The sequence below is a fragment of the Coffea arabica genome, chromosome 7c (assembly GCF_036785885.1).
Source record: "Coffea arabica cultivar ET-39 chromosome 7c, Coffea Arabica ET-39 HiFi, whole genome shotgun sequence".
Lineage (NCBI taxonomy): Eukaryota > Viridiplantae > Streptophyta > Magnoliopsida > Gentianales > Rubiaceae > Coffea > Coffea arabica.
In genome coordinates this window covers 38732778-38804866 of record NC_092322.1, presented here as the reverse complement: position 1 = coordinate 38804866, position 72089 = coordinate 38732778, and the positions used below count along the sequence as shown (strand labels likewise).

Below are 72089 nucleotides of genomic sequence, written 5' to 3'. Positions count from 1 at the left end.
CTCAAAGGGTTTTATTGGACTTTGATTTTGATATGTATAACGATTTTGGATCAAAATTTTGAAGTTTTAAGGGAGGAAAGTAAGATTTCCTCCAAAGTTTAGTGGTTGACAGCTTTATGGACTGATTTGTCTTTGGATCCTTGTTTTAATGAAGTTTTGGTTAGTTTAATTCAAGAAATCTTGTTAAACTTTGATCCTTGTTTGTGAGATGATTTTGGGACAAAAACTATGAATGTAAGTAATTGAAAAAAGTGAACTTTTACTATGATTTGCTTGCTAGAAGACTATTGTAGGATGGAAAGCCTTGTCCAAACTTTAGAAATGTTTTTGCTCTAATGGAAAGTTGTACTTTTTTTTGTGCCTGAATTATCGATTTGAAAGCCTAAATGGATTGAAGTGTTTAGAAGACTAAAGTTGACCAATTTGAAAACAAAGTCTTCATGCTTAAGTGAATTGAATTGATGAACACTAAAGGTTTCCTTATATGTTGTATTTGCCTATCAGGGTTGCAAACTAAACGTGCAGGCAATCCTTCTGTGGATGCTTCAGTGCTATTTGGTGAGTATTCTAAATTCATGGTAGCACTATATATATGTTTGATATGTCAATGATGTAACGCCCCCACTTCTCTCAAGGGTGAACCCAAGGGTATCGGTGGAACACCTGCCCAACTCTCGCTAGGACTCACTACAATCCATAATTCAAAAGCTAGAAATACTTCAAATAATTCCAATATATAATTAAAGTACTCCAAAATATTTCATACTTACAATTAGTTAACTTTCAAACTTAAATATAATCCAAAAGAATAGGTACTACAGCCATCCGCTATAATACAACTTAAGATCTTCAAAAGAAAACAACTTAGTACTATTCGCAAGCACTCTCAGTCTTGAACCCTGTTAAGGAAAACAAAAACGTGGAATAAGCTAAACAGTCCAGTGAGACTCCAATACACTCTAACAGTTCTAATAAATCAAAAAAGTTAAGCATGATACATATATGGTTCAAGATTTCACATTAGCACATTTACAACGAGACAGTTATCATTGTATAGAAATAAACACACATTGAAGGAGACGGTGTTCCAGTGGAACCATTTCGGTCAACTTCACCTTATACCTCCAGTAATTCCCTCGGTTGTCTGGCCATCACCTTATCCCTCCAGTGGTAATACTCGAGTATACCAAAACGGTGGCCCAGGGTTCCAACCTACCCGATCGAGTCCAGTCCTAGTTCGAACAGGTTAGTAACCAAAGGCAGGATCCAGTTCAGCTTAGAGCTTATAACATGCGCAAGTAATCAAGTAAATCGGTAAATGGTAAGTAATCAAATAAATCGGTAAATGGTTAGTAATTAAATAAATCGGTAAACGGTAAGTGGTTCCCGGTTAACGGTAGAAATTTATCATTTTAGTAGGTCGAATGAGATAAAGTACACACTTACCTTAAAATGGTGGAAAAGTTCATAGGAGCAACTATCGGTAGCACTTAACAGTTAAACACATAATGACCATGGAGTAAACATGTCGTAAAACTATTCAAGTCACGTACTCCTATATGGAACACTCATCAATTCAAAACAAGTGAGTAAGTGCTCAAACAAGTGTTTAGGTGTCCGCTTTGAGTTCCTCTTGAAGGTCCCCTTAAATGCTTGAGCAAATAATAAATGAGCTATCACACATTATTATTTATAATCCCCTCGTTAACAAGGAAGATTGCACACTTGTACAATACTAAGAAAATGTTGTGAAAAGAGCCTTAATTATTCGTAAATCGAGACTCAAAAGTGGGGTTTAAATAACACAAGGAAAACTGATTTCCTTCATGAAATTGAGTTTAAAGCGATCAATTAACATCAAGAGAGAATAATGAGTTTTCAAAATTTCATTTTCTAAGAAATCGGTAAATTTCAGCTTTGCGCGTCAAACTTAGAAATATCAGATCTTGCACTCAGTAGGTGCAAAATTGAAAAACTTTATACCGTTGGAATCTGTTTCAAATTGTTAAAAGTTCCTGAAGACAGTTTTCTAAGATTCAAATCGGAAGACAATAATTTTTCAGCTCAAAGAGGCTGATCTGAATAGGCAAGACAGTTTTAGTCATGTTTTTCGAAAAAGTTTGGAAATTTGGCAAAATTCACAAAAAGTGAACTAGCCTTCAAAATTTGTAACACAACACAAGTTCTTAACAAAGTTTCAAATACAATAAACAGAATGAAATTCATAGTTTCGAGTGTCGAGATATAGCAGCTCAAAGTTGGCCAAAAATGAACACCGTTTGGTCAATTTTCCAGTTTTGAAGAACAACTTTGGCACATCATTTGTATATCGAAATGGTATTAGATTGACACCCATTTTGGTACAATTAAACCTCCATATGAGTACTACTCCCTTATCAAATTTCATGTAAAAACTTGTATGGGAAGGTGGTTAACAAAATTACCAAAATTTAGGAAATTTCCAAGACAAATCTGTCTTCTTGCTTCCTTTTTCTTTTTCAAACATTTTGCCTAATGACATCAACTCCAATCTGGCTCATTTGTGAAACAAGGTCCAAGAAACATTTTACAAGCAATTGATAGTTTATTGACATCAAAATTTCGAAATAAAACTTCTCACAAACAACTAAACCAATCGGCTAGCAAAAGGAAGGGTTTTCCAGCAGTTTGAAAATTTAACCATATATCACTTAATACAACTTGAAATTGAGAATGGTCGGTGGCGTTGAAAACTAGATTCAAAAGGCTAAATCTCATCATAAAAGGGAGTTTTAAAAATCAGGTTGCAAGTAGTTCAAATTCAAGCCACAAGTTGCAGCTTCACACTGCCATTCGAGCAGAATAGCAGAACAGGACATGAGACTTTGATCAATCACTACAGATGACTCAGTTCGAATTAGAAGGTGTATTTTACATCGTTATAAAACTATGGATGGTTTTGAATGCAGCTGACGGCACTCAATTCCAACTTCCGTATGCAGAGACATGTTCATTCAAAGAACACTGCTAGAAAACCTCTGCTATACGAATTTCCAGATTTGTTCTTGCCCAAAACTCAACTTTTACTCAACCAAATCAAACAATTTTTTGTAGAAACTTTCTACACATCACACACAACATATAAACATCAGGTTTAAAGTCATTAGAGCATAAAAAATTCGAGATAAAGTCACGGCAAAACGGGACAGATTTCGGTTAGCTTTCCAAGCGAAATTTTCCTTCGATTCTCTATCCATAATCAACTAAATCAACACTTAAACAACTCAAAACAAGCATTAGATCATCATATCAGCACATATACCCAAGATGGGAATTCATAGAGCCCACTTCAATCATTCCAATCCAAGCAACAAAAACAATAAGGAAGCTACAAGCTTCAAAACCAAGAAATGCAACATGAAAGCAAGAGTTGTGGTTACTTCCCTAGTTCTTGAAGAAACCAGAACTTTTGGTGTGAAAAACCCCTTAAAACAGCCCCTATCCAGCCGTCCCCATCACTTCCTTTCAATCTAGAGCAAGAATCCAAAGAGTTTGATGGTTGGAGGATGACGAACAAGCAAGCTTGAAGGCAAAGAAATGGAGTTTTCCTATTTCCTTCTTCTTCCTATGGCTGCCGACCAAGAGAGAGAGTGAGGGAGTGGTTTTGTGATTTGGTTTTCTTGTTCCTTTTCTTGTCTTGAGGCTGGCCGAGAGAGATGAGGGAGTTTGGTGGTTTAGATTTCTTGGAGGAAAAGAATGAAATAGTAGCATGTGTTGGGCAAAAAGTCAATCCTTCACTAGTGCTTAATAGGGTTTCGTATCACCGTTTTCTCTCGGGTTTGTTTCAATTGTATGTAATTCTTTTAACACTGTAATTATTCACTCTAAGTAATCTAGTATTAGTTTCTTAAATCTCCACTTAGCCGTTCCGGCTTGATTTACGCGAACTTCTAATTTGCGTGCGTTAAAGCGGAATTGAAAAGAAATTCTTATAACGATAATATAATTAACCACTGCTAAAGTAAATAATTATAAAAATAACTATTTTAGAAATAAAAACACGAGTCCTCACATGTATTAATTCTCCAAATCTCCAATTAGTTTGTACCGGCACGACTTTCGAAAAACTTTCGACGCGTGCACGGTATAAGCTTAAATTTAAACTCATTCACATCTAATCCCTCAATTAAATTTTCGTAGTCTATTCTTAATCATCCTTAGTTATCCAAGACTAATATACTCTTGGATCGAATTTGTCTAAAAAAAAATGTTAATTCGCTATTTCTCGCTAAACGAGCCGTAGAAAAATTAAATTTACTAACAAAACGTTTTAAAAATTATACAAGGGATATTTTTACATATCAATGGACTTGAAACGGATGAAATAAATTATTTGGGATAAATGGGTAAACAACTAATTAAATAAGCCATAAAAATAAGAAAAATTCAGGTCCTCACAAATGAGGTTGAAAAAAATGATATGACTATGAACTATCATTTTTCAACTTGTTTATGAATGGGCGAGTATGTACTTTATAACACTCGACCGTACTGAACTATTATTGCTATAAGTGAATGTGATATGATATTAACAGTATGTGGTAGTCCTAAAAAAAAAATCCAATGGCTAGTTATTCAAAGTCGAGCCAGTAAGAGCTTGGTCGACTCGATTAGCGAACCTTGGGTAGTATATGTATGTTGGATCGATACTATACTGGGTATACTCGAGTAATACCAATCCTTGACAATTTGTGGTATACGGGTCCAGTAGAGGACGAAAGGTGGATGGAGTGGTGTGAAGTGGTGATTCTACAAGGACAGGAAAGTTGACAGAGTATCAACTACTTGATTAAATGATTGATTGAGTGGTTCGCCAGTGCTAGATATCCTTAATGTTGGACACATCAATTTTTTTTTTATTGATGTGTGAAGATGTTATTTCTTGTTTTATGTTTTCCACTGACTTGAAAATGTGAAATGATTGTTTTCTTAGATGGCATGTCTTTCTTAGAATTTACTGGACGCAAGCTCATGCCTTTCCTTTTGTTTTTCTTAGCAGGATTGGTTCGTACTTTGGGGATTAGTACTTGACTTTTGTTTTAGTTAGACTAAGTGATTAGAATACTATGTTATTATTTTGAATGTTATTTGTAAACTTAAACTCTTTTTTGTATTTTAAGTTGCTTCGATAGACAACTTTAGCTATTAGTTGTATTTAGTGTATCTTGTGGTAAGTTTGGACATATGAGTTTGATGAGTGAGATTTGTTAATGAGTTCTAATGAGAGTTGGGCAGACGGACCGCTGATACCTTAGGGTAAACCCTAGGGAGAGGTGGGATTGTCACAGTTGGTATCAGAGGTTAGCTTTCAAATTAATCTGCGCCAAATATGGAATCCTGCAGATATGAAGTAATAGGAGTGCTAGAATGACTTATTAAGTTGTGAATTGTTCAAGTATTGACTTTTTAAGTGCTAGGGTTAAACTGGATAAGTAAGTCTAAGTTTCTTCTTCTGTCGTCATGTAGGACATGAAAGGAGGGAATAATGGTAATGAGGATCCAGCGAAGCCTCATTGAGTCATTACTTATCGAGAGAGACCTGGGGGACCTCTCCGACATTGGGGACTAGGCGTCGAACTTGGCCCTGTGATTGTTGGAGGATCTACTTGTATCCTGATCAAGTAGTCCTAGCTATAGTTGATGAGAAGAGGAGGTTAGCTGGAGCCAACCGTAGGGCTCAGACTAAGATTCAGAGGATGAAAGGCATCATGAAGATGCTGATTGATAGGATTCAGGAGCTTCGGGAGGATATATTGATGGAGCAGGAACGAACGAATGCTTTTAGAGAGCAGCTGTTGGTAGTTAATGGCCGCCTCACTAGGGTGGTCAGAATGGTCAAGGACCGAGCTAGGGGTATCATTGATGAGCGTGGAGCACCACTCTAGGGGGTGATTGGCGCTAATGCACCTATGGAGGGTCAAGGCGACGGAGCTTCTCGAGAGGGGATGCACCTAGTTCTACTCATGAGAGAGAGTCTGTTGGCTCTATTATGGACTAGGATAGCACATTTTGAAAGTTCTTTCTTTTTGTGTATAGGGGATAGTTGTTAGATTAGGCTTTTTTTTTGATGTTTTTGTGCTCTTAATGAGTTTGGATATTGTATTTTGTGTATTCTGGCTTATTTTTCCTGATTTGGAAAATCTTATGAACTCTTTTGGTCTAATGTACATATCTATGACTTATTATCCTAAATGCAATGTTTATTTTACTCTTAATTGGTGTTATAGCTTGTACATGTATTTAAATTTTGTTTAGATTTGTATTAAAACCATGAATGGTCGAGGTCGAGGTTGTGGTTTGAGACGTAAACAACCCTAAGAGCAAAAGGGTAACCAAGGATCTGCAGTTGGTCAAAATCGTGGGCCAAGGACCGAAGTAGGTGAACAAGTGCCTTTGGCCATCAACCAGATGACTGACCTCTTAGAGAGGATAGTGGATAGGTAGGGTCAAGAGCCTGTGATTCAACCTGGGGGTTTTGAGGAAGGAGTGGACAAAGCTTTAGAACGATTCCAAAAAATTTTCCCACCTAAGTTCTCAGGAAGGCCTGACCCTGAGATAGCTGAGAGTTGGCTCAAAAAGATGATCGATATCTTTGCTGCCCTAAATTACACTGAAGAGTAGCAAGTGTCCTTCACCGTTTTCCAATTTGAGGGAGCGACTCGATCTTGGTGGAATGTTATGAGAATTAAGTGGGAGAGAAATCAGACCCCTTGGACTTGAACAAATTTTGTGAGAGAGTTTAACGAGAAGTATTTTTCTCCGTTGATTCAAGAAAAAAGAGAGGATGACTTTATAAGACTTCGGCAAGGCAATTTAAATATGGCGAAGTACGAGACTCAAATTATTAATCTTTCAAAATTTGCTCCAAAATTGGTCGTGACTATGCAAAAAAAGGTAAGAAAATTTGTATAAGGGTTAAATGTGGAGATCTAGGAGGCTGTAATAGTAGCTCAATTGATATCTTCGTCGAGATATTAGAAAAGGCTCAGAGGGTTAAGAGTACAAGGCTTCAAGTCAAAGCCTTTCAAGTGAGAAAAAGGAATATACCGAGTGGCATATTAGGGCAAACCAATAAGAGCATGCCACCTCCTAAGGCTAGCAGAGGGACCGGTGGAATTAGAATGTGTACCTCACAAGGAGGCCAGGGAGTAACCTGTCATGCACCCTATGGTTATTGTGGAAAGTCGGGTAATGCTGAGAGCAATTGCTGGAGGAAAGAAAAAAGGTATTTTCATAGTGGAAGTGCACAGCATCAGATTTCTAGTTGCCCGCTCATGTCTTCAAAAGGAAGTAACGCCCAACGATCAGATAAGTTTGCTACTAAGCCAACAAGTTCAGGAAGGGGTAGATCTAAAGTGCCGGCTAGGATTAATGCCTTGGATTATCAACAAATTCCTAACTCGACTGAGGTTATAGAAGGTACGATCCCTATATTTTATCGCTTAGCTAAGGTTTTAATAGACCCTAGTGTGACTCATTCATTTGTGAAACCTGATTTTATGAGTGCGGTAGATGTAAAGCCTACCAAATTTGTGAGGACCCGTAAATTTCTTTATATATATATTTTAAAATTTCCTTTTTATTTGGAAATTATTATTTTATAATAACCCAAATACCCAATCACCCCACAATAAGTGCAAATGAATCTAGGAAGTAGGGTTTCACTTTCCGTTTTCAAGTTAGCGCGAATTAGGGTTTTACGCTTATCCGTAGTGCGATCATCCGGTACGAAGTGTGGATCAAATTTGGTGATTAAAAGTGAGTTTTAGATGATATTAAGTATGGAATTAGAGGTGATAATAATAAGTTAGTGAATTATAAGTTAAAACCCTAGTATACGCGATTTAAGAAAAAATGGCTCGAAACGACGGGTACTGTTCACTACCGATTGAACACACCACTTGACTACCACTTTCCTACCACCACATATCCTTGATATTGTTGCAAAATATCTCCCTCATCCTTAGCCCTTATAGCCGAAATTATTGACCCAAAATGCAAGGAAAAGAAAACAAAATTGGATGGATTTTAGTGGTGTCACTTGTTGGCCATCAATGGCCCTTTGACCAAACCCTTTTGTCTTGCCTTCTTATCTTTCATTTGAGCTCATTCTTCATCATTTTTTTCTGGTTTGGCCGAGAGCAAGGAGAGGGAGGAGAGTGAAGAGAGTTTTCCATTTCCAACCTTGAATCCAACCTTTTTAAGTGAGAAAAAGAAAAACTAAACCGATTAATCACTAGTTTAGAAACATGGGAAGCTTGAGGAAAAACAAATTTCAAGGAGAAGTGGATGATCCTTCTTGTAAGTTCTTGTCTTGAGGTATAATGGCTGATCAACCTTTATTTCTCCATTAATCATGATTAAGTTGGGTATTAACGTTAGAATTGTGCTTGTGATGCTTGTTTCAACTAGTTTTGATGGTTGGAGTGATGAATTTTGAGTTAGGGTTTTGATTGATTCACTTATATTTCTTGTGGGTTAGGTGTTAAATGATGTATATATATGGTATATTATCTTGTAAAGGAGAAAGTAGTAGTAGTTTTAAGGTAAAAATGTGAATTATAGCTTGAATATAACAAAATTCCAGATTTCTGGAAATTGTAGCTTCAGTTTTGCCATTTCCAGTTTATTATGTTAGAGGCTGAATTAAGCTTAGCATAAAACATAAAGGTTGTAGAGAATGATATTTTATAGTTTTCTGCAAAATTTCAGCTCAATCAGAGCAACGTAGACCATGAAAAGACAAAAATACCCCTGACTCTCATAGGTTTAGTCCAACGGATAGTTTTGATATTTCACAACACTAACTGTGTCTTTTCACCCTGATGTGTACTGAATTAGCATTTAGCCAAAACACAAAAGTTGTAGTGCTATGTTTTAGCTTTCCAACGCCCCTAGAATCACCTCGTTTAGACTTCGGTAGCCTGAGTTATTGTTGTTTAAACATAGCGCAATTAACTGACCTGTTTGTGCGCTTCTGGTTTAGTAATTCAAAATTTTGACATAGATACACTATGAACTGGACTAGGTGATCTTCATCAAAGTTATAGCTCTCTGCCTTAGCTTCGAAACGGTATAAATTGCACTCCAATCTTGATAAGCATAGCTTCGGTTGTGTCCGTTACGCAAAACAACATCAAATCTGTCTTTTGCTAAACTTCATTTCCGTACATGTCGTTAGCTTGATTTTGTACTTGTCTGACCTTGAGCCTATTGAACGGCTATTGAAATGAGATTATTTTGTCTGTAACTTTGGGTTTGATTGAGGAAAAGAATGAAGCCATAAATAGCTGGAAATAGGAAAGTACAAAGGGCGTGCTGCCCAAATTTACGCTCAAGGGCTAGGTAGACATACTTGCAACTTGAGTAAGGGTTAAGAGCGATTACCATTTGAACTATCCAGGATATTTGCATCTTCTTTTATCGAGGTACATTAGTGAGGATTTGGCCGAACTTGTAACCTTGAGAAATACAATCATGACTACTAGGAATACGTTTTCCATGTACTTTCGACTCAAATGGTATTTCCAAGTATAAATGTTACAAAGTTATATAGTTTGAAAAGCGAGCGAGTGTTTCACGAATATTCTCCAAGTGAATTTCCATTTCTTGATTCTTATTGAACGAAACGTCTACGTTTCGAACCTTAGTCGATTTTTAAAGTTCTTAAACAAAGTTTTATCGCAGATTTGGACTCCAAACCCGGAGTACAACCCAGGCACGATCACTAGAGGCACTACTTTTGGTGAGTGCTTCCAAATAACTGATTGGACTGGACACTTGTTTCTAATACGTGATCAATATGATTAAATGACATGTCATTTGTTTGCTCGGGCAAGAGTGTACTTTATCGCACTTGCTCTAATATGAGATATACTTGTTTATTGTTGCAATGGATTTGATATATTTGTGCATATGGTGCGCACTTCCTGAAATTCCAGAAATCCTTGGCGAATTACTCGAGTCGAGCCAACAAGAGTTTGGTCGATTGGGTAACGAACCCTGGGTCTTTTGTTTTGTCGAGTGGTGCGATATCTCCTCGACTAATCGGTATACTCGAGTATTACCACCAGTGTTTATTGAGGATTTTGGATCCAGTAGGGGGTTTGAATGGTGGACGGAGAGTAGTGTAAGTGGTACTCTGCTGGATTGGTTCCTTTACTTGAAAGTTGACGGAGTGTCAACTATTACGTGATCAAGCTCCTGATGATGCAATGGAAATTTGGCTCTTGAGAGCCATCTGTATCCTTATACTTTGATGGTTATTCGAAGTGTTATTGTTTTTTTTTTTTGGAAAACAAACTCATTTTGACATTTGCTATTAGACGTGTTATTGCTCACTTTCATAAACTTGGCATGCTCGCTATTTCACTATCATGCTATTTTTATTTTATTTGATGACCAATTTGCTATTTGGAACCTCACTGGGCTTTTAGCTCATTCCATGCCATTTGTTTTCCTTACAGGGGGTACGAGTGAGGTTTGTGACTTGCACAGACTAGTGTAGTCTAATTGTTTTGAATTTTGTAATTGTACTCACGCTAGTACCCGACTAGGGTTGATTGTACTCGAAATGTAAACACTTTGAAGTACTTTGGTATGTAGAAGCTTCGTACCTGGATTTGAGCATCAATGTATATATTAAGTTGAAGTGGATGTGTTATTTATTTTCTCTGGATGTACGTTATTTGTTTTTTTTCTTGAGTTATGAGTGAGTGAGTTCTGGCGAGAACTGGGCAGGCGGTCCGCTAAACCCTGGGGTACGCCCTAGGGGGAGGTGGGGCCATCACAAAATTGCCTTATGATTTGAAAGTTAGAACACCCACGGGAGATTAATGCTTGACTTCTAACTTGGTGTAAGAAATTGCAAGATTTGGGTTGGGTAGCGTAAGTTGTTGCCTAAGCTAAAAAGTTTATCGATTAAGGGATATGATGCCATTTTTGAGATGGATTGGTTAGTTCAATATCATGCTCAATTAGATTGTAAGATGAAAATCGTGGAATTATGCATTCCGGGGGAAGCAATACTAAGGTTGGACGTGAGAGGAAAGTTAGCCTCGTCAGCTCTATTTTCAAGGATTTGAGTTAAGAAATTGCTAAGTAAATGAGTTCAAGGGTACCTAGCCTTCCTAATTAATACCCCAGGGGAACAAGTGAAGTTGGAAGATGTACCAAGAGTGAAAGATTTTCCTGACATTTTTCCCAAGGAGTTGGTCTCGTTACCACCTGAGAGAGATATAAAGTTTAAGATCGACTTGCTACCAGGGATTGCACCTATTTCTAAAACTCCTTATAGGATGGCATCAGTTGAGTTGAAAGAATTGAAGTTACAATTACAATATTTAATAGAGCAAGGATTTATACGTGAGAGTGATTCGCCTTGGGAAACTCTAGTCTTATTTATTAAGAAGAAAGATGAGAGTTTGAGACTGTGCATCGATTATCGAGTGTTGAATGATATTACTATTAAGAATAAATATCGTTTGCCTCACATAGATGAATTGTTTGATCAATTATAAGGAGCGGTGGTATTTTCTAAGTTGGATCTTAGACAAGGATACTATCAACTAAAGATTAAAGAAGAGGATATACCCAAGACTGGTTTTAATTCTAGATACGGGCATTTTGAATTTGTAGTGATGCCTTTTGGATTGACTAATATTCTAGCAACTTTTATGGATTTGATGCATCCGATTTTTAAACCTTATCTTCATTATTTTGTAGTGATCTTTATTGATGATACTTTGGTATAATCGAAAACAAATGAAGACCATGAATACCATTTGAGGATAGTGCTTGCAAATCCTAAGAGAACATCAGTTATGTGCCAAGTTTAGCAAATGCGAGTTTTGGTTGGATAAGGTATCTTTCCTTGGGCATATAATTTCTAAGGATGGAATAACTTTGGATGCAGCGAAGGTGGAGGCGGTATCTAAGTAGAAGCAACCAGAAAATTCCATTGAGCTTTGTAGTTTCTTAGGTTTAGTAGGTTACTACCATCAATTTATCCCAGATTTTTTCAAGATTGCCAGGCCATTGTCTGAGTTAACCTAGAAAAACACCAAGTTTATTTGGGTGTGAGATCAATTTTCATGAATTGAAGAAGCAGTTGACTAGTGGATTGATTTTGCTTTTGCCAAGTGAGAAAGATGGTTTCACAATATATATTGATGCATCGAAAGAAAGGTTAGGAGGTGTATTGATGCAAAAAGAAAAGGTAATAGATTATGCCTCTAGGAAATTGAAACCTCATGAGCAAATTTATCCGACTCATAATTTTGCCACGGTGATTTTCGCCCTCAAGAAGTGGAGGCATTATTTATATAGAGTGACCTTTGAGGTGTATATTGGCCATAAAAGTTTTAAGTATTTATTTTTCCAAAAAGAGTTGAATTTGAGGCAACATCAGTGGATGAAATTTTTGGAAAACTATGATTGTACTATTAATTATCACCCGAAAAAGGCTAATGTAGTGGTAGGTGCACTCAGACGAAAAGTTCAGATAGTTGGGCTTATGATCTTGGAATGGCATTTATTAGAAAAGATTAGTGAATAGAATCTTCAAATTGAGTATCAAAAGGTGATTTGTGGGAATATAGTTGTGAGGTCAACTTTATTGGAATGCATTAAGGAAGCTCAAAAGAGAGACCTAGTGGTATATAAATGGAGTTAAAAAGTGCAAAGAGGAGAACTTCCAGAATTTTGCTTGGGATCCGACGGAGTTTTAAGGTATAGAAATCGAGTAGTAGTGCCAAAAAATGACGGAATAAAAAGAGAAATTTTAGAAGAAACTCAACACTCAAAGTATTCAATACATATTAGAAGTAATAAAATGTACAGAGACATGAAGCAATTGTATTGGTGGGATAATATGAAGAGGGAAATAGCACGGTTCATTCAGACCTGTTTTGTTTGTTAGCAGGTGAAAGAAGAACACTAGAAACCCTCAAGATTACTGCAGTTGTTAGAAATACCTCAGTGAAAATGAGAGCATATTACTATAGATTTCGCGTTGGGGTTATCGAGGACTCAAAAGGGTTATGATGCAATTTGGGTGATAGTCGATCGTTTAGCTAAGACTGCTCATTTCTTGCTAATTAACATGAAATATCCTTTGGAGAAATTAGCTAAACTCTACTTGGATGAGATTGTGAGGTTACATGGGGTGCCAGTAAGTATAGTGTCAGATAGAGATCTCAAATTTGTATCTCAGTTCTGGCAAAAGGTATAAGAAGTTTTGGAAACTAAGTTGAATTTTAATACTACTTACCACCCTCAGGCCGATGGGCAATCGGAAAAGACTATTCAGACCCTTGAGGATATGTTGAGGACTTGTGTTTTGGATTTTGGATAAAGTTTGGGACAATACCTAAACTTGGTAGAGTGCCTATAATAATGGTTATCATTCGACTATCCAAATGGCTCCATATGAGACTCTTTATGGGAGGAAATGTCTTTCCCCAATTTTTTTGGGAAGAAGTAGGGGAAAGAAAAATCGTGGATCCAACAACATTACCGTGGATTGAAGATGCTTATGAGACAGTAAAAATTATACGTCAAAGGATTCAAGCAGCTCACAGTCAACAGAAAAGCTACACAGATAATCGAAGAAAAGACTTAGAATTTGAAGATGGGGATAGGGCTTTCCTTAAGATTACAATATTGAAAGCTAGAATCATGACAGGAAAAGGGAAGAAACTCAAGCCGAGGTATATAGGACCGTTTAAGATTTTACAATGAGTGGGAAGTGTAGCATATTGCTTAGAGTTGCTTTTAAGTCTTTTTAAAATTCATGATGTTTTCCATGTCTCCTTACTTAAGAAGTACTACCCAGATCCAACTCATGTGCTCCAACCTAAAGATTTAGAGATTGACGAGTCATTGACTTATAAGGAACAACCAGTACAACTTTTGGATCGGAAAGTGAAAGAGTTAAGAAGGAAGAAAACCTCTTTGGTGAAAGTCTTGTGGAGAAACCATGGAATGGAAGAAATGGCTTAGGAGATGGAGGAGGAAATGTGGAAGAACTATGCAGATTTGTTCGCTTGACCACTTGAGAATTTCGGGGACAAAATTCTTTTAAGGGAGGATATGATGACTCAGAAAAATTATTTTCTCACTTCCCAACTAATTGCATTCCTATTTAACTTATATTTTTTTTATAAAATTTGCATTCATTTAGTGATTTACTTGTTAATTGATAAGTGAGTTTCTCTTCCTTGTTATTTTAACTTTTGAGCGATTAATTTCTTGAAAATTATTGATTTCGTGACTTATTAGTGAATTTGGCCAAAACCCTAGGAGTGTGAGACCTCGAAATTTTATTTGTCTTTATAACCCTTATGTGAACTGACTTAACTTTGATTCTTGGTTGCTTTAATGGTTGAAATTGAGCCAAGAGAGTGAATTTTGTTAGGAAAATTTTCATAATCTCAAGTTGTTAGAAAATCTAGAAATTTTCGCAAGAGGCTCTGCGCAAATTTGGGAAATTGGCTATAACTTAGTATAGGAAAGTCGGAATTGAGTTTCGTTTGTTGTATTTGAAACTAGACTCATTGGGCTTCCTACGATATAAAAATTAGAGTTTGATTCAATTTCTATAAATACCAGAAAATCGGCAAAGTTGATTGAAAATTTTGCCTTGCACAAGTAAAAATAGGAATGTTATAGTCGTTTACGGCTTAATTTGGCCCAACTTATGAATTGAATCTTTTTGAGGTGTCTTCTAAAGATTATTAGTATTTGAAGTCTAATATTTAATAGGCCAAGTTGTATGAATTTTTGATAGTATAACTCAAATTATGATTTTTCTAAAGGAATAGCGGAAGTTAGGGTAAACTAGGGTTTTCGCCTATTTTGGTAGTGTGATTTATTGGTGAGGTGTGTGTACTAATTTGGTGGTTAAGACTGAGTTTTATATAAGAGAAAGTGTTTGATTAGAAGTGCTAATAATAAGTTAGTGAATCACAAGTTAAAACATAAGTACGCGAGAGTTAAGAAAAATAGGCTTGAACCGACGTGCACCGTTTGCTACCGATCAAGTACTCCACTTGACCACTACTTTCTTGTCCTAATCTCCTTATTTTTATTTGAGCTAATCAGCCCTAAATTTCCTCTCAAAGCAGCCAAAATTCTTGACTAAGGAAAGAGGAGGAAAGAGAAAAAAAAAAAGAAAATATCTTATGGTGCCAAGTGTTGGAAGTTAGGGATGGTTGACCAAGACAACTTCTTTCTTCTTATCTTCCATTTTGGCTCCTTGTCTTCCTCATTTCTTCATGTGGCCATGAGCAAGAAAGAAAGAAAAAGAGAGAAAACCAACTTTAACTCTAACCTTGATTCTTCCTTGTTGAGTTGAAATCACACAAACCAAACCGATTAAACTTACCTCTTGGTGATTAGGAAGCTAGGAGTGGTGGAAATCTTGGGAGAAAGTGGTTGGTTCTTCACTTAGCAACAAGTATTGGAAGGTATAAGGCTTCAACTTCCTTTTCTTTTATTTAATCTTGCTAAGTTTGATATAGGAGCTTTTAATCTTGACTTGCTATGGTTGATTTCCTAGTCTTGATGGTGTAGTCGAATTTTCAGTTAGGGTTTTATATTTTCCAGCGATGATTATGTTGTTTAACTAGTAAATGTTGTTATTGAGCTTGGAAATTTCATTTGTGAAGTGATTAAGAGCATGTTTGTGACTTTGTAGAGTTAAAAGTTGAATTTCCAACATTTGGTGGTGACTTTCAGTTTTGCCCTGTTTTTGGAATCAACTTGGGCTGCAAATTTCTCCATGTTTTAAACTGAATCAGCTTTTGGACAAAACATGAAAGTTATAGGGATTTGACTTAAATTTCTACCTGTAAAATTTCAGATCAATTGGACTGCTTATGATTTCGCCAGAGCACTCATGACTGCACAAAAACTCTAATTTTCCTGACCTGTTTTTCATGTGCTGACAATGCGAGACCTGGGTGCTGATGTCTTCATTGGAAATGTAGGTCTCTGTTTTAGATTCGAAACACCATAAAGTTTGCCTCAATCCAATAAGTGTGGCTTCAGTTGTGATCAAAACACCAAAGGATGGCAAAGCTGCCATCTTCATTGTTTCTTGTTGCCTTTTTTTTTTCTTTTCCGTTTCCTTGGTCCGACTTAACATGTACTTCTCAAGTGTTCTAAACCTGATTTCTAATATTCTAAACAAGTATTCAAAACATGGTTTTTAGTTGCACATATTGGATTTAAACTTAACCGTTTTTTATCATTTTTTTTACAAATTATGCGTGTACCTTGCCTATATGACTTACAATACTTTTCATGCCTTTTTCCTTTGATATAGAAATATAGGTTATGTAGCTTGCACTCGTGTATGATTGGATTTTTGTGGACCATATTTGACTGCAGATTTCAAGAGTGGCCAAGGTGCCGGCCCTGAACTAAAATTTGATAAAACGTGACTTGTTTAGAGTGAGTATTCCTTGCATGTTTATGCAAGAAGTGACTATGTGAATATTTGTGAGTGTTTGCTTGAATGTTAAATGTTTTTCAATGATTGTTAAATGAATTTTCGATGGGCGAGTGTGTACTTTATCGCACTCGACTTAAGTGAACGTGAAATTTTAATGATTAAATGATTGAATGCTACTTGTGCATGAATATAAGTCTTTTGGTTGAACTGGACCCTTGCCCTTCGTTGCCAGTCGACTCGAGCCAAAAGTAGACTCAGTCGGGCGGCTGGTGACCCTGGGACAGTGTTTTGGTATACTCGAATATGACCACGAAGTTTGGTGGAGAACTGGCCAGTGAATTGGCTAGTGGCGGGAAATGAAATGAATGAATTGAATTATTGAAGTTATAAGGGAAGAAATGAATGATTGAAGGAAGGAGAATGCCTGACTGAATGAATGAATGATGGAATGAAAGGCTCTACGTGAGCATGTATCCTTTTAATGAGTGTGTTTTCATTATTTTTATATTGTGAATGTGTTTTCGATTGATTATTATTAAATGAATAATGTCCTTGTTTTAATTGCTTGGTTATGTGTATGGGAACCTCACTGAATTTTAGCTCATCCCTATATTCCGTTACATTTGGTTTCCTTACAAGGTTTAAGAGAAAGGATGAGTGATTAGAGGAAGACTACAATTTTGACTAGAACTTTTGTTGTGTAATAGTAATAGTATTAGTAGTTGGTTGGATCCTGGACTTTTTGTACTTAACCTTGAGGATTGTATATCTGTGTTAATGATTGTATATATGTTAAGTTATGTTTAGTTTGATTGGCACATCTTTACTTGCTCTTGAAGCGATAAGTGAGTAAGCCCCGACGAGAGTTGGGCAGGCGGTCCGCGGAACCCCTTTGGTTCGCCTTAGGAGGAGGTGGGGTCGTCACAAGGAGAATATAAGTTGAGATATTAGTGAAGTGAAGAAAGATTTTGGGAGTTAAAAAAAGGTTAGAAAAGCTAAGGGTTGATAGCAGGAAACCTAAGTGAAAAACACTATTTAAGACACTATTCCTAGTTGACTTGAAAACCTTGTCTTGTGGCCATTACATTAGCTCAAAAAGCAACCAAAAGCCACCTCATTTTTCTTTTCTTGCTGGCCGAAATTTAGAGAAAGGGAGAGAGGGGAGAGAGAAACCCCAATCTTCTTGAAATTCTTGAAGATCCAAGCTTCCCTTTCACCAATTTACTTGAACTTTTGGAATATCTTGAGAGAAAAGCCTCCTAGGGAGTGGATCTTGCCATCTTCTTGGGTTAATCATGCTAAAGTTTGGGGCTTTGAAGAGGTAAGTGGCTACTTCACTTTATTCTTTTGCTTTTCAAGCAATTTTGAACAAGATCTTGGTAGATTTATGGTATTCATGGAAAACCATAGTGGATTTGAAAATTTTATGGAAATTTGGTACTAGATGCTTACATGATCTTCGTATGCTTAGATCTTGATATATTTGGCTAAAATTTGGTGAATTCTTGTCTCTTGAGATCCTAGGGTTAATGATTGATGAAACCCTTGAGGATTTGAGTATGATTTATGGTAAATTGTTGGTGAAAATTAGAGCATATATATGCTGGAATTTCTGTTTAGATGGACAATTACCATGGGCAAATTTTCAACTTTACCTTCCTTGAATTTGTGGCTTGTTTGTACACTCGTGCTGGAAAATTTTTAGGAAATTTGATTCTACTTGATTCTATATATGTTGTTTAAAGTATGTTAAAAAAAAAAAAAGCTCTTTTTGGGTGGAATTTAGCTCAAAGGGTTTTATTGGACTTTGATCTTGGTATGTATAATGATTTTGGATCAAAATTTTGAAGTTTTAAGGGAGGAAAATAAGATTTCCTCCAAAGTTTAGTGGTTGACAGCTTTATGGACTAATTTGACTTTGGATCCTTGTTTTAATGAAGTTTTGGTTGGTTTAGTTCAAGAAACCTTATTAAACTTTGATCCTTATTTGTGAGATGATTTTGGGACAAAAACTACGAATGTAATTAATTGAAAAATTGGACTTTTGCTATGATTTGCTTGCTAGAAAACTATTGTAGGATTGGAAAGCCTTGTCCAAACTTTTGAAATGCTTTTGCTCTAATGGAAAGTTGTACCCTTTTTTTTTACCTGAATTGTTGATTTGTAAGCCTAAATAGATTGAAGTGCTTAGGACACTAAAGTTGACCAATTTGAAAACAAAGTTTTCATGCTTAAGTGAATTGAATTGGTGAACACTAAAGGTTTACTTATATGTTGTATTTGTCTGTCAGGGTTGCAAACTAAACGTGAAAACAATCCTTCTGTGGATGCTTAAGTACTATTTGGTGAGTATTCTAAGTGTATGGTAGCACTATATATATGCTTGATATGTCAATGAGTTTGAGAAATATGATATGGCTATGAACTGTCATTTTTGAAATTGTTTATGAATAAGCGAGTGTGTACTTTATCATATTCGACCCTACTGAACTGTTATTGCTATAAGTGAATATGATATGATATTAACGATATGTGAGGGCCCCGAAAGGAAAAAAAAATCCCAATGGCTAGTTATTTGAGGTCGAGCCGTCAAGGGCTTGGTCAACTCGATTAGCGAATCTTGGGTAGTACATGTGTGTTGGATCCATACTATACTGGGTATGCTAGAATAATACCAATTCTTGAAAATTTGTAGTGTGAGGGCCCAGTAGGGGGCAAAAGGTGGATAGAGTGGTGTGAAGTGGTGATTCTACAAGGACAGGAAATTTGACGAAGTGTCAACTACTTGACTAAATGATTGATTGAATGGTTCGCCAGTGTGTTCAATATCCTTAATGATCGACAAATCGATTTTTTTTATTAATGTGCGTAGATGTTACTTCTTGTTTATGTCTCCCGCTGACTTGAAAATGTGAAATAATTGCTTTCTTAGATTGCATCACTTTCTTATACCTCACTGGGCGTACGCTCATGTCTTTCCTTTTATTTCCCTTAATAGGATTCGTTCGTGATTCAGGGATTAGCACTTTGCTTTTTTTTTAGTTAGACTAAGTGATTAGAGTACTATATTATTATTTTGAATGTTATTTGTAAACTTAAACTCTCTTTTGTATTTTAAGTTGCTTCGACAGACAACTACAGGTATTAGTTATATTTAGTGTACCTTGTAATAAGTTTGGACACGTGAGTTTGGTGAGTGAAGTTTGTTAATGAGTCCTGACGAGAGTTGGACAGACGGACTGATGATACCTTAGGGTACGCCCTAGAGAAAGGTGGGATTGCCACAGAGTGGCATAGTAGAATTAATAAAAGCGTGTTAGGAACTAGTACTTTAGATAGTGACGACTAATTGTTGTCACTAATTCTGAACCAGCAACCCTATTGTGACGATATTATAAGTTGTCACTGTGAAGTCCATTTGTGAGGACTCGCAAAAATTTACCTATTTTAAACTCCTGTTACTAGCTTATTTAAATATTTAATTGTCCATTTGCCCAGAATATTTTATTTCAAATTTTTTAGACCCAATTTCATGGAACTATGAGTCACTTATATTTTTAAAATGACTCGTTTCGAAATTTAATTTTTGAAAGCCGTTAAGTGAGAATAGTGAATACGCGATTGGAATTAATAATCGATTCGAGGATACAATGAGCTTGGAAAATTGGAGACTCGTACATTAGTTTTAAAATAGGTATTTTTATACTTAAGTATTCAATTATTAGTTAGTGATACTATCGTTATAAGAATTTCTTGAAAATTCCGCTTCACCGCGCACAAATCGGAGGTACGCGTTTTGCGCGCGCGATTTAATTGAGGAACTTTAAACTTTTATTTTTGGACTATTAAGAGTGAATAATAATAATATGATTGGAAGTACATTAAAGGTTTAGTGCTCAAGTGAAACAAACTCGAGAGGAATCGAGCACGAAACGCGCGCGTGCGCGTGCGGGAGAAGGTTGACTTTTGAACGAATTGTAGCCATGCACACATTAAAGCTTCTCTTGGAAGCTTCATTTTGATCAAAGCACTCTCTCTCTTGCTCTCATTCCAGCCAGCCACCAAGGGAAGGAAAACAACCCAAAGCTCTCCAAAATTCTTCACCATTTCTTCACAAAATCCTCACCCAAATCATCCCAAATTTTAGCTACAACTTGGAGACCATCTCAAGCTAGGAAGAGAGCTTGCTTTCCACGGTTTTGTTGAGCTTCAAGAGGCCAAAAATTTCTGTTTTGTTCATCAAGAGAGGTAAACAATGATCAACTACCAAAATCTTAGTTTGTGGAAGTTATATTACACCCATAAGCTCTTGGATTCTCATGGGTAGATTTATTTATGTTGAAAAATTGGTGTGTGGGCTCTATAAACTCCCACTATAGCTTGATGGACTGATTTTTTGTGTTTTGAGTTATTAATGTTGGATTAGTATTTAATCTAGTGGAAATAGGTTGTATTGTTGAAGGAAAGCTCAAAGGAAGTGAAGGGGAGAATTTTTCCATTTCTGCCCCTGTACATGCCGTGGCCCTTAGAGCATTTTTTTGGTGGTTATAATGACTTGTTTCTAATGTATATGCGTAATATAGGTTGTGTACAAAGTTTCATCAAAAAAATTTTGTGATTTGGTTAGCCAAATGTGGTGATTTCGAAAGTCTAGCAAAACTGGAAATTTTCCCGTAACTGCTCTGGCAGTATTTTTCAAACGGCTATAACCTTTTGCTACGATGTCGAAATCAAGTGCCGTTTGTGGCACTGCCAACTAGACATTCCCAGTTTTTCAACAGTATAAAATTAATGTCCTGGTTTGACCTGAATAGACCATACCAATCGTTTGAACATGACTGTCCTGTTTCGCGTCTACACTGGGAGCTCTGTTTTGAGCAGCGAAGTGATGCTCAAATATGAGCTAGCTATGGACAGATTTTGAAAATGATTTCTTCTAAGAAATTTTATATTTATGAATCTAGTTTTCAATGCCACCAACCATGCTTAATTTCAAGTTGAATTGAGTGAGTTGTGGCCAAAGTTCGAAACTGATTCAGTGGTTGAAAACCCTCTTTTTGGCTAGTTGAATGACTCTTTTTGAATTGGGACTTGTGATCTTGAAATTCTTGGTGTTAATCACCTACCAAATGTATTTTGGATATTTATTAGACATTTTTTTCATAAATGGGCCAGATTTGAATCATTTTCATTGGGCAAAATATTTGAAAAGGAAGAAGGAAGCAAATGACAGATTGGTCTTGGGATTTTCTTGAAATTTGGTAGTTTTGTTCACTACCTTCCCGTGTGAATTTTCAAATGAAATTTGGTAGAGGAGTAGTCCTCATATGGAAGTTGAATTGTACCAATTTTGGTGTCAATCTAAGACCATTTCAATATACAAATGATGTCCCAAAATTGCTCTTCGAATCTGGAAAATTTTCCTTTTCTCTTGGCCAAATGGTCAAATCTGATTTGAGAAGTTATATTTCGAAAACCTTGATGTCAAGTACTTCTAAATTTCTTATTGGATGTTTATGGAACATTGGTTTCAATATTTGAATTAATTGAAGTTGATTGTGTGGAACAAAGCTTTTAAAAAAAAAGAAAATTGAAGTATAAGGCAGAATTACCTTGGAAATTCTTGGAATTTTAGTGGCTTTGTTAACCGACTTCTCGAAGGAATTTTTATATGAAATTTGACAGATGAATAGCCCTTATATTGTAGAGTAATACTACCAAATTTTGTGCCATTCTGAGTCTATTTCAAAGTCCAGCTGAAGTCCCAAAGTTCATGTTTCAAATCTGGAAATTCTTGATCAAGGAGGAATTTTTGATCAATTTTGGGCTGCTATATCTTGGCACTTAAAACTTCAATTCTTGTTCCGTTTGTTTTGTTTTAAACTTTGATTGCAACTCTAATTGAGTTCCAAATTTTGGAGGCTAGTTCGCATTGTGTGAATTTTGCCGAATTTTCAAAGTTTGCCAAAAACCAACCCGAATCTGTCTTGGGAGTCCAAGTCAGCCACTTTAAACTAAAATTTGAGTGTCTTCTATTTTGAATCTTAGAAAAGTGTTTTAGGAACTTTTAGTACTTCGGAACTAGTTTCCAACGGTACTAAGTTTTCCATTTTTTGACCTATTGAGTTCAAGATATGATTTTTCTAAGTTTGACATCCAAAGCTGAATTTTGCCAATTTCTTAGAAAATGTAATTTTGGAACCTTGACTTCTTTTCTCGATATAGATTGAACGTTTTGAACTCGATTTCATGAACGATGTTAGACTCTCTTCGAACTTTAAAACTCCACTCTTGAACCTCGAGTAGAGAGAATTGAAGCTTTCTTTTAAGACTTTGATTTAGTCTAATTGAGTGTGCATCCTTCTGGGTAAATGCATGATTTTAAGTAAAGTTAATTATTACTTGCTCAGGTGCTCAAGGGGACCTTCAAGAGGGACTCGGAGCGGACGCCTAAACACTTGTTTGGGCGCTTACTCACTTGTTTTGACTAGGTGAGTATCCCATATAGGAGTACGTAATTTGAATAAGTTTATGACATGCTTATTTCATGATCATTAAGTGTTAAATGCTACATGTCAAGTATTTACCACACATGCATATTTAAGTAAAGTATATTTGAATTACTCGACATGAAATACTTGAAATGCATATTTACGTAAAGTGTTGCAATGATTAATTATGATATGGCTGCATAAGTCGATTGGAGTGAATCTCCTCGACTCTTAAGTGGTAAAAGTGGGAAATGGCCAATGGCGGCCTATTAAAATGGCAAATATCTGCCAATTAACCGTAATTACTTACCGTAAACTGTTAACCGTTAACCATTAACCATAATTATTTACCGTTTACCAACCTACTTGATTACCTACCTACGTGATTACCTGCTTACTTGATTACCTGACTACTTGATTACTGTAAATTATATGCTCATATGAAATTATCGTATATTGCTTATGTGTTTATGTGTTAAATGTTACTTATAATTGCTCATATGAAATTATCCACCATGTTAAGGTGAGTGTGTACTTTATCTCACTCGATCTATTAAAATGATAAATTTTTACCGTTTACCGATTTATTTGATTACTTGTGCATGTTGTAAGTTCTAAGTTGAATTGGGCCCTGCCCTTGGTTACTAACCTACTCGATCCAGGATTGGGCTCGGTCGGGTAGGTTGGAACCCTGGGCCACCGTTTCGGTATACTCGAGTACTACCACTAGAGGGATAAGGTGATGGCCAGACAAATCGAGGGGATTCTGAAGTTATAAGGTACAGTTGACCGAAATGGTTCCACTGGAACACCGTATCCTTCAATGTGTGTTTATTTTACATAATGATAACTGTTTCATGCTAATGTGCCAACGTGCGACCCTAAGCTATACCTGTGATATGCTCAAATTACTCGTACAATGATAATTGTATCATGCTAATGTGCTAAGGTGCAATCTTGAACCATGCTTATGTTATGCTCAAAGTACTCGTACAATGATGACTATCTCATGTTAAGGTGATCAATATGCAACCTTGAACCATGTATGTGGTATGCTCAAATTAATTGATTTATTAGAACTGCTAGAGTGTCTTGGAACCTCACTGGGCTGTGTAGCTCATTCTACGTTTTTGTTTTCCTTAATAAGATTCAAGACCAAGGGTGCTCGTGAATAGTACTAGATTGTTTTCTTTTGAAAACTTTAAATTGTACTACAGCAGATGGCTATAGTAAATATTCTTTTGGGTTGTATTAAGCTTGAGAGTTGACTATTGTAAGTATGAAGTGTTTTGGAGTACTTTAAATTTATATATTGAAGTTAATTGAAGTATTCCTAGTTTTGAATTATGGATTATACCGAATCCTGACAAGAGTTGGGCAGGCGTCCCGCCAATACCCTTGGGTTCGCCCTTGGGAGAAGTGGGGGCGTCACACTATTTCAGTGACAAATCGTCACAATGCGAACCTAAATTGTAAAATATATGGTGTCATGGTAAAATTAATTAGATTAATTACCACATACGGGGTTCAATTGTAAAAGTTACGCTGTCAAAGTAGAATTAATAAAATTTATTTACAACAAATGGGTCATATTGAAAAAATTAGAGTGACATAGTAGAATTAGTGAAAGTGAATTAGGAACAAATACTTTGGACAGTAACGGGTAGTTGTTGTTACTAATTTTGAACCAGCAACTATGTTGTGATGACATTTTGAGTTGTCATTATAGGACCTATTTCAGCGACAACCTATTTTTAAGTTGTCACAATGGTGCTTTCCCGCCACACTGGCTAGTTGTGCGTCATCCATATTATGACGACTTATCTCGTGTTGTCACTGTTGACAAGTGTACCCCTGTGCAACTATGACGACATCAAAAGTCGTCATTGAATTTTCTCAATTATGACAAGTTTCTCTGTTGTCACTGAGAATGTTGTTACAAAAGGTCAAATTTCTCGTAGTGGTTCCAAATTGGGGGAAGGATGAGTTGAATGATATGGGAGATGGAATAAAAGTAAGCGCTTCTGAGGTCAAGAACTCCTACCTACACTTTAAGCTAAAATAAGGTGTCTTCAACAAAATTGTATTTTGGCAGAGGCTAGTAGGAGAAAAGTACCATATACCAAGTTATGCACTCTCTGGATAGCATGTGAGAAAAGGCTTACCAACAAAATTCAAATCCATCTAATTTCAGGGACGTCGCTCCTATGCTGAAACCCCCTCCAAGCGGCAAAATGTCCAGCTTTAAATTCTTTTCGTTAGCCATCTATACCAACTTAACATAATGCCACATATCCTATATCTCTAAGATGAACGAAAGAAAATTTGGCCTTTGTTTTTTATAGTTAAAAAAGGAAGAACTAAAAGAAGAAGAAGAAGAAGAAGACGTTTAGCGCATGAGATAATGTAGCTTAACATTTGTTCCCATCTAAATGAAGTGTTGAAATGCTGAAATTTATGCAACTTGCTCAGTAGCTGTGTGAAGTCTCATGCGAAGGAGGCTAGTTTCTGGTAACCATGTTCTTTAATCACCATAACTACTTGAAAAAACTGCAAATTACTTCCAATAGACATGAATTTGCATTAATATTGGCTATACTTGAGATAGCATACAATAATTTGCATCATTTCCACGCATAGATGAGCCAATATCTTTTATGAAGGCTTGTTTAGTAGCTTAAATACTATAATCTGCTAACTGCAGAGACACTTCAATGCAATAATGCATGATGAATGCTGTCATTCACAAAAATTAGGATTATCAATGCTCAAGGGAAGACTACCATGGTAGTGATTCCTGGTTAATTTCCAGCCTTGGCATGTTAATCGTCCGAGTTGCTGGAGTCGTCAATTTCTTTGCTTGTTGAAGGACAAATGATTATATCTGAAGCACCTTCTTGGGATGTACTCCCAGCTGATTGAGTAGAATGAGAGAAAGCAAAATCGGGGTTGGCCATCGAAGAATCATCCCCCAAAGAAGTTTTTCCAGTAGAGGAAGTCTTTGTTTTCCATTTTGCTTCTACATCTTTTACAATTCCTTCAAGAACTTTCACAACTTTAGACATTGATGGCCTAAGCTTGGGAGTTGGGTTCACGCACTCCATTGCTAAATCCAACACTTTTAGCGCTTCGTTGTGGGTGTAATCAGATCCTAGGCTTGAATCAACAAGAGCTATAAGATTTCCTTGGTGTTGGTAATCATAAGCCTGAAAAGTGTAGACAAGCCCAAGCAATAGCTATCAATACAAGGTGGAAAAAAATCAATTTAATTGTATGTGTCTATGTTGATTTGTATTTTGCAGCTGCCTTACTATATCCAAAAGGTAAATATTCTGATCCTTTGCCCTAAAAGTTGAAATTTGCTTCCCGCTAACAATTTCTAGTGTGACAAGGCCAAAGCTGTAGACATCTGCTTTCGTTGACAAGAAGCCTTGCAAATACTCAGGTGACATGTACCCCCTGCAGATGTCTTTCATGTTAAGAGGCAATCATCACAAGAATTTAAAAATGCAGAAATAATTTCTTATCTCAGATTGTACTGGAGAACTTGTTGGATTACTTTGTTCCTGCTATGCGTGTAATAGCATGAGGATTCTCCTCTTTGCCGTGCTTTGTTCCTGCTATGCGTGTAATCGCATGAGGATTCTCCTCTTTGCTGTGCTTGGCAAATCCAAAATCTGTTATCTTGGCAGTAAAATCCTTGTCAAGAAGTATGTTTGTCGGTTTTATGTCTCTGTGAACAATTCGAAGTCTAGATTCTTCATGGATATAAGCCAACCCCTTCGCAACATCACGGCAAATTTTAACTCTTATCAGCCAATTTAGTCTGGATTTGACTTCTGCCGAACCTGCAGATGCCAGCGAGTTAAGAGACTTCATATGCTGCAATTTTACAGAGATTTTAAACGTGTTGCATGTACAAAGAAAATGTCTTGTTTACCAAATAATGCCTGCTCAAGAGAATTATTTTCCATGTACTCATAGACAATTAGAAGTTCGCTTTGTTCAGCACAACATCCCAATAGCCTTACGAGATTTGGGTGTTGCAAAGCATAGCTAGTACCAATTTCATTTATAAATTCCTTGGCTCCTTGTTTGGACTTTGCTGAAAGCTTTTTTACAGCTACTATAGTCCCATTTCGTAGCACACCCTGAATAAACAGACCACCGGGAAAAAAACCGAGACATTATATCAATGATAAAGTGATTGAAAGCTGACTAGTTAAGATCATTTTGATGCATATACCGTACCTTGTAGACATCCCCGAAACCTCCTTGGCCTATCTTGTTCTTAGGATCAAAACTATTAGTACCTGCTTTTATTTGTTGGAAGTTCAAAACCCCTCCAGGGAATAGCTCGATACCTTTTTGTTCTGTCTCAAGCATAACAATGGAAAGGAAATAGCTTTTGAGCCAAATGATATGCTCATAGAATTATAGTTTATTCTACTAAATTTCAGCTTTGTGCCACAATGATAAACCTACCGACATTCTTATTATTTTTTCCACCAAGCCAGCCGAACTTCCAGAAGAGAGCTAAGATTAATATAACAGCAAGTATTGAAGATACAACAATTCCAACGATGATTGCAGAAGAAAGTTTCAGATGCCTTTTAGGAACTATTCCAGTAAAAAATACCAAAAGATCAGTCAGAAAAGCAAGACATTGCACATCCTGGAAAGCACAAGACGAAGAAAAAAAAAGTGTACGATATACAAAGAAGAAAATAACAAATACCGGGAGATATGGAAATAGCTGATATTAGGGGACCACGGTAACGTCCGAAAGGTGAACCTTTTCCGGACCAATACAAGTGAATCTCCAATCGGTTGTCACGAACATCAACGTCATTATATTCCAGGGTTGCGTTCAAATTCACACCCCCTGCAACAGCTTCGATATTGAAATTTTTCTCTTTTTTCTTGCCCTGTAGTACAATTAATCTTGGTTAGTAAAATCTCTGGTTTGTAAACTTTCAGTTCTTTTGTACTTGAATAGACTATTTACCTGGATTTCTACATCAAAAACTCTACTTCTCTTGATCCTAGGATTTTTAGGCGTATCCAAGCCTATTTCAGCAAAGTGAAGTCTCACCATGTATTGGTTGTTCTTTAAACAAAATGCATAATACTTCAATGAAATTGAAGATACGCGCGCATCCATGTATAAAGGCGCATCAACTAAGGAAATATTGCACTGCTTGTTTAGTGTGTACTTCTGGTTTTTAAAATCAACGATTCCCATACTACTGAATCCCCAGGCTCCATTACTGCTCAGATAGAACCTTGATTCTCCATTTGGATCAAGATCAGCTTCATAGATGCTTCCATTTATTGTTTCTGCATTTCCTCCACAGTTGATGTACAAATGTTCATCTGTACAAATATCATGGTTATTACTGATATTTTAATGATCAATTAAAATATCATGTAGAAATATCATGCGCACTTAGCAAGCTCAAGTAGTGTTGTAAACCATTAGAGACATTATGTCTGTTTGTTTATGATCAATTAAGTTCATGTTTGATGTCATACCATCCGAGACCAATTAAGCATTTATGCATGCAAGAAAAGGTTAAGAAATGCCTAAACTGTCAATGTAGGAAAGATCAATGCATTTTTTAAATTGACAGTTTCATTAGTTGCATTCCTTACTTTCTTGCCGAGGGCACCACTAGAAGTATTAATATTGCTTTGACAAAAGGCCTACAGGGTGGGAATTCGCTTTGTTAATACCACATTTTTGCTTGTAATTTAAATTCTACCATCAAAATAGGTCAAGAAAGTGTTTATTGTGCTCTCGGGAAAAAAAATTGATGAACTTACATCTCTTTGAGCTATTGCCACAAGAATAATTAGTTTCAAGCCAATTCATACCCCTGTATAGGAAGACACATGAAAGGTTATCTACGTCAAATTTTCTTGAGCAAAAAAGAAATGAAATGAGAAGGCAACAACTTACTCAGTGTTTACTTTAGAACAGCAAGCAAAAAAGTTCCTGGAAAAAAAATGAAATCTACTGAAAACTAACACAAAGTAGAGTGAGCAAAGAATGTTACATAAACATGTACGTGAGTGTTGATAAGTGTACGAGAAAAATCATATGGGTTAGTTTATCTCACTTTCTCGGAGAAAAGGCATCTTTAGGTATTGTCACGTTTGTGAAAGAATTTTCGGAAACATCCCTGCAAATGTTTGATGATCACTACAAGAGTACATTAAAGATTGCTATATTAACTTCAAACCTACAAAGAGGTGAAACAAATTCGCATGTTTAGAAACTTCATTCCAAGCAAAAGAATATATGGAATCTGACAGAAGATACAAATGTAGAGAATTTCACCGGTCATGATGCTCCTCCAATGATCCGTTTTCCCTGACTTAAAAAATTTGTGCAAAGAAAATAAGCATGAAACTTTTTTTCTTTTTTCAAGATACTTGGCGCTTTATTAGTTTCGCTCGATTTTGCAATTCTTCAGCACTATTGAAGAAAATGAATATATTCCACTACATTCAAGAGCTGTTATAACTTTTTGATGAAGTCATGTGTCAGGAAAGTAAAGGCTTAAGGTCCTCATGCGCTTCTATGATTCAATAAAAAAGTATTTGGCTATCATCTGAGAAGGATGGTATATACCTTTACCATGACTATTGGAACAAAAACAATAAACAAACATTTGTTTAACATTCTGTTTAAGATAAAGTGGCCTCTTTCATGTCTAGTGCCGAGAAGAATTTGACTTCAGGAAACAAGTACATACACATATATATTCTTCAATTCTGTCAGCCACACAGGGAGAGACCCATTCAGGTTATTTCTTCTAAGAAATCTGTCAAACACCATCAAGAAATGCTTTTATTAGAACCAGTTTGATACCATAACAACCAAAATGTATACTACTACTCATTTCTCACTGGCTTAGTTGCACTTGCGAAAGTATAACCAGCAATTACGAATCAACTAAGAAATCCAAATGTATGCCATACTATGCTATGGTAATCATTGAAGCACTATCGTGCTTAAAAGGTTCTGCAAATTGAAGTGGCCAGGAAATTGATATGAATTAATAGCTTGACAACATGGTCGAATTAGAAAGTTATGCAGATTGTAACTTTGCTGCTGTTAAGTGATGTAGTTAAGCTTTTCGATTGTTATTTATATAAATCAAAACTTAGGTAACACTCACCAAAGACAAACCAGAATTTGTCTAGAAGTCAAGATACACACACACACACATATATATATATATATATATATATATATATATATGTACACTTCAAATGATGAGGCCTCAAAACCATGCTCTCAATCACCTTCCTAGTTCCAGACCCTTTGCTCAAAACTCCGTACGCACTTTCGGCTTAGATTTTCAAGAATCAACTACCATTGACTTTTCTTCTAGAAAACCAACTTGTCTTATACAAGTTCATTAACAAAAAGAATTAAAAACCTCTCCTTGATACGTAGGTCAAGAAGTTCAAATCTCGTATTATGCAATTAAAAAAAATTAAACAGCGTGCCAGACCACTCTTTTGGTCTAAATGGTCCTGCTTTTTCTCTAACTCTTTATACAACCCAATTAAATTCCTTCTCTCCTAGAGTAGGATAGTATAGATCTTATCGAATGTTAATAAACAAATAAACAATCCATTTCATTTGCAATAATCCTAGAAATTATCATCATTATGATCATTATTGTTGGGACCAATATTATTCTAACAAACCTTGAAATAGGACATCAGAGCCCCAGCCCTGAGAAAGAGATTTTGGCTCAGAAAAGGTTCCAAGCCCACAAGTATAAATGGCCCATTAACATCCATCTCAACACATCATCAAAGAGGAGGTTAGTTTTGTTTTGCATTTAATCAAGTACTGATTCAAGCATCGAGTTTTTGCAAGGAACAAAATCTCTATCATTTTTTACAGGTCATATTCAAGCAAATGAATTGGATAACTTTCGCCATTAATAGTTGAGCCAGTTTTGGCATCAACAATTGTCGCCATCAGTGTGAAACGATAATTGAGGACCTCTAACCACTTATTTTACCGCATTGATTTCTTGGAAATAAGAAAGGATTTTGTTAACTGAAGCATTTATTTGTATTCCATATACAGTCTATTATCGTTAGAACTCAACTGTAAGATACAATAGTAATTAGTGATGTTATTGTTTGAGGGTCTTATATGGAAAAATTTGCAGAAGATGAAAAGACAAATATTGAACTTGGGCCTTCAAAGCATCAACTAAAATTATTCAAAATTGTTTTTGGAAGAATTTTTTTATATTGCAATAGGAAAATTGTATTGCGGCTTTTTAAGTCCTGGAGGAAATTGTCATAATATACCGTGTAGCGACATAATTCTACCATCAGCATGTAACCAAATCCTACACAGAACCAGTACTATAGGAATTAAAACTGAAGAAAACGAATTCACAATAGTTTGCTTACTTTTGATTCTATTAATTGGCAAAAAAATAAAGATAGGTAATTTGAAAAGATAAGCAGAGCAGAAGAAGTAAAACGTAGGTAGATTGATAGTAAATTTTGAAAACCTAGAGAGGCTTGCACCATGGATAGATGCTAGTAAGCGTAATGTTATGACAGAATTACATATATGAGTGCTAGACAGTAGAAAGTAAGAAAACTTAACCAACAAATTAAGAGCTTTTCCCCCTTATGGTTGAAATTGAGACTAGTTGATCCAATTGAATTATTCATGCTAGGAAAAGAAATAATTCAGTTCTTAATATTAAAGAAGCATAATGAAGTCATTAAGCTTGAACAGATAAAGATATGCTAGAAGGCCCTAATAAACACATGCTACAATAACTCTGTTGAAAAAAAATTGTATATATGTGTTGAATGAAAGACATGCGGAGATTGCAATAAACGATGAAACGAGGGAGTGAAATAGGAAGAATATGGGCTTCTTGATATATAAAAAATAGATAAATTAATAAGGAACTTAGAGAAAAAGATCCATACATGTGCTGTATGTTTGGCAAATCCACTTCTGGTGGAATTCCTCCAACCAAACTGTTGAAACTCAAGTCCCTACAACAGTAAAACACGAAGTAAAGTATAAAAATGCAAGCCATTTATCTTTGATATGTATAGAAGGCAAACGGCAAATTTAGAACTAGCATAATATTGATATTGGAAATAAGGAAACTACAACCTGCATTCATGTGTCCTGTTGTTTCAAAAGAAAGGGCAAGAAGATGGGAAGAATGTAAAGTTCCACAAATATTTAAATGGCAATATTCTACATCGATGGAAACGAGTCATAATGAATTAATTATGGTTTGGGGTCTTACAGGTAAGTCAAGGATTTCAACTTCCAGATATGATCAGGAATTGGACCAGTGAGTGAACAGTTCCTCAATGTCCTGGAAAGAATTAGATTTTCACGAAATAAGGAAATTAATAGAGAAATCATAAGCAAATGAATCACGCAAGGACAAATTGGTGGATACTAGATAACCTACAATAACTGCAATGAACCATAATTTTGTATTCTGGGAAACAAAGGTTTGTCTGCTCCAACCATGTCATTCATGGAACTGCATAAAATCCAAGAAATGGAAAAAGTTCAAGGCTGGTAAATGTCAATGTTTCTTTTAGATTAAATATTAAAAAATGAATGAAAAAGTTTAGCAGGGTAAAGAATTACAGTTTTTTCAGTTTTGACAAATTTGACATTGCATCTGGTATAGGCGCCTCAAAATTATTTCCTCGTAGATCTCTACAACAGTAAAAGATTTCAGATATTGCACATAAACCTCGTTTTAGCTTATCTTAGTTAGCTACTTAGGCTTACAATTCTTGGAGATTTTGCCACTTTGAGATGAAGTCCGGAATCCTTCCACTGAAGTCATTTCCTTGAATAATGCTACAGAAGAAACTTCATGGTGAAACAATATAGATATATACATACATATATATATATATATATATATATATATATGGTTGCATGGCAATTTTTATCCGTTATTGTTTGGTGTTACACATCCTGTTGTACAGTCTCCCTAATATAAGGTGTAACAAAAGATGTAAAACCAAAAGTCTAACATAATATATGAATCCTACTTGCATACAAAAAACCTGCATATGTTCTAGAAAGTTATTGAATCGTATAGAATTTACACGTGAGATATATCTACATGCATGTGACGTAAGAACAAACTTACAAGATGACTAAATTTTTCAGTGATTCCAAGCTTGGAGGCAATTTACCACTGAATAAATTGTTCTCTAGGTACCTGAAAATATAGAGTTTCCGGAGTAAGAATCGGACAATTCTTAGACAATCAAATAAACAAAAGGAAGTACCACATTAACTTTGATCCCTAAATTGTTGTTGAACACGGACCAAAGTAGACATCAAAGTTGCAATAAGGAAGAATTGCACCAGTTCGGTTCTCAAAGTTCGCACATTATATTAGAAGTTTGCAAAGTTTGGATGTAAATAAATCTTTTCCTTAAATTTTTTTTCCAGTTTTTGCCAAAATGATCCTAAAATGTTTCAAACAAACATTGCCCAGACTTTTGACCAAGAGAATAAATCCAGTCCCCAAAATCTCCAATTTAGACTGAAGAAGTACAATTAGCATTTATTTTAACAAATTGTGTAAGTAAGAGGGGCACAAGAAAATCATCTGCCACCGCTAATCTCTTTCAAATAATTTCCACTGACATGCTGAAGTAACATAATGTGGAGATTATACTGTGAAACCACATATATAAATCTTACAGGCTGTCAAGATTACTGAGGTTTCCCAATTGTTGTGGAAGCTGACCCGAAAGTTGATTATTAGTGAAAGACCTATAAAATATCATGATATGAAAAGACTTTAGAAAAGCCAATCACCCCAAATAGTTAAAACCAAAAAAAAATGAAAGATGAAGCTGTAAGGTCATACAGATATGTGAGACTTGAGATGTTGGCTAATTCATCGGGGATACCCTCACATAAAAAGTTATCATCCAGGTACCTGGAAGTGCAAAAAGAAAAATTACATGATATATATCTTGCTAGGTCACGATTATTTTTTTTAAGCACTAGGTCAGGACTCAGGATTATATTTTGAGTCCACCTATAAAAATGGATTGAAAATCATGACATGACAAAGCGATATATACAAATATAGAAATCTCTAAAATCAAAGAAGTTTCATGCAAGTCATACGTCGTATAGTATAGCATTTTCCTTATATTTTTACATAAACAAAAATTACTTGGTTATTGAATGAAAAACAAGATACTCACAGAAGCTCAAGGGCTGGAGAGGTACCAAATTCACGTGGAATTGACCCATTGAAAAAATTATCCCTTAAATCTCTGCAGCTCCAAATTGATAAATAAAAACAATTAGCACATAAGATGTAGAAAAAGGACTCTACGCTGTACTTGCAATACAGTTGCACACCACCATATGGCCATTGTTTTTCCCTTTGTAGAATGTGAGTGAAGCATTAACACTACACAGCAATGGGAAAGCTTGGCAACAACATTTTGTCTTTGAGTTAAAAATAAATAAATAGAACAAAACATATGCCTATGTTCGACGTGAAAATACTAAAGAATCGATGATGTTAACAAGGGAAGACAACACAATCAGCAGTGTCATAGCTTTCAAAGGGACTAATAAGCGACCGGTTATGTCATCTCAAACTAAGGTGCAAATCGATGGAAATGGTTGTGCTCATTACAGGAGAGAAAAAATATACATATGATACTTGGTTCAAGTTGCATGAATATCCAGATTGGTAGAAGGTGCATAAAAGATGGACTTGACAAGCTGATTGGTTGAATGCTGCTAACCAAACTAGAAACTTTAGTAGAGTGGACATAGCAACTATCAATCCGGTGGCATCTCTCATGGCTGGCCACATTGCTTAGTGCCTTCTTCCAATTTTGCTAATACAACCCCAACAATTTGTAATTAATAATTAAAGATAATCGTAGCTCTAATCACCATGATAGCAAATCGATTATCGATTTAGAGACTACTAATCACATGACCTGTAATTCCAATGATTTTTCCTATGTCATTTAGTTGAGATAGTCGATGATCTCTCCAATGGTGTCACATATCCAATTAGAAGGGTTGGAAATGTTGTTCTATTGTAATTCTTTCTTTTCCTGATACCTTTTCAGTTTTATTTTCCTCAAATAAGTCGCTATATGTAGCTCAATCATGGTTAGTCTTAATTGTGTAGCACTATTATATACAGTTTTCTTTCTTCTTCAGGATATTCATATCAAATCAAGAATCATTGGCCACTAAGAGCGAGTATTTATGTTATGTTGGATAATTTTAGTCTATGAAGAGCAAATCAGATGTGAACACAAAAAATTCTGAAGAGCGAGATATCTAGTTATAGTATCCATGGCTAAGATACCGATCATTTGGTTGTACAAGACAACTTTTTGATTGATTTATAGTCTTCTCCACATGTTGTACTTTTGAAGTGTGACACTAACCAAGAGTTATATGGGTCCTTATCCAATAAATTTAAATAAAAATTTTGCTCCAATTGCTTTATGACATAGTAATGTATGGGGGCCCTCACTAATTTTTCATTCACTGGTATTCCTTGGTTTGTTACCTTTTGTGAATAATTGTGCTAGAATGATTTAGTTGTATTTGTTGAAGCATAAAAATGAAGTATTTGATGTTTTCAAATCATTTCAACTAATAATTCAAACATAATTTTTAGCTACAATCAAGCTTTTATGCTTTGATAATGGTGGTAAGTATGATTACTGACCATTTTAAGATTGCTTCAAGTCTAATAGCCTTATTCATGAAATTTCTTGTACTCAAAATCTACAGTAGAATGGGGTTGTTGATAAAAATCTTCATGTACCAGAAATAGCACATGCTCAACTGATTGGGGTAAATGTTTTGTGCCAATATTAGATGGATACAATCACCATAATGATACATTTGCTAAATAGGATCCATTAAAAAGTCGTAGACATTCAGACTCCATTGCAAGTCCTTCTAATCATTTTGCCTTACCGATCTTACTAATTCCACAACAAATGTTCAATTATGTGGCTTTTGTTCATCTACACAAGAATCAAGGCACTAAATTGGATTCTTGTACAGTTTGATATGTCTTCTTAAGATATGCTGTGCATAAGAAGGGTTATTTGTGCGATGATCCTATTACTAAGATATGGTACTTTCTCCGTCCTATTAATACTGTCATCGATTCCTTTTTAGTTTGTTCCAAAATTTGTGTGACTTACCAAAAATAACAAATGATTTTTTGTCCATCTTCTCATTTTGCCCTCCAAGCTACCGTTATGAATATGTTGGCTAATATATGAAGTTTGAAAGCCTACTTCTTCTATTTGGCTAATATTCTTAAATAGTTCACTTCCCAAAAAGTAACAAACTTCCTAGCATAGAGGGAGTATTTTTCTAAAAGCAGAGATTTTATTATCATTACTATCCAATTCTTCAGTTCAGGAGATACAGGATAATTGAAGAGCAAAATTGGCTGAGATTGGCATGGCCAAGTATCGTGATTTGGTAATGCCCAATGATGACATGACCAATTTACTCGTGACTAATGGTGGCAAGGCTTCTAGGTTTTATGATGCTTATGCCTGGCAATTGGGCGGGTTGGGCGGGTTTTGGGCGGGTTAATGTTGGGTTTTCATTTAAATGGGTTACACCCAACCCGCCCAACTTTAGATTGGATTAATGTTGGATTGGGTCATATTGGATTATTTCAAACCCATGATCCAATATATTAAATAATAGATTTTGATACATAAACTCTCTCAAATATATTTTCATATACAAAAAAAAAAAAAAAAATCACACACATAAATATATTTTCACACACTAAAACACTTACAGATGCAAGCGCACACTCACTTTTTAAGTTCTTTTGAAATACATTATTTTTACACATACAAACACACTAAAATACACACTAATATACTTTCACAAATACACACACATACTAACTGTTTAATCTACTTGGACCCAATCACATTTTAAAAAAGTTATAAACTGAAATTTTGACCCATAAATGAATCTTGTAAATAAACTATAGTCTCTCATATTTTTAATGTAATTTGTTCAACGAAATTACTTCTTTAGCTCTAAATTATTATTTTATAGTATGTGTATAAAAATAAAAAAAATAAAAAATATATATATGTGTGAGGCAAGTCGGGTAATGCTAGTTTTTAATTATATGATTCCAGTTGAGGAATTGTAATTACTAACCACAAAAATCAATGTTTGGCTAATGAAATCCTGCTAATTAAGATAATCAAAGCTCCTATTCATCCATGGCAGGACTCGAACAACCTCAGCAATCGAAACAGAGCATTGTATTTTAAGTGGATTCATCATCTTAAATATTTGTCATTGGCAGAGCATATTGGAAAGTTAAACAAGCTTTTGGCCAAAATGGAAAACAATAACGTAGAAACAAATAAATAAAGAAGCTCAACATATTGCTCAGAACCAAGCAATTGAAGCTACGTCACATAGTAAAAAAAATAATAAAATAAAAAAAGCCTATGTCACATCATGTTTCAATGGGCTCATCCTCTGAACCGCTCTAAATTACCCTCAACGGGGCAGGTCGGATACCGCTCTAAATTAACTTGTTTATTTGTTTTTTTTAATTTAAGTTGGGCAATGGGTGGCCAACATAAATATTCAAACCGCCCAAAATATATATGGATTTTTATTACCCAACCTAAAATTAACCCAAAACCCAACTTACCCAATCCAACCTCTCAAATTAGTGGGTGGGTTGGGTGGATTGTTGGGTTTTGGATATAATTGCCAGCTCTAATGATGCTTTTGATGGTCTTCATGAAGGTACTGTTAATATGTCCTCTCAAGATGCTGATATAGTGGTTGGTATAGAAAATGATGCAGCTAATATAAGTCCTTATTCCTTAGTGTCTGGCCTTTCTTCTTATGAGAATACGCCTAAAATAAGTATTTCCACTATACCTTCATCTACTACTGATTTGGATACACGAGTTAAATATGTAATTACCTAATAGACATAAGTAACAAGTCACCAAATTGGAATTCTATTACCAAATTTGCAGCGATTCATAGATTGTCTGAACTAGTGGAGGCATTTGTGCGTAATGTATCCTCAATAGAATTTCCAAATAGAGTGCAAGATACATTTGTAAATCGAAAACAGGTTCAGGCTATAGACAATGAGATGTCAGCATTGTAGAAGAATAAAACATGGACTCGAATCTCACTACTGGAGGAAAAGAAAACTACAGGATGCAAATGGGTTTTCTCAGTGCACTACATTGCTGATGAATCAATCAATCGATATAAGGCTCAGCTTGTAGCTGAGGGATATACAAAAACTTATGTCATTAACTATGAGAAGACTCTCTAACTAGTGATAAAATTTAATATTGTCAGAATCTTGTTTTCTCATGCAGTCAATTCAAATTGGTTGTAGCATCAGTTTGATGCGAAGAATACTTTCCTACATAGAGTCTTAAAGAGAAGGTGTATATTCCACCAAGATATACCACTTCCCCATAAGCAAATGTAGTGTGCAAGTTACAAAGAACTTTGTATGGACAAAAACAATCGTCATGTGCTTGGTTTGGCTGATTTAGTTTGGCCATAAAGAGATATGGCTTTCAATAAAGCAACATAGATAACTACCTTAATCTTGAAGCATGGGTTGGGAAACTGATGATTCTAATAATCTGTTCGTTGACATGAATACCATAGGCAATGATGCATAAGGGAATTTTGAACTCCAGAACTAATTATCAGTTGAATTCAAGTTAAAAAGTTTGGGGAACTTAAAATATGTGTTAGGCATTGAGGTGAAAAGATCAAGGCAAGGCATCTTTTTATCTTAACCAAAGTATGTGCTTGATCTTTTGATAGGGAATGGATTTAGTTCAATGTGATCGGGCCAAATACATCGAAGTTGATCAACACTTTATTAAACAAAACTTTGAAGATAAAGTGATACGGATTTCATTTGTGAAAATTGAATATTAGTTTGCCACTATACTTGCTATGGATGTATCAATTATGAACATCTAAAATTCACTTAACAAGTTGAGCATATGACATATATGCAACAACATGAGGAGAAATGTTAGAGTGAGTTAAAGATATGTATGTAAATATCTTTGAATTTCAAATTAGATATGAACTGGGGCTTAAATTAGATTAATGACTATTTCAATTTTGTCTAGATTAATGTATCTTAGCTCGTTGTAACCCTAGCTATATGTATAACAATTATATCATTGTAATTGATTGAAAAATGGAAAAAAAATATTTCCTCATTTTTTTTTGTGTCTATGACTTTTATAAGAAAAAATTCGTGGCATTACCGGTTTTGAAAACATTGACACAATGTGAGTTTTATATCCAAGAACTTGTTACTGTTATTTTTCTCGAGTATTTTGTATCATAATTGTTAGGATTCAACGTGAAACACACAACTATTGAGATATCAAATATACAATAATTTAATGATAAACAAGCTACAGGCATGAAAGATAAATAACACTCAATATTTAACATGATTCGGTTTCGCCATTGAGTCTACATCCACAGAGAGAAACTTGTTTTTTATTATGAGAACAAAATCCTATACAAGAATACAACTTGAACCCAAATCCAACCCTTGTATACCATGTCTCATTTCCTAAGAACCCTCTCTTATCATCCATGTATAAGGCTACATGTCACCTCTTATATGTCTCTGAGTGTCCCTTGTGTAGTATGCTAACTCATTTATTTATAGGGAATATTATCCGGTCAAAGGTCCCAATAATAATAAGAAATCAATTCTAATTTCTAGAGTTGTACAGAATTAGAAATAACTTATAATCCTAAACAAAATAAGAAATTCCTTGGCTATTACTTCAAATAACTAAAACCAATTAAGAAATTTTTTATTTCCATACAAAACAAAAAACCTGCTTAAAAGAAATTAAACCAAATTCCTAACAATAATTGTTATACTTAGCTTGAGGGAAAAGTCCATAAGCGGTTTGAAAAGAAATATCAAAGAATTTACCTTTCTAATGAGTCCTCTTTCAAAAGTTCTTTTTGACTGGAATACTACAATTTTGAGCATAGTTATCAAATATGGTTTGGCTAGAGAGGAGAAACATGGCATCTAGCTCCATTACATTGGGATGGAAATGAAGACCAGAGAGGAGACTTTAAGAAGTGGTAGAGCTCACTAACAGAAGCCAGGTGTAGAAGGGACAGTATGGAACACATAGCCTTAACAGCTAATATCCTGTGGCAGATTTGGAAAGCAAGAAACGACAGAATTTTCAACAATGTACAGCAACATCGTATAGAAGGCATAGAATGAATGGATGGAATACAAAGAAACTAAGGATCAAGAGAAAAGAATGAACATGCTGGAAACACCAAAAGCAATTGAACTACAGGTACAGAGGAAGGAGGGTGCCAACACCATTCATCTAACGATTGCAGTACAGTGGAGGATGGGAGGCTGGGACATGGGGATTGGAATAGTAGTAGAGGATGATAACAAACAAATTATTGCTCAGGGGGCACTCAAAGAAGCTACTGATGGTAACAAACTCAGGCACCAAGCAGTGGCTGTTAAATTAGCATTATGTAAGGCAAGAGATAAGGAATGGAAGAAGATTCAGATCAAGATTAAACCGAAACAGTTGCTGAAAATGATCCAAACCAGTAATTCCGAAGACATGGCAATATACTCTCACTTGGAGAACATGAGAAATTTGTGCTCAATATTTACGGAATGCTCATTCATATTCATTTTGTTCACTAACTTAACGGAGGAAAGGGTTGATTTAGTCATTATGCATGCATTAAGCATTTCTTTTGATGAAGAATGGCTACACTCTTAGTGCCAAGATGCACTTGTAAAGTCAATTTGGACTTTTGCTCAACAATTATATAGTTTACAACATATCAATGAAATTATCTAACGTTTCTGGAAAAAAAAATCAAATTTGGTTTGGCCCGGCGGTTGAAATACTCAGACGTGGTAAACTGCAGTCAGGCCAGGTCCTTAATTTAACTGAATAAAGCATTGATCCAATCAAATTCATCTGACCCATTGGTTCAATCGGGAACTTAGTTTTTTTCTCAAGGATACGAGTCTTTGTATTTTGTATACATATGATTTTGACGAGATTTAAACCTTGGACGACTTTACCAATAAGTTTTACCACTAAGTTAAGTCTTTATTTGAGTCCTTTTATATTTGAGTCCTTTATTTAAGTCTTTATTTATGTGTGTGTGTGTGTGTATATATATATAGAGTCCAATTGATCCTTCTAAATTCTGTGATTTACTTGGAATGCTCAGAGCTGATTTACTAGTCAAATACTTGGGCTTTCCACTAACTCTACTAAACTCAGCTACAAGGATTGTCAACCAATGTTTATTAAACAGAAAATCCACAATTCGGCAGCAATTAAGCTTTCTTATGAGGGTGGGATCCAGCTTATTCAGTCTGTTCTGAGTGGCATTTATCTATACTGGATGAGTGTTTTCATTTTCCCGAAAACCATGATTAAGAAATTTGATGGTCTATAAGCCTCCTTTCTTTGGACTGGAGAAGTTAAAACTGATTATGCTGCCAAGGTGAAATGTCAGATGCATGTATACCAAACAAGCAAGGTGGACTGGGGATACAAAACATTACTCACTGGAATAAGCGTTTCATTTTGAAGTTAATTTGGAATATTTGCAAAAAGAAAGAATTTCTCTGGGTACAGTAGATTCACTCTGTCATTCTGAAAGGTTGTATCTTGTGGAGATAAAGATTCTGGAGATTGCTCATGGTGTTGGAGGAAACTGTTGCAGCTTAGATCTATAGCTCAATCTCTGATTAGTATTGGTATTGGTAATGGTGATCATTCATCCTTTTGGTTTGATAACTGGCATCCCCTTCTTTATATTTACACTCATTAAAGATTTGAGACTATCTACTATGGCCAGGGTCAAGGATTTTGTGAGAATGGTACTGGCTTTCGCCAAAGGGGAGGAGATTTAACTCTCGGGTGCAGAATTCTAAAAGTGCAAATCCAGTCTTCTTACTGCAGCAGATGCATGGGGAAGATAATGAGAGATGGAATGATTCTGCATCAGTAGAGTTTTCTGTTAAAGCTAACACTATATCAGCAAGGGAAGAAGTAGCAGGGTACTCATCGGTATGGAAAAAGGTTTTGTACCTAAACTAAGTATGCTTTTATCTTTATGGATGATAATACAACAGAGCTGCTGACTAAGGATCGACTTATTAAATGGGCTATATCTAAGGTGTCTCCAGAATGTATACTTTGCGATCAACAAAATGAATCCTCAGAGCACATTTTCTTTGAACGCAATTTCTCTAGTGGTGTTTGGGACAAGGTACAGAGCCTATGTCTGTTATATTAAAGTTCTTTGCCTTGGAGACAGGAGATTGATTGGTGGTTTCAACATGCTGGATCTGATTTGTTTTCTGTAAAACTTAGAAGATTAGCATTGGCTCTAACAGTTTGGCATTTGTGGCATGACAGAAATAGGAAGTTATTTCGACACTCAGCGGTATCACTGCAAGAGTGATTGCAGCTATCATCCGAGTGGTTCAATTGACTGTGGTGTCATGGCCTTGAGCTCCTAGAGTTCAAGAAAATTGGCAACCAGCCTAGAATGGGGTCTATCCTTAGAATGTTTACAAAGTTAGTTGTAGGAGTAGCTCTGTTTGTGCAGTTCTCAGTAAATTTATATCTGTATTGAGTAGTATAGTGAGTTCTCACTAGTGACGCTTTCTGATGTAATTGGAGGTGATGCTCCCTTGTAAGGCTTACTAATACTTCAATAAAATGGCTATTCATTTGCTAAAAAAAAAAAAAAAAAAAGGTTATCACCATATGACAATTGTTGGATTTTTTTGGACAAAAATAAAATAATAAAAAATGATGCTCTTGCTTGAAACTAAATGAAATAATTTAGTTTTGTCTTTGACTACATAATATATTTTTGTTTATGAGCAAATATAAAATGGAAGAACCACCTAAGAAAGAAACTCATAGGTTGTGGATAAATCTGATTTTCTTTATCCTGATTCAGAAATTTCTTTCGTTTTATGAAGAGCAGTAAAATTCTAATAACCCGGTTATGGAAATAGACACGAAATACTGCTATGCTGACTTACAAGAATGTCAAGTTCTTCATCTCAGAAAAGAAAATTGGTACAGCTCCTCCCAAGTAATTGTCGTAGAGAATACTGTCATTCATAACAAAACAAGACAACAGAATTGTATTTCGTGAGCAGTTAACAAAGTAGCAACTGTTGAAAGAGAAAAAGAAGTAAGAAAATTCAGTAAGTTCTAATGAGTTGCTTACATTTCAGTTATCTGCGACAGATTTTGAAAGCAATTAGGAATTGTTCCACTGAGATGGTTGGAGGAGAGGTCTCTGAAACATCAAAATTAGACCTGCAAACTCATCTCTAAAATTGAAATATCACATGAGTCAGATAACTCCTACTCACATTTCAGATATCCTCGACAAATTTCGAAAAGATTCAGGAATTTGCCCGTTAAGATAGTTTCCGGAAAGGTCTCTGAAAAATCAAATCAAGATATACATATTAACCTCCAAATCTAAAGTAAATATGCATCTGCACAACTTAAAGAAGCACGGAAAAAATTTTTGGAGCAATTTTAAAGATTCCTACATGAAAGAGAACCCAAAAAAAAGGAAAAACTTTGCTTGAGTATACAAAGTAATGCATCAAGAGAATGACAGTTAAAATGGCAAAAAGATTTAGAAAAGATACCATCCATTCACAATATTTACTTTTCTTTTTAAAAAAAATTACAATCTTTGTAGGATAAAAGGCAAACACAATAGTTACTGCAACATAAACGTGTCAACGAAAATTAGATACCATTTGAATACTAAGAACAGTCTTCCAATATTTGTGTGATTTCTAAGTATTCCTTTCAAGAAGGCCAACTGGCCAAGAGATGGAAATATAACTCACAAGCTACCAAAACACAGACTGCACGACAAGATTTTAAGTCAAAATTCAAACCATCCCTCACATCAGTGCAAAGGTGAAACATAAATTTAGCTAGGTGACATCAAAAATATAGTTTCAAGAATGCAACATGCAGTAGTGTGCCCCCTTCCATTTTTCTGCTCATTTCGAAGTTTTTTTGGTAAAACTGGTAGAAAAACGTGCTTTTTGTTAATACACGTATTCGTTTTGTTAGCTAATAGAAGTTCTCCAATTCATTTCTTCTTTAAGCCTTCCAGTAGAAAGCACATTACGTGTTTTTACTCAACTACTATATTATTCTCCAATCTATTTCCTCTATTAGCCTTCCAATGAGCAATTCATATGTTATTTTCTCATTTTTTTAATTGCTTTTATGCCAAAATAGGTTTGATGATGTTGTCTAATTGGTTACTTCTTAGTTTCATTCAAATGTCTAAACTCCCACATTTTAGGTAGAGAAAATAGATTAGTTAAACTAACTTATAAAAAATTTGTGCAATTTAATTTGCTTCTTAGATACAAATAATTGATCGAATGTTAAACATTTTCAATTTGATCAAACATTGATTTAAGTTAGTTGCAAAATTTGTAGTTTTGTGATTTTCAATTTAAGACCTTCATCTTCATTGTAGTGCAATACATTTTAAAGATTAATTAGTTCGAAAAGAAATATTTAGAAGATTAAAACTTTTATTCTCTTAATCATCAACTCTTACACTATTCATACATCTATCCTAATCAATCAAAAGGAGGGCTCAACTGAACCAATGGGGTGGGTTACTGTAGGTGCAGATGTTTGAAACCTTGACCTGTAGTCGAATCTACATCTTGTGCTTCAAGAAGATTAGAACCATAAGGCAAAAATTAATAGTTATACATTCATACTAAGATCTCAAACTGCGCCTCCTTAAATGACATTTCCTTGTAAGGATTCCAAAAGATTTTCTACTAATGTAATCTCTAATAACATAATCTAAGTTTTAGATTGATTTAAAAATTGTGATCCCGTGCAATGCGCTGGGCCTAGAGCTAGTTAGCACTAAATAGTACGCGAATGCATGAGTCAGCACAAACTTAGTGGTCAGCTGTCGATAGTTAATTTCTTTGTTATGCTATTATCAAAAAAAAAAAAAATTTCTTTGTTATGCGAGTTCCTCTATGACTAAATATCTCATACTAGTTCTGCAAAAAAGAAGAAGAAAACCAACAAGAATTCATAAAAATCCAGAGTTGCGACTTACAAGAGGTTCACAATATTGATACTAACAAATAAATGTCTACTACTTAGTATAGGTTCATGGAGGAGTATAACAATTCTATGTAAATTAGCCATAGCAATTATCAATTGCATGCCATGTAGTAGGTGAAGAAAAACTGAATCAATCATAAATTAACCAACAAATAATGCTAGATTGAAAGTGATTTAGACTTGCTTACAGTGATTCCAAATAAGCAAGATTTCCAATATTCTCAGGTATTCGACCGCTTAACTTGAAATTATGGAGATCACTGCAAATCAGTAGTTGATACATTATTTATTAGAATCTCACTGATTACAAAGATCAAAATGAAATAACTACAACTAATAAGAAGGATACTATCTTGCAACCTTATCATGTGTTGTTATCGTGATTATGTCTTTCTTTGGTCGAACTAGTGTGGGAGTACGTTACATGTTACTTTATGAAATAATTGTCAATAAATTACTTTATGAAGATTGACAAGTCAAAAAGAAGTTTGCGAGAGGTAATATTAACACTTTTCTATCTTAATTCCATATCTTGTACAAGTTCTAATATAGGGTATCAACACTAATGATACAAGTTATAATTTTTAATCTTGCACTCATGGGTATAACAATGACTAACTTTTCCCATTTTATATAGATATAAACAGGGGTAACTTTTCCCATTAAGAAATTAAGCCATAACTAGTCGAGATAGTAACAATCAATTAATTCAGGAGAAAGTGTTCATAAGTCCAAAAGCACAAATACTTAAACGATCAATCTTTCCTATACTGATAATATATATACTGTTAGATTAGATTAATAGTAACTATGCAAAACTTGAATTTTTTACACATATGTAATGGATCGAATGGTAATAGTGTATACACTGTCAATGTATATAAGATTTACTTATACTTAAAATCACAAGAGAAGCCAAAATATTAGAAAAGGCTCAACGACCCAAAGATTCAAAATAGCGTACTAAAACTAATTCTCATAATTTGGTGCTTAACCTAAAGCCGTTTTCAAATTAGGCCCTAGGGCTTCTCCAAACCTCTTTCTTGATGGCTGATAAGTGACTATTTTGAGCTACACGAAAATGACATTTTATGTTATTTTCAGTCACTTTTGCATTGCTATAAGAAGGAAATTGATTATTTTGGCTATAATTAGTTTAAAATGCTCTTAAGTGTTTAAATAAGGTTTATGTCCCTTTTTACTTGTATTTTATTCATAATTTTTATAGGAGTTGGAAATAGACTTTATTTGGATGAAAAAGGAAAGTTGACAGCTTTGACATATTTTTGTATTTTGGCTATAACTTGAGATACAATGATCAAATTGAGATGATTCTTGAACCATTTTAAAAGATAAGAGATAGATCTACAATTTCTATGAAGATATCTAAATCCAGTTTAAAGGTTTTCCAGATTGAAAAACCGAATTACAATAGCCAACTTCTATGGTTAAAGCTGCAACATGGCATTGAGCAGTTAAGGGTATTTCAGTCATTTTGTAGCCTACACAAATTCAAATGAGGTAATTTTTGATGCATTGGAAAGCTAACTCAAAAGGATACAAGTGTTATGTTTTGGTCAAAAGTTAATTCAGCTTCTATCATCGAGAAAGGTTCAGTTGAAATTGATGCAAAATTAGAACAACATTGAAGACTGAACATAAATTGAGAAGCAAAGCAGGGGAGAAATTTGGCCAGACAATCCGGCTAGTTTCTGAACGGATATTTGGCCAGATTCTGGTCAGAAATTATGGCTCTTCACTTGCACAACTTGTTTTTTCCTCCAATAAGTCATAGGTATAAATGGACGTGTGACAACTATTTTACAACTGTAAAAGTGATGTTTGAAGGCTCATTTTTTGACTAAATTCATCTATAAATAGCCATGGAGTTGCAAGAATCAAAAGAGCTTGGAGAGGGTAAGAAATACAACTAAAATGTAGTTCTTACATTTTTGAATGTTAGCTTAGTATAATATAGGATAATTTAACTAGTTAGTTTATCCTTCTTGTTTATTAGCGAGGCAAAGATGAAGAAGGAGACGAAAACGAAGGAGATGAACTCATGTGACAAGGGTTACATTTCTTTCCAAACTCTTTATCTTTTGTATTTGATTCTATTGTTTAGTTATTATACAAGTTTGGATTTTATGTTTATTATGTCTCTCTAAAGTTTATGCCTTGGGTTTTGATTAAACTTTCTATGATTGTTTAGTGCTTATTTTTTGGCTATTTGATGCCTTTATTTTGAGCAAGTTATTTAGCCCTTTTGCTCCTTAAATCATGATTAACTTGGTACCATTAGTTGTGATTATCTAAAGGTACTGTTTCTTCAATGAAAATTGAGATTTAACACTAGTTTAAGAAGTGCTAAACCTAGGGAGTATACTCACGAGAGTAGAGATGCACCTTTGTAGTTTTAGTGATTACATAAAATAAACTTGTAGCTAATTTTATAACCACGAGAGTAGGTATGTCTTAGTTACAAGTATAGTTGATTCATTATTAGAGTAGGTTTCACATATATTAGAAAATTACACCATAACTAACCAAGATAGTAGTACTCAATGATCCAAAAATAGCACTTGCATGAGTAGTTAGGGATACCATAATCTAAGAAGCTTTCATTTTCTATTTTCTTGCACAAGTTTAGCATATTTTTATTTTCTTTAATTTGTTGGTCGTCTAAATAATAGAGGTGCTTAGTAGTGCCAGTAATTGACAATCTTCCTTTAGTTTAGGATGTTATAACGGTAAAACTTGACTGTGAATGAGTTAATTGTTATATGTATACTCCGTGCTCGTCAATGGCACCTTAGCATCTTTGAATTTATTTAAGCCTATCATATTTATAACCACTAAGAGAAGAGGACTTTTTTTAAAAGTCGCTATCTTAGATACAAAAATAAACTTTAACACTCTTCTCTAATAGTTTCCTTCCAACCCAAATTTCATTCCTCAAGAAAATTACAGAAATTTTCTTTGAAGGAAAAAATATATTTTTAACCAAATCTTTAGTTACGTAACTAGCCTCAGCAATATTATAGAAAAGGTACTCATGTTGGGAAGCACAATTCCGTTTGGATTAACTATTTTTGGGATATTTTTGAAATATTTTACTATAGCAGTGTATATGAAAAACTTTTACTATACATGTTTTATATGATGTTTTTGGAGGGGTTTTTGGAATATATTTTGATGTACATTTTAAAATTAAAATATTTTTAGAATATTTTTAAAAAATTAATACTGCCATCCACAACCACCACCGCTCCCTCCCTCTTCTTTCTCCCCTCTTCCCCTTCCCTCTTCCTCCTCCCCTCCCTTTCCCCCCACCCCCTGGCCCTCCCCTACCCTCCTCGATCTAGTCAAGACCAGATCGAGGTATCTGGTCGTGAATAAGGGAGAAAGATCTCATGGGGAGAGCTTTAGGGATTTTTTGCGGGGTTGGACAGGGTTGATAGGGCGGGGACTGTGGGCGGTGGTAATTTTCCTGTAACTTTTATTTTATTTTTGTCAAATGTCTGTGAATGAAAAAAAAAAAAGAAAGAAAAAAACTACAGCGTTGCCTTGCTAAAAGAAAATTTTCCGAAAACCCTATAATATTTGTTATGAAATGTCAAAGCTCAGATGAAAGAGTAAAATGGATACGAGTAAGAGAAAACATACATTGTAGTCACCCAGCACGCATTCGTACTGTTGTTGCAGCTGCATTCTATAATGGACCTAAACGTTGTTGAATTGCAGTCAGTGACCGAAATGTGTTTCACTAACCTCTGACTTGTAGGCGCAAGATCAAGCAGAGTGTTTACAGCATCCACTGGCAAAAGAGTGAACTAATCAAATGGACACTTTGTAACGTTTTTTAGAAAGAGTAGAATAAGCAATTGTTTCTTCTAATAAGCATAAAAGAAAAGATGATACCAGAATTGAAATAATTATAATCACTATGATAAACTACCAATATCGCCTTTTGGTTCGAGCATCCTATATTTGATCTCAACATGGTTTAGAACCTTACCTTTAACTCCCTATAGTTTTGGACTGAAAAGCAAGTTTAGTGGTCATCAACTTAATAAATAACAAATCTTTGCTTATTAAGTATGCAACCCCAAATTTGCATTATACAAGGGTATCAAAACTATTAAAAGTGAACTAATATCCACAGTGTCAATCTTTAGCGGTGTAAAATTGAATTTAGATGATAAAAAGGTTTTTAAATTTGATTAGTAAGCACTTCAATGTCTACATTAATGTAGAAAACCAACATTTATTTCTTCATTAGCCCTAAGCAACTTGCAATAGCCATTTGTAGTGGTAGTTTCACAATTAATTATTTTTTCCCAAACTACCGACGTTACGTGCACAAGACAATGGGAAATTTACCTGATCCTCTTTAAGTACCAGTATCTGAAGCTCTATCTTCGCAAACTACCGATAGGACATGCGTAAGACTATATTCAAGTAGTAATCGTATAGCCTTCATGCAATGAATTTGAAAAGCAAAGGGAAAAGCGCTTTTTATTATATATTGAATGCTATGCGTATGCCATATATTTAGTGTGTATAAAATGTAACAAAATTACTAACAGATTTCAATACATCACTTAAAAGTGAAAAAAATTTCAATTTTGCCCTCCAAATTTAGCTGGGAAAATAAAATTTGTAGGGAACTCAAATTAGTAATTTCACTTATCATATTTTCGATAAAATGATGAAATTTAAACAAATTTTCATTCTTGGATTGACGTGAACAAATGTCTTGTTTGGAGTCGAATTTTAACTTTTTCATTATGAGGGACTGAACTGAAATTCTTTTGTTAATTTTTCGGGCCAAAATGAAGTTAACTCTTCTTGCAAGGTGCATGCTTAATTCAGTTAACGCTCATTTATACAACAAAAAGCTGTTATCTTTAGTATTAAACTTCAAATCTGCTTAATTTTTTAGGAAAAGAGCATTCAACTATTTTTCTTTTTAGGTGAAGGACATTCTACTTAAGTTTTCTTAATTTTGAATTCTTACACATGCATCATAATTAATTGACTTTGAAAAAGTAAAAAAGAACATTTGTCAATTAACAAATTCCAAGAACTTTGTGTAGTACTCTTCCAATCATTACCCTCTTGTTGGGGGAGTTGTGGCGACCCGGATGAAGGAGTTGGAGAAGGGCCAGCTGCGGTTGTTCCATTACACGATCTCTGAGGACAATTACTGCTCAATTCTTCCATGGTTGTTCTGCAGTAGAGCACCAGGAACAGCAGTAAAGAAGCTAAAACCTTGAACATGTTTCTTCTAGTACATCTTCAATGGGCATTCATATGGCTTGGCTCTAATGTGTTCTTCGGGGTTTATTTCTACCCTCACAGTCTTATATATAGAGCTGTTAGGGGTATGCGAATACATGTTGACTCATCTAGCAAGAACCAATCACTTTCTTACAAAATGTAGTATGCTCTAATTCTACTGTCGATATAATAGCTGTGTTGATAGGTATTTGAAAAAGGATCATCATAAGTAATTTACTATCCCAAGATATATTTTGGTCTATGGTAGTGACTGGAGATTAAATCACCAAAAAAATTTTGCTATGGGCATTGATCACACCAAATTTATGAGGACACAAAATAAAACCATAATTGGAGTATTTCAATCTCAAATTTATAGTTGTATACACTATCTCGAGTTAGTTCAAGAAAAAATTTACAAAAAGCTCCTTTACATTCACAGTTGCAAATCTGAAGCTTTTGCAATTGTCAATTTCAATTGTAGCATATGATGTACATATTAACACAATAAACATAAACTCTAAAGTATCAACGTATTCAAACATCAAAAAATTATATAGCTCATCCAAAGTTCTGTCTCACAAATAATCTCATTGATACAAATATAAGTTAAATATATATGAACCATCAATAGCATCACGTTTAACACATTTAAAGTGAGACAGTATCTTTTACCTAATTAATGTATAAAATTAATAATGATGGCGTGGTGCCAAATTGTTTTGTCATCAAAACCCAAAGCTCTTATTGTGATGAGGAATTTGCATCAAAAGTTCACATCCAAACTTAGCCAACTCTCTTTCCAAAAGGAAAGGGCTATGACGATGAAATGCACTATACTTAATCATTGATGTTGCTTTTTCTTTAATTGTTGAAAAGTTGTCCAATTCAACTTAATTCCTGAATGTTCCACATATTCTACGCTATCCATTAAGCAAAGGGAATTACACTTACCTCCCTTGATTTGATAGTTTTAATAATAAAACCTTAAAATAATATTGACTTGGTCAAATTTTTAAATGAACACCCAAAAATGTCTTGGTGTAATTATTTTTAATTTATTTTCCTGTACAATTATAAGAAAAGATGCCAAATTTTTTTATGTCTATACCTATTATTTGATAAACAATTATAATAATAATTTTATTACTATAATAGAATACTTCTGATGGTATTTTATGATGGATTTAGATTTGTAAGATAGAAAAGAAAATGTTGAAATAATTCATTTAGAATTTATGAATTTTTCAAGTGGTCAGATTATCATAATTTAGTAGCGATTTTGGGCCATTTCTTTTAGATTTATTGTTAATTTTAATACCAAAAACAGAAAACAAAAATTAGCAAAAACATTGAATTATAAGTTAACTCATAAAAAAATCACTAGTTCAACATTTGATTACACTAGAAATTAGAGGTAATAATGCTAGTTCTATAGTTTTATTGACAAAAAATTTTAAAAAGAAGTAATAAAAAGGAAAATTAATGAAAATTAATTTTAAAAATCATTCTAAGTATAAGCATACCAAACAAGGGAATTTCATTAAAATATTTAAGGGTAGTATTATCATTTTAAATGATAAGGGAGGTATGTATAATTTTTAAAACCCTGAGGGAGTTAAATGAAATTGTTAAAAACCTCGAGGGAGATTTCTGAAATTTTCCCTTAAGCAAAAACAGCAGTTAATAACTGAAACATTCACAAGGGAGCCTCTTTCTTTTTCCTTTTTTTTTTCCTTGGTTAGTAATATTTGTTGGAGCAGCTAAGAGCGTATTGAGCCGATATCTATTTTACTATGTCTTTTGTGTTGCATGCTTATCTGCAGAATTAATTTTCTAATGTAAACTGTCAATTTACCTTTGTTTATGCCATAGTTATGTGCTATATGCTTTCAATTGTACAATGCCACATGCATGGAACAATTAGTGGATCTGAGGTTGAATGGAGGACAACTCCTCGGCTCGTTCACGTAAAGAGTATTATTAGATAAAAGCTGTTGTCTGTGTATATCAATATTTGATCTTTCAATGGTATCCATCTTTTGCATACTGAACGTTATCCTTTACAGTAACCAATGAGTTTGGCTATAGGTGCATGTACCCAATCTAAGTTGAGACACTTTAGCAGACAACTTAAAGATTCTTGTTACTTTTGGAAAAAATTGTTGTTTAAATGCCCAATCAATCAATCTATCGTGTTGTCGTTTCTCCAAAATGGTATGGAAGGATATACAGACTATCTCATTAACATGGTGTTCTACCAGGCTTTTGGTTGAGCCATTCAATTGAAGTTTATTGCCAACTTCACCTCTAAGGCTTCAAATAGAAAATAGATTTTTTCCCAAAAAATAAATAAGGTTCCAGGATCATGTGTCTTTTCCATAAGAGGTAGTGTGGGTAATGAATTAATTAATATGAAAATGAAGACAAATACAGGTTTTCTTTAAAGAGATAATTTTCTATTGTCACTTGAGGACAGGCTTTAAGAATTCAAGACTTTCAGATTTGGTCTATGTGAATTAAAGGGTCCACAAAAAATTTTTTTTTTTTCTCTTTTTGGAGTCGTGTAATACCGGCTAATGGAAAAGGGACGAAAATAAGAATTTGAGATTGGTTGTCAGAATTGGGCTTTCTTTTTTTGTAATGTTAAAGTGGGATTATGAGATTTTAGAAAAAGCATATTTGAAACTCTAGAATTTAGAGATTTTGATTTCAAATCCTCATTTTCCCTTTCTGCTTCTTGAGTTCCACCTCTCTCTTGCAAAAAATAATAATAATAATCTGCTTTAGCCTCATTTTTTTGGTAGAATGTGGTATTATACTTATTATCCGAACATTTTGTGCCTCCCCAAATGCCCAAGTCCCTAGACTTAGGTCATCTATGAGATGCCTTGTTTTACAACACATTCTGTTACCAGAATGTGATAATTTTTGTAGATTGGCAGGAGGCTTTAGTGCCACTTTCTCACGATGTTCCAGTACGAAAACTCAACTGACCTAATGCCGAATTGTAATTATAGTGTGGCTGGCCATTCTGGGCCTTTCCTTCCAGTGTTGACGCATCTGGCGGACGATGCCTGCGGTCTTTGGTGAACTTCTATTAATTTAGGGACAATGTGACGGGTACCAGTAGGGTACCATTAATGTACTGTTCAGGTGTTAAAATTTATAAAAAATAAAGTTGATTAGGGAAAGTGTATAAATATAAGAAAAGAGAATACTTGTGATTTAAAAATTTGTATAACTGTAAGAGTGGTAATAATTATGAATATGTGCATTTTTATGCTAGGTTTGATGTAGTTTTCTAATTGTATAGTATTTTTCTAATTTTAACAAGTTTTTCTGAACAACATTTAAAATAAGAAAGACAGATATTTTGTGTTATGGCAATTCTACATTTTATTTTTAAAATAATTTAAACGACTTTTTTTAGGCAATTCTCTAGATATAATAACATATTTTCACATTGTGATTTACTTATGGAGATTTTGAGGTTTTATTGAAAAGTCTAAAATAGATTTTCAATTATATGTTTTCTCGAAGAAAGGTTTTCTATTAAAAATTTTCATAACAAACTAATGAAGTACTAAAATTTGGAAATTCATTACTTGATGTAAAAAGCTACAAACAGAATACTGCTTTTGTTATTTGAAACTAAAATCATATTACATATGACATAAATTTTGATGGATAGATTATTAGAAATATTTTAAATATGAGAATATGAAAATTTAGTATTGCTTTGGGTATTGATCACACCGGATTTATGAGGACACAAAATAAAACCAGAATTGGAGTATTTCAATCTCAAATTTATAGTTGCATACACTATCTCGAGTTAGTTCAAGAAAAAATGAACAAAAAGCTCCTTTACGTTCACGGTTGCAAATCTGAAGCTTTTGCAATTGTCAATTTCAATTTTAGCATACAATGTACATATTAACACAATAAACATAAACTCTAAAGTATTAACGTATTAAAGCATTAAAAATATTATATAAATCATTCAAAGTTCTGTCTCACAAATAATCTCATTGATACAAATTCAAATTAAATATATTTGAACCATCAACAGCATCACGTTTAACACATTTAAAGTGACACACTATCTTTTACCTAATTAATGTAGAAAATTAATACTGATGGCGTGGTGCCAAATTGCTTTGTCATCAAAACCCAAAGTTCTTATTCTGATGAAGAATTTGCATCAAAAGATCACATCCAAACTTAGCCAACTCTCTTTCCAAAAGGAAAGGGCTATGACGATGACATGCACTATACTTAATCATTGATGTTGCTTTTTCTTTAATCGTTGAAACGTTGTCCAATTCAACTTATTTCCTGAGTGTTCCACATATTCTACGCTATCCATTAAGCAAAGGGATAATTTCAGAAACCTCCCTTGAGGTTTCTGACAATTTCATTGATCTTCCCTCATGTTTGAAGAACTACACCTATCTTTCTTGATTTGATACTTTTAGTAACAAAATCTTAAAACAATATTGACTTGGTCAAATTTTTAAATGAACACCCAAAAGTGTCCTTATGTAATTAGTTTTAATTTATTTTCCTATACAATTATAGGGAAAAGGGGCCAAATTTTTCATGTTCATATCTATTATTTGATAAACAACTGTAACAATAATTTTATTACTATAATAGAATACTTTTGATGGTATTTTATTATGGATTTAGATTTATAAGATAGAAAAGAAAATATTGAAATAATTCATTTAAAGTTTATGAATTTTTCGAGTGGTAGGATTATCATAATTTAGTAGCGATTTTGGGTCATTTCCTTTTGATTTATTGTTAATTTTAATATCAAAAATAGAAAAAAATTAGCAAAAACATTGGATTACATATAAGTTAACTCATAAAAAAAATCACTAGTTCAACATTTTGATTACAATAGAAATTAGAGGAAATAATGTTAGTTCTATAGTTTTATTGACAAAAAATTTTAAAAAGAAGGAATAAGAAGGAAAAATAATTTTAAAAATCATTCTAAGTATAAGCATACCAAACAAGGAAGTCCATTAAAATATTTAAGGGCAGTATTATCATTTTAAATGATAAGGGAGGTATGTATAATTTTTAAAACCTTGAGGGAGTTAAATGAAATTGTTAAAACCTCGAGGGAGGTTCTGAAATTTTCCCTTGAGCAAAAATAGCAGTTAATAACTGAAACATTCACAAGGGAGCCTCTTTCTTTTTCGTTTTTTTTCCCTTGGTTAGTAATATTTGTTGGAGCAGCTAAGAGCTTATTGAGCAGATGTCTATTTTACTATGTCTTTTGTGTTGCATGCTTATCTGCAGAATAAATTTTCTAAGTGTATATATGGTTTCAATTGCACAATGCCACATGCAAGGAACAATTTGTCCGATTAGCGGATCTGACGTTGAATGGAGGGCAAGTCCTCAGCTCGTTCACGTAAAGAGTATTATTAGATAAAAGCTGTTGTCTGTGTCTATCAATATTTGATCTTTCAATGGTATCCATCTTTTGCATACTGAACGTTACCCTTTACAGTAACCAATGAGTTTGGCTATACGTGCATGTACCCAATCTAAGTTCAGACACTTTAGCAGACAAGTTAAAGATTCTTGTTACTTTTGGAAAAATTTTCTGTTTAAATGCCCAATCAATCAATCTATCGTGTTGTCGTTTCTCCAAAATTTCATGGAAGGATGTACAGACTATCTCATTAACATGGTGTTCTACCAGGTTTCTGGTTGGGCCAGTCAATTGAAGTTTATTGCAAACTTCACCTCTAGGACTTCAAATAAAATATAGATTTTTCCCAAAAAATAAAAAGGGTTCCAAAATCATGTGTCTTTTCCATAAGAGGTAGTGTGGGTAATGAATTAATTAATATGAAAATAAATGTTTTTCTGAACAACATTTAACATAAGAAAGACAGACATTTTGTGTTATGGCAATTCTACATTTTATTTTTAATATAATTTCAACCACTTTTTAGGCTCTAGATATAATAACATATTTTCAAATAGTGATTTGCTTATGGAGATTTTGAGGTTTTATTGAAAGTCTAAAATAGATTTTCAATTATATGTTTTCTCGAAGAAAGGTTTTTTTTTTTTTTATTGAAAATTCTCATGACAAACTAATGAAACACTAAAATTTGGAAATTCATTACTTCTTGTAAAAAGCTACAAACGTAATACTGCTTTTGTTATTTGTTGACTATTTTCTCTCCTACTACTTTTCCTACTAAACTCAGCTGGCACTCCTGAACACCCGTGTCAGCATCCCCCAGCTCGAGGACCGTGCCTCCCAGTTCCTTCTTAGAGAGTGCAAATTTCTGCATTATGTCTGCTAACTCCACAGCCATCGAATTTCGAAGCACTAGAAATATACCAAACACAACTTTGATTTTGAACACAGACTTACACTAGAACTGACGAGACAACACAAAGAAAGCCTACATGTTCTTACAAAGACATCGACCACCGAATGCTACGCTACCAGAGTAAAGAAATGACCAACAGAAAGGAATTTTACCAGCTAACAAGACTCAGTAGGAAGCTACTTACACTTTACCTGTCGAGCTAATGGTACGATCGAGTGGAAAACTTGGTATATTTGCTCCATCAGAGCAGTTTCGAGCTCTGTTTCCAGCTCCAGTATTTTTTTTTTTTTGTCAAAATGTCACTAACTTTAGTAGTAATTAATTTGTGCCTTTGCAGCTGTGTACAAAACCTCCCTTATGAACAGCTCCAGTATGAACAGCTCCCTTAGTAGCAATAAATGTTGCCGGTATTTATGCAGATTCGGACAAAATGTGAGAGGTGGTTGATTATCTATATGCACTTAATCTAATACTCCCTCCGTCCCACTTTGATAGTCCTGTTTCTTTTTTCACACAGTTTAAGAAAAAGTAGTTAACTTTGTTGAAAAAGTAAATTTAGATTGCTATTTTCCTAAAATACCCTCACATTAAATAGAGTACAATTTTATGGGAACTTGAATTGATGGTAAAAAAAGAATCAACTCTCATTAAATGGGGTAGGTTTATAGCAACAACAACTTGTATTGAATAAGGGTATTTTAGGAAAATAAAAATACAACTACATTCTTCAATTGGAAAGTGGACTGCAATTTGGGACAGACAAAAAAGGAAAACAGGACTATCAAAGTGGGACGGAGGGAGTACCTTTTTGGTTGGTGGACATTTGGGAATTCAAGGTATTTGTTTTTGAGCTTTTTTGAACTTTTTTGCAAACTTCCACACCTGGGAAGAAGGAGGCACAACTCTCAAGAGAGAGAAAAGTTGCGCTTCATATCAACTTTCTCTCAAGTCCATATCAAAGCTGGAAATTATCACTTCATGGCTGGAAAATATAAATCAAAGTTGAAAAATTCCATCAACCTCGCAAATCCATGATATCTTCCATAAAACTTATATATTCAAGTTATCTATTTAATAAAATGCAAGATAAAAAAGAGAATGAGAGTTTTCCAACTTAATACCTTCAAACCTCCAGGAGAAAATGAAAAACCAATGCTTTCCTCTCCAAATCACTCCATTACAAGCCTCCTTATCACTTTGTTGCAATTTTCTTCGGATTAGATTAGTGGTTCTTGTTGATTCCTCACTCAATTAAGGCAAGATCAATATGAAAATTGAAATTTCTTCTCTCTTTTCCTCTCTTTTAAGCTCGGCCAAAGAAGGAAGGAAATGAAGTGTTTTTGAGGAAAATTTACAAGATAAAGACTAGAAAAGTCTTTGGTCAAAATTGACTTGATGGCCAACACTTGTCACTCTACCATTTTTTCCCCTTTTATTATTTATTTTCCTCTCTTTTTCCTCCAAAATTTCGGCCAACACCCTAAAAAACATAAGGAAGGGAAAATAAAAGGAAAATAAGAAGATTAAGGAAAGAAAATCTTGGTCAAGTAATGTCTCTAACTGGTAACAAGCGGCGCAAATCATTTCAAGCCTATTTCTTTGTTTCTCTTGTATTTTTAACTTATGATTCACTAATTTACTCTTAGCACTTTTAATCACATACTTCCTCTTGTGATACCCCGAATATTAGGAGGTTGGTTGTAAAGAAGATATTAAAGTGTATTTCCTTGGGTTTGATTTAAAACCTTGTTTTGTTTTAAAAAGACTAGAAACCCTAAAAGTCTAATAAAAAAAACCCTAGTTTCACTTGTGACTGACCGTTTTCTCAAATTTCTCACATTTTAACCGAAACCCTAAATTCAATTTATGGAATTTTAAAACCCTCACGTTTTTCTTAAAATACCCTTTTATTTGAAAATTATTAATTTATTATAGCCCTACTACCCAATCATTCCACAATAAGTGCAAATGAACATGAAAGTAAAGGTTTTCACTCTTCGTTTTCAAGATTGGAGCAAATTAGGGTTTTCGCAATTTTTCGCCGGAAGATTTTTCGGTTAGGAGCAAGGATCAAATTTGGTGATTAAAAGTGACTTTTGGGTGAGAAATAATATGTGACTAGAAGTAATGATAAAAGGTTAGTGAATAGGAAGTAAAACCCTAATACGTGCGATTTAAGGAAAAACGGTGCGAACCGACGTGTACCGTTCACTACCGATTAACCACACCACTTGACCATCATTTTTTATATACTTAATATCTTTAATATTAGAGCCAAACATCAGCTATAAAGCTGAGCAAGCTGGCCGAATTTTTTGACCAAAAACAACAAGGAAAAGGAAAAAAATTAAGAACCAATCTTGAAGCAACAAGTGGTAGTCTTCCCTTGGTTGGTTGACTAATGAATTTACATCAAATTTATCACTAAAACCAACTCCAAAGCTCTTCATTTCTGCACCATCACAGCCAAGAGAGAGAGAGAAAAGGGAGAGCAAGAAAAACAAGAAAAAACAACCATTTCATCTTGAGTTTGATCAACCAAGTGAGAAAGAAAGGAAACTAAACCGATTAAAGGCATCCTTGAGTGTTTATTTAGTGAGGTGTTGGTGAAATTTTGAAGGGGAAGCCTAGGGGTGTTCTTGGAAGATACTTAAGCAAGGTAAGGATGATGATTTCCCCATTTCTTGCACTTGATCTTGTTTGAATTAGCTTAGCATCTCAATATTGTGATGAATGATGGTTGTTATCATGTTTTGGGTGTTTTTCCTTTTAGTTTCATGAATTAGGTTTTGATGAATTGCTGCCTAAACTTGATGTATGGTTAATATATGTTGTATCCAAGATTGTATAGGGGGTTTTGGTAGCAAGTGAAGCAAGAAATCAAGAAAGGTTGCATTGAAAACGAAAAATTTCAGAATTCTGGAAAATTTTAGCCCATTCTATCTGGTTTTATTGCATCATGTTAGAGGCCAAATTAGGCATGGCATAAAACATGAAAGTTGTATATAATGGTATTTGGTAGGTCCCTACAAAATTTCAGCTCAATCAGAGCAACATACCCTATGAAAAGACCAAAATACCCTCACTATTTTAGGATGTTTCCAGTGTTCCGTTTTAGTCAGTTCATCCAGTTTATCCTATTTATTCACTAGGATCTGTGCTGATTTAGCCATTTTCCAAAACATGAAAGTTTTCGTACTATGTCTTAGCTTTTCAACGCATCTAAGAACACCTTAAACGGACCTTGGTAGCCTGAAATATAACCATTCTAGTGCAGTGCAGTTAATTAGCCGTATAGTTGGAAGTTGGCTCTGTAATTTGGGAATTTGACCAGGTTACGCTGGAAATTGGACTAAGTGATCTTCATGAACATTATAGCCCTGTGTCTTAGCTTCGAAACGGCACAAATTTCATTCCAATCTGACAAGCGTAGTATTGGTTGCGTCATTTCCGCAAAAACCCGTCAAATCTGTCTTGTGATTAGCTTCATTTCCGCACTTGTTATTAGCTCGATTTCTATACTTGTATTGTCTTGAGCCTATGGAATGGCTATTGAAGTGAATTTGTGTTGTGGGTAACCTTGGTTTGATTGAGAAAAAGAATGAAGCCATAAATGGCTGGAAATAGGAAAATACAAAGGGCATGTTGCCCAAATTTACACTCGAGGACTAGAGAAATATACTTGCGACTTGAGTAAGGGTTAAGAGCGATTACTACTTGAACTATCTAGGATATTTGTGTCTTGTTTTACCGAGGTATATCAGTAAGGATTTGGCCGAACTTGTACCCTTGAGAAATAAAATAATGACTGCTTGATGTACGTTTTCCTTGTACTTTTGACTCAAATGACATTTCCAAGTATAATGTTATAAAGTTATATAGTTTGAAAAGCGAGCGAGTGTTTCACGAATATTCTCCAAGTGAATTTCAATATTCTTGATTCTTATTGAACGAAATGTTTAAGTTTCGAGCCTTAGTTACTTTTAAAAGTTCTTAAACAATGTTTTATCGCAGATTTGGACTCCTCACACGGAGTAATACCCGAACGTAACTCGTAAAGGCACCGCATTTTGGGTGAGTGCTTCCAAATACATGGTTGACCTGGACACTTGTTCACAATACTTGTACATAATTGATATGAGATGTGTTGCTCGGGCAAGAGTGTACTTTATCGCACTTGCCCTAACATGATCTATACTTGTTTATTGTTGCAATAAACTTGATATACTTGTACATGAGTTGTAAATGCGGATCGGCAGTATGTACCACACTCAATCCGAGTGGGAGGTGCCTCTCATTTTCGTCACCGTACTTTTATTTTAATTCAGTCGATTGGAGTGTTATCTCATCGACTTTTGGGGTCCCCAAACCCCATTGGCTAGTTAATCGAATCGAGCCGGCAAGGGCTTGGTCGATTAGATAACGAACCATGGGTCGTTAGTTATGTCGAGTGGAGTGATATCTCCTCGACTAATCGGTATACTCGAGTATTACCACTCGAGTTTATTGAGGATTTTGGGCCCAGTAGGGGGTGTGAATGGTGGATGGAGAGTAGTGTAAGTGGTGCTCTATTGGATTGGTTACTTACTTGAAGGTTGACGGAGTGTCAACTATTCCTTGATCAAGATCTGGTGATGCACTGGGAATTTGGCTCCTGAGAGCCTTCCGTATCCTTATACTTTGGAATGATTATTGTTTATTGGATTATTGTTTCTTTTGAAAACTTTTACACTCGCTCACTTTGAAATTTGCTATTTGAAGTATTATTGTTTACTCTTATGAACTTTTGATGCCATTAACTTGCTACGTTGATATTCGTACTTTCAAAATGGTCAATTTGTTATTTGGAACCCACTGAGCTTTTAACTCATTCCACGCCATTTGTTTTCCTTACAGGGTGTACAAGCGAGGCATGAAACATGTACTGACTAGCGTAGTCTAGTTGTTTTGACTTTTACTTTTGTACTCACGCTAGTACCCGGCTAAGGTTGATTGTACTCGAACTGTAAACACTTTGAAGTTTTTTTTTGGTATGTAGAAATTTTGTATCTGGGTTTGAGCATCAATGTATATCTTAAGTTGAAGTGGATGTGTTATTTATTTTCTATGGATGCACGTTATTTTACTTGAGCTATGAGTGAGTGCGGGAGTGAGTCCCGGCGAAAGTTGGGTAGGCGGTCCGCCGAATCCTTTGGTTCGCCTTAGGGGGAGGTGGGGTCGTCACAGATGGTATCAGAGCTCTTATCGAGCTCGTGCCGGGAGAAGGTTCACGGATTGTGGGAATTGACTTGTTAAGTGTGGATCAATTGTCTATTGTTGGGGACCTTAAATATGTATGTTGGGTAGGAATCTCTAATACGGGTGATTTACTCTTGGGACCGGCCGGCTCGAGTTGTGAATTACCTTATTGTGGATTCTTGTACTTAAACACCCAGGAGTATTATCATGGACGAATCGAGTAATAGTCTGGTCAGGATTCCTATAGAGGATGATTAGGTTGTAGTATATGTCGAGAAAGTCTCACCGAAGACCGATTTTTTTCTTCTCCCCTTGGTTATGCTCCCTTGATGTCATTTTAAGATATTACCCTAATTATGTTCTATCTTCCCGTCCGTTTCATTCAATTTTTCAGCCAACCGGTGTATGGTAAGATTATTACTTGTGCTTAGTTACTTACCCTGATCCGTTGATCTGCCTAACAGGCTATTACTTGAGTCCTATTGAATCTGTGAGATTGCACAATTGGATGATATATATAAGGAAATCGAGGTTCTTCGGAATGAAATAGAGGTCCAAAAGAGACTAGCCGAGTATTGGGAAGGCCAATGGAAACACGAATATTCGGAGAAACTTGAGATATTGCACGAGAACATAACACTAAAAAGGCAATACGAAGGGATTCCTGAAGAGGTTTTAGCAATGGCACAAGGTAAAACTTTTACGAAGAATCCAGAAAAAGCCCAAAGGATAGAAATTGCAAGGGCATAAGTGAATGGCTTCCATGCAAAGAAAAAGGGTGCACCTAGTGAAAATCAAAGTCAAGAACAAGGTGAACGAGGTAGGCCACCCTTTAAAGTAGGTCGAGGAGTTAGTGGTGTGAAAATTTTGGGGACATCAAAAGAAGGTACTCCGAGAGGAGCCTCAGGTGGAGGACAGCGACTGAAAGCTGTCTCACAAAGAGATCAAACCTCAACCCTCCATTTATCGTGTGGCTATTGTGGAAAAATCAACCAAACTAAGGAGAGTTGTTGGAAAAGAGGAGGAGAATGCCTGCGATGTGGGAGCACCAAGCATTGGATTGCTGAATGTCCAGTTCTATTACGGGAAAAGAAAGGGGCCCAGAAATCGATCAAGACCAACCCTGGGCCGTCGAAGGGGGAAGAGAACGTAGAAGGTATGATCTGCCATTTAACTTAAGGTTTTGTGGTCCTGATGGTAAGAAAATTTCGAGGACGAAATTTTTTTAAGTAGGGGAGATTGTGATACCCCGAATATTAGGAGGTTGGTTGTAAAGAAAATATTAAAGTGCATTTTTTTTGTTTTGATTTAAAACCTTGTTTTGTTTTAAAAAGACTAGAAGCCCCAAAAGTCTAATAGAAAAAACCCTAGTTTCACTTGTGACTGACCGTTTTTTCAAATTTCTCACATTTTAACCGAAACCCTAAATTTACTTTATAAAATTTTAAAACCCTCACTTTTTTCTTAAAATACCCTTTTATTTGGAAATTATTAATTTATTATAGCCCTACTACCCAATCATTCCACAATAAGTGCAAATGAACATGAAAGTAAAGGTTTTCACTTTTCGTTTTCAAGATTGGAGCAAATTAGGGTTTTCGCGATTTTTCGGTTAGGAGCAAGGATAAAATTTGGTGATTAAAAGTGACTTTTGGGTGAGAAATAATATGTGACTAGAAGCAATCATAAAAGGTTAGTGAATATGAAGTAAAAACCCTACTACGTGCAATTTAAGGAAAAACGGTGCGAACCAACGTGTATCGTTCACTACCGATTAACCACACCACCTGACCATCATTTTTTATATACTTAATCTCTTTAATATTAGACCCAAACATCAGCTATAAAGCTGAGCAAGCTGGCCGAATTTTTTGACCAAAAACAACAAGAAAAAGGAAAAAAATTAAGAACCAATCTTGAAGCAACAAGTGGTAGTCTTCCCTTGGTTGGTTGACTAATGAATTTACATCATATTTATCACTAAAACCAACTCCAAAGCTCTTCATTTCTGCACCATCACAGCCAAGAGAGAGAGTGAAAAGGGAAAACAAGAAAAACAAGAAAAAACAACCATTTCATCTTGAGTTCGATCAACCAAGTGAGAAAGAAAGGAAACTAAACTGATTAAAGGCATCCTTGAGTGTTTATTTAGTGAGGTGTTGGTGAAATTTTGAAGGGGAAGCCTAGGGTTATTCTTGGAAGATACTTAAGCAAGGTAAGGATGATGATTTCCCCATTTCTTGCACTTGATCTTGTTTGAATTAGCTTAGCATCTCAATATTGTGGTGAATGATGGTTGTTATCATATTTTGGGTGTTTTTCCTTTTAGTTTCATGAATTAGGTTTTGATGGATTGCTGCCCAAACTTGATGTATGGTTAATATATGTTGTATCCAAGATTGTATAGGGGGTTTTGGTAGCAAGTGAAGCAAGAAATCAAGAAAGGTTGCATTGAAAACGAAAAATTTCAGAATTCAAGAAAATTTTAGCCCATTCTATCCGGTTTTATTGCATCATGTTAGAGGCCAAATTAGGCTTGTCATAAAACATGAAAGTTGTAGATAATGGTATTTTATAGGTGCTTACAAAATTTCAGCTCAATCGGAGAAATGTAGACTGTGAAAAGACCAAAATACCCTTACTATTTTAGGATGTTTCCAGTGTTCCGTTTTAGTCAGTTCATCCAGTTTATCCTATTTATTCACTAGGATCCGTGCTGATTTAGCCATTTTCCAAAACACAAAAGTTTTCTTAATATGTCTTAGCTTTTTAACGCATCTAAGTACACCTTAAACGGACCTTGGTAGCCTGAGATATGACCATTCTAGTGGAGTGCAGTTAATTAGCCGTATAGTTGGACGTTGGCTCTGTAATTTGGAAATTTGACCAGGTTACGCTGGAAATTGGACTAAGTGATCTTCATGAACATTGTAGCCCTGTGTTTTAGCTTCGAAACGGCACAAATTTCATTCCAATCCGATAAACTTAATATTGGTTGTGTCATTTCCGCAAAAATCCGTCAAATCTGTCTTGTGATTAGCTTCATTTCTGCACTTGTTATTAGCTCGATTTCTATACTTGTATTGTCTTGAGCCTATGGAATGGCTATTGAAGTGAATTTGTGTTGTGGGTAACCTTGGTTTGATTAAGAAAAAGAATGAAGCCATAAATGGCTGGAAATAGGAAAATACAAAGAGCATGTTGCCCAAATTTACGCTCGAGGACTAGAGAAATATACTTACGACTTGAGTAAGGGTTAAGAGCAATTACTAATTGAACTATCTAGGATATTTGTGTCTTGTTTTACCGAGGTATATCAGCAAGGATTTGGCCGAACTTGTACCCTTGAGAAATAAAATAATGACTGCTTGATGTACATTTTTCTTGTACTTTTGACTCAAATGACATTTCCAAGTATAATGTTATAAAGTTATATAGTTTGAAAAACGAGCGAGTGTTTCACGAATATTCTCCAAATGAATTTCAATATTCTTGATTCTTATTGAACGAAACGTTTAAGTTTCGAGCCTTAGTTACTTTTAAAAGTTCTTAAACAATGTTTTATCGCAGATTTGGACTCCTCACACGGAGTAATACCCGAACATAACTCGTAAAGGCACCGCATTTTGGGTGAGTGCTTCCAAATACCTGGTTGACCTGGACACTTGTTCACAATACTTGTACATAATTGATATGAGACGTGTTGCTCGGGCAAGAGTGTACTTTATCGCACTTGCCCTAACATGATCTATACTTGTTTATTGTTGCAATAAACTTGATATACTTGTACATGAGTTGTAAATGCGGAGCGGCAGTATGTACCACACTCAATCCGAGTGGGAGGTGCCTCTCATTTTCGTCACCGTACTTTTATTTTAATTCAGTTGATTGGAGTGTTATCTCATCGACTTTTGGGGTCCCCAAACCCCATTGGCTAGTTAATCGAGTCGAGCCGGCAAGGGTTTGGTCGATTAGATAACGAACCATGGGTCGTTAGTTATGTCGAGTGGAGTGATATCTCCTCGACTAATCGGTATACTCAAGTATTACCACTCGAGTTTATTGAGGATTTTGGGCCCAGTAGGGGGTGTGAATGGTGGACGGAGAGTAGTGTAAGTGGTGCTCTACTGGATTGGTTACTTACTTGAAAGTTGACGGAGTATCAACTATTCCTTGATCAAGATCTGGTGATGCACTGGGAATTTGGCTCCTGAGAGCCTTCCGTATCCTTATACTTTGGAATGATTATTGTTTATTGGATTATTGTTTCTTTTGAAAACTTTTACACTCGCTCACTTTGAAATTTGCTATTTGAAGTATTATTGTTCACTCTTATGAACTTTTGATGCCATTAACTTGCTACGTTGATATTCGTACTTTCAAAATGGTCAATTTGTTATTTGGAACCCACTGGGCTTTTAACTCATTCCACGCCATTTGTTTTCCTTACAGGGGGTACAAGCGAGGCATGAGACATGTACTGACTAGCGTAGTCTAGTTGTTTTGACTTTTGCTTTTGTACTCACGCTAGTACCCGACTAAGGTTGATTGTACTCGAACTGTAAACACTTTGAAGTTTTTTTTTTGGTATGTAGAAATTTTGTATCTGGGTTTGAGCATCAATGTATATCTTAAGTTGAAGTGGATGTGTTATTTATTTTCTATGGATGCACGTTATTTTACTTGAGTTATGAGTGAGTGCGGGAGTGAGTCCCGGCGAGAGTTGGGTAGGCGGCCCGTCGAATCCTTTGGTTCGCCTTAGGGGGAGGTGGGGTCGTCACAGATGGTATCAGAGCTCTTATCGAGCTCGTGCCGGGAGAAGGTTCTCGGACTGTGGGGATTGACTTGTTAAGTGTGGATCAATTGTCTATTGTTGGGGACCTTAAATATGTATGTTGGGTAGGAATCTCTAATACGAGTGATTTACTCTTGGGACCGGCCGGCTCGAGTTGTGAATTACCTTATTGTGGATTCTTGTACTTGAACACCCAGGAGTATTATCATGGACGAATCGAGTAATAGTCTGGTCAGGATTCCTATAGAGGATGATTAGGTTGTAGTATATGTCGAGAAAGTCTCACCGAAGACTGATTTCTTTCTTCTCCCCTTGGTTATGCTCTCTTGATGTCATTTTACGATATTACCCTAATTATGTTCTATCTTCCCGTCTGTTTCATTCAATTTTTCAGCTAACCGGTGTATGGTTAGATTATTACTTGTGCTTAGTTACTTACCCTGATCCGTTGATCTGCCTGACAGGCTATTACTTGAGTCCTATTGAATCTGTGAGATGGCACAATTGGATGATATATATAAGGAAATCGAGGTTCTTCGGAATGAAATAGAGGTCCAAAAGAGACTAGCCGAGTATTGGGAAGGCCGATGGAAACACGAATATTCAGAGAAACTTGAGATATTGCACGAGAACATAACACTAAAAAGGCAATACGAAGGGATTCCTGAAGAGGTTTTAGCAATGGCACAAGGTAAAACTTTTACGAAAAATCCAGAAAAAGCCCAAAGGATAGAAATTGCAAGGGCATAAGTGAAGGGCTTCCATGCAAAGAAAAGGGGTGCACCTAGTGAAAATCAAAGTCAAGAACAAGGTGAACGAGATAGGCCACCCTTTAAAGTAGGTCGAGGAGCTAGTGGTGTGAAAATTTTGGGGACATCAAAAGAAGGTACTCCGAGAGGAGTCTCGGGTGGAGGACAGCGACTGAAAGCTGTCTCACAAAGAGATCAAACCTCAACCCTCCATTTATCATGTGGCTATTGTGGAAAAATCAACCAAACTAAGGAGAGTTGTTGGAAAAGAGGAGGAGAATGCCAGCGATGTAGGAGCACCAAGCATTGGATTGCTGAATGTCCAGTTCCATTACGGGAAAAGAGAGGGGCCCAAAAATCGACCAAGACCAACCCTGGGCCGTCGAAGGGGGAAGAGAATGTAGAAGATATGATCTGCCATTTAACTTAAGATTTTGTGGTCCTGATGGTAAGAAAATTTCGAGGACGAAATTTTTTTAAATAGGGGAGATTGTGATACCCCGAATATTAGGAGGTTGGTTGTAAAGAAAATATTAAAGTGCATTTTTTTGGTTTTGATTTAAAACCTTGTTTTGTTTTAAAAAGACTAAAAGCCCCAAAAGTCTAACAAAAAAAACCCTAGTTTCACTTGTGACTGACCGTTTTTTCAAAATTCTCACATTTTAACCGAAACCCTAAATTCAATTTATGAAATTTTAAAACCCTCACGTTTTTCTTAAAATACCCTTTTATTTGGAAATTATTAATTTATTATAGCCCTACTACCCAATCATTCCACAATAAGTGCAAATGAACATAAAAGTAAAGGTTTTCACTTTTCGTTTTCAAGATTGGAGCAAATTAGGGTTTTCTCGATTTTTCTCCGGATGATTTTTCGGTTAGGAGCAAGGATCAAATTTGGTGATTAAAAGTGACTTTTGGGTGAGAAATAATATGTGACTAGAAGCAATGATAAAAGGTTAATGAACAGGAAGTAAAAACCCTAATACGTGCGAACCGACGTGTATCGTTCACTACCGATTAACCACACTATTTGACCATCATTTTTTATATACTTAATCTCTTTAATATTAGAGCCAAACATCAGCTATAAAGCTGAGCAAGCTGGCCGAATTTTTTGACCAAAAACAACAAGGAAAAGGAAAAAAAAATTAAGAACCAATCTTGAAGCAACAAGTGGTAGTCTTTTCTTGGTTGATTGACTAATGAATTTACATCATATTTATCACTAAAACCAACTCCAAAACTCTTCATTTCTGCACCATCACAGCCAAGAGAGAGAGTGAAAAAGGAAAGCAAGAAAAACAAGAAAAAACAACCATTTCATCTTGAGTTTGATCAACCAAGTGAGAAAGAAAGGAAACTAAACTGATTAAAGGCATCCTTGAGTGTTTATTTAGTGAGGTGTTGGTGAAATTTTGAAGGAGAAGCCTAGGGTTATTCTTGGAAGATACTTAAGCAAGGTAAGGATGATGATTTCCCCATTTCTTGCACTTGATCTTGTTTGAATTAGCTTAGCATCTCAATATTGTGGTGAATGATGGTTGTTATCATATTTTGGGTGTTTTTCCTTTTAGTTTCATGAATTAGGTTTTGATGGCTTGCTGCCTAAACTTGATGTATGGATAATATATGTTGTATCCAAGATTGTATAGGGGGTTTTGGTAGCAAGTGAAGCAAGAAATCAAGAAAGGTTGCATTGAAAACGAAAAATTTCAGAATTCTGGAAAATTTTAGCCCATTCTGTCCGGTTTTATTGCATCATGTTAGAGGCCAACTTAGGCTTTTCATAAAACACGAAAGTTGTAGATAATGGTATTTTATAGACGCCTACAAAATTTCAACTCAATTGGGGTAACGTAGACTGTGAAAAGACCAAAATACCCTCACTATTTTAGGATGTTTTCAGTGTTCCGTTTTAGTCAGTTCATCCAGTTTATCCTATTTATTCACTAGGATCCGTGCTGATTTAGCCATTTTCCAAAACATGAAAGTTTTCTTACTATGTCTTAGCTTTTCAACGCATCTAAGAACACCTTAAACGGACCTTGGCAGCCTGAGATATGACCATTCTAGTGCAGTGCAGTTAATTAGCCGTATAGTTGGAAGTTGGCTCTGTAATTTGGGAATTTGACCAGGTTACGCTGGAAATTGGACTAAGTGATCTTCATGAACATTATAGCCCTGTGTCTTAGCTTCAAAACGGCACAAATTTCATTCCAATCCGATAAGCGTAGTACTGGTTGTGTCATTTCCGCAAAAACCCGTCAAATCTGTCTTGTGATTAGCTTCATTTCCGCATTTGTTATTAGCTCGATTTCTATACTTGTATTGTCTTGAGCCTATGGAATGGCTATTAAAGTGAATTTGTGTTGTGGGTAACCTTGGTTTGATTGAGAAAAAGAATGAAGCCATAAATGGCTGGAAATAGGAAAATACAAAGGGCATGCTACGCAAATTTACGCTCGAGAAATAGAGAAATATACTTGCGACTTGAGTAAGGGTTAAGAGCGATTACTACTTGAACTATCTAGGATATTTGTGTCTTGTTTTACCGAGGTATATCAGTAAGGACTTGGCCGAACTTGTACCCTTCAGAAATAAAATAATGACTGCTTGATGTACGTTTTCCTTGTACTTTTGACTCAAATGACATTTCCAAGTATAATGTTATAAAGTTATATAGTTTGAAAAGCGAGCGAGTGTTTCACGAATATTCTCCAAATGAATTTCAATATTCTTGATTCTTATTGAACGAAACGTTTAAGTTTCGAGCCTTAGTTACTTTTAAAAGTTCTTAAACAATGTTTTATCGCAGATTTGGACTCCTCAAACGGAGTAATACCCGAACGTAACTTGTAAAGGCACCGCATTTTAGGTGAGTGCTTTCAAATACCTGTTGACCTGGACACTTGTTCACAATACTTGTACATAATTGATATGAGATGTGTTGATCGGGCAAGAGTGTACTTTATCGCACTTGCCCTAACATGATTTATACTTGTTTATTGTTGCAATTAACTTGATATACTTGTACTTGAGTTGTAAGTGCGGAGCGGCAGTATGTACCGCGCTCAATCCGAGTGGGAGGTGCCTTTCATTTCCGTCACCGTACTTTTATTTTAATTCAGTCGATTGGAGTGTTATCTCATCGACTTTTGGGGACCCTAAACTCCATTGGCTAGTTAATCGAGTCGAGCCGGCAAGGGCTTGGTCGATTAGATAACGAACCATGGGTCGTTAGTTATGTCGAGTGGAGTGATATCTCCTTGACTAATCGGTATACTCGAGTATTACCACCCGTGTTTATTGAGGATTTTGGGCCCAGTAGGGGGTGTGAATGGTGGACGGAGAGTAGTGTAAGTGGTGCTCTACTGGATTGGTTATTTACTTGAAGGTTGACGGAGTGTCAACTATTCCTTGATCAAGATCTGGTGATGCACTGGGAATTTGGCTCCTGAGAGCCTTCCGTATCCTTATACTTTGGAATGATTATTGTTTATTGGATTATTGTTTCTTTTGAAAACTTTTACACTCGCTCACTTTGAAATTTGCTACTTGAAGTATTATTGTTCACTCTTATGAACTTTTGATGCCATTAACTTGCTACGTTGATATTCGTACTTTCAAAATGGTCAATTTGTTATATGGAACCTCACTGGGTTTTTAGCTCATTTCACGCCATTTGTTTTCCTTACAGGGGGTACAAGCGAGGCATGAGACATGTACTGACTAGCGTAGTCTAGTTGTTTTGAGTTTTGCTTTTGTACTCACGCTAGTACCCGACTAAGGTTGATTGTACTCGAACTGTAAACACTTTGAAGTTTTTTTTTGGTATGTAGAAACTTTGTATCTGGGTTTGAGCATCAATGTATATCTTAAATTGAAGTGGATATGTTATTTATTTTCTATGGATGCACGTTATTTTACTTGAGTTATGAGTGAGTGCGGGAGTGAGTCCCGGCGAGAGTTGGGCAGGCGGTCCGCCGAACCCTTTGGTTCGCCTTAGGGGGAGATGGGGTCGTCACACCTCTTACATGATACCCACTCTCATCAACCAAATTTAGTGCACACATCTCACCAATTAGTCATACTACCACTATGCACCATAAACCCTAGCATGCGCCAACTATAAAAGTAAAAATAAAAATCTCAACTCTTTTATTTGTTACACCTACTAAGGCAAGTAAATTAGTATTAAAGAAATTATAAATTAACTTATTCAAAAATAAAGGGAATTATAAGAAAATATAAAAAAAATTTCAAGTGATTCATATTTAACCCCTCTTGAGGAGTGTTTTGAAGGTATAGGTTCTAAAGATATTATCGCCTAAGAAAGTTATATGGACGTTCCTT

At 35.1% G+C, this 72089-nt stretch overlaps 1 protein-coding gene across 1 annotated transcript; it reads right to left on the bottom strand.

The window, feature by feature from the left end:
• Window positions 1–25543: 25543 nt before the first annotated feature.
• LOC113699153 (probable LRR receptor-like serine/threonine-protein kinase At1g53420) lies at window positions 25544–50836 on the bottom strand. Its single transcript, XM_072056797.1, has 27 exons — window positions 50412–50836; window positions 48961–49111; window positions 45483–45554; window positions 43533–43604; window positions 43385–43456; window positions 43194–43265; window positions 34258–34329; window positions 33912–33983; window positions 33743–33814; window positions 33180–33251; window positions 32810–32881; window positions 32663–32734; window positions 32478–32552; window positions 32307–32378; window positions 31975–32043; window positions 29748–29816; window positions 29109–29171; window positions 28949–28984; window positions 28813–28865; window positions 27995–28362; window positions 27725–27914; window positions 27472–27606; window positions 27238–27359; window positions 26927–27137; window positions 26546–26834; window positions 26298–26445; window positions 25544–26192 (listed from the first exon to the last, which is right to left on the bottom strand). The coding sequence occupies exons 1-27, from the start codon at window positions 50575–50577 to the stop codon at window positions 25809–25811; spliced, it is 3321 nt and encodes a 1106-aa protein (XP_071912898.1). The 5' UTR covers window positions 50578–50836; the 3' UTR covers window positions 25544–25808.
• Window positions 50837–72089: the final 21253 nt, after the last annotated feature.

Bases quoted from the DNA above. Each gene is read 5' to 3' on its own strand.
- LOC113699153 (XM_072056797.1), bottom strand. From the start codon at position 50,577: ATGTTCAAGGTTTTAGCTTCTTTACTGCTGTTCCTGGTGCTCTACTGC. The intron at 33,984-34,257 runs GTGAGTATCTTG...TTGCACTTCCAG, and splicing joins TCTCCAGCCCTTGAGCTTCT to GTACCTGGATGATAACTTTT. The intron at 33,815-33,911 runs GTATGACCTTAC...GATATTTTATAG, and splicing joins ATCTCAAGTCTCACATATCT to GTCTTTCACTAATAATCAAC.